This window comes from Gadus macrocephalus, chromosome 1 (genome assembly GCF_031168955.1).
Source record: "Gadus macrocephalus chromosome 1, ASM3116895v1".
In the NCBI taxonomy this organism is placed as follows: domain Eukaryota; kingdom Metazoa; phylum Chordata; class Actinopteri; order Gadiformes; family Gadidae; genus Gadus; species Gadus macrocephalus.
Window position 1 is genome coordinate 7,286,326 of NC_082382.1, and position 72,089 is coordinate 7,358,414.

Below are 72,089 nucleotides of genomic sequence, written 5' to 3' on the forward strand. Positions count from 1 at the left end.
AAGACGGAGGAGGGAACGTAAACAGAAGCGAGGTTGCAGGTCTGGCGACTTGGCTAGGCTCAAAAGGGCTCCAAACAGACCACCACTGCCTAGTCTTTACGTCGCAAATGTCAGGTCTCTAGGAAATAAGATGGACGAGCTTCATCTAGATATATCGACGCGGTCAACCATACGAGACAGCTCCATCGTCGTTATCACGGAAAGCTGGCTACACTCGGGGATCTCAGATGCAGCAGTGCAGCTGGCAGGTCGCTCACTTCATCGCAGCGATAGAACAGAGGCTTCTGGTAAGAGCCGTGGAGGAGGACTATGTACATATGTAAATAAGGACTGGTGTACAAACTCCACTGTCATTGATCAGCATTGTTCACCGGATCTAGAGATGCTAGCAGTCAAATGCAGACCATTTTATTTACCACGCGAATTCTCCGTTACCGTGGTAACCGCTGTATACATCCCACCAGATGCCAACGTTAATGCAGCACTTGGCTATCTACTAGCAGCTATAAACAAACAGCAGACCACTTATCCAGAGGGCGTTTTTATCGTGGCTGGTGACTTTAACCATGTCAACCTCAAGACGGTGCTGCCTTGCTTTGATCAACACGTAAAGTGCGCAACTCGAAGAAAAAATATTCTGGACTGTGTGTATTCAAATATTAAAAAGGGATACAGGGCCTCACCCCTCGCACACCTGGGCCAGTCTGATCACCTGTCACTATCCCTGATTCCCGCATATCGCCCCATCATTAAAAAACAAGAAGCTACCATTAAAACGTTTAGGAAGTGGCCTGAAGATGCATCTCTACAGCTCCAGGACTGCTTTGAAAGAACAAACTGGACCTTGTTTTTTAATCAGGATGTAAATGAGTATGCCTTCGCTGTCCTCTGTTACATCAGGACCTGCATTGAAAATATCACCACCATCACCCGCAGCAGGATTCCCCCTAACAGGAAACCCTGGATGACTGGGGAGGTACAGGCCCTTCTGAGGGAGCGCAACTCAGCTTTCAAATCAGGTGACAGAGCACAGTACAGCATAGCCAGGCACAACCTGAAAAAAGGCATCAAGCAGGCCAAAGCCATGTACAGGGAGAAGATTGAGGGCCACTTCACCAACAGAGACCCAACACAAGTGTGGCAAGGCATACAACAGATCACGAACTACAGGGGAAGCCGCAACCCACCGACAAACATCAATGCCTCCTTAGCAGAGGAGCTCAACCACTTCTATGCCCGCTTCGAGACACCTGGGCTAGATAATGGAGCTGCTCCCCCACCTGCTGGCACAGACCACACAGCCATGGTAACAGCAGAGGAGGTAAGACTCATCCTCAGGTCTGTGAACACAAGGAAGGCAGAGGGACCAGATGGCATTCCAGGAAGAGTGCTCAAAGAATGCGCATACCAGCTTGCAGATGTCTTTACGGACATTTTTAATATGTCTTTAGCCAAAGCGGTCGTACCAACCTGTTTTAAAACAGCCACTATTATACCTGTGCCCAAGCAAAGTAACATCAGCACCTTAAATGACTATAGACCTGTGGCGCTCACTCCCATCATCGCCAAGTGCTTTGAGAGGCTGGTGGCGAAGCGCGTTAAGGCTTTCCTCCCTCGCTCCCTGGACCAGCATCAGTATGCTTACAGGGAAAACAGGTCCACTGAGGACGCTATCGTCACAGCCCTCCATTCAACGCTGACACACCTGGACAAGAAGGAGACATATGTAAGACTACTCTTTATAGATTACAGCTCGGCTTTTAATACCATCGTCCCCAACCGGCTGATCACCAAACTTCTTGATCTGGGCCTCAGCTACAGCCTGTGTATGTGGATTAAGGATTTCCTAACAGATCGCCCGCAGACAGTGAGACTGGGTCCTCACCAATCCTCGAGCCTGTCCCTCAGCACTGGAGCTCCACAAGGCTGTGTATTGAGTCCCCTGCTGTACTCCGTATACACATATGACTGCACCAACACCCATCCTTCAAATACTGTGATCAAATTTGCAGATGACACCACTGTGGTAGGACAAATCACCCATGAAAATGAAAGTGCCTACAGAGACGAAGTTGACAGACTGACAGAATGGTGTCAAAAAAACAACCTGACCCTGAATGTCAGAAAGACAAAAGAAATCATAGTCGACTTCAGGCGGCAAAAGGCGAACCTCCAACCCCTCATCATCAATGGTGAGGAAGTAGAGAGGACCTCCTGCTTTAAGTTCCTGGGGGTTATGCTCTCAGAGGACCTGAAATGGGTGATGAACACAACTGCCACAGTAAGGAAAGCACAACAGCGGCTCTACTTCCTGAGAATATTGAGGAAAAACAACCTGTCTCCCGAGCTGCTTAAGACTTTTTACCACTGCTGCATTGAAAGTGTGATCACTTACTGTATCACTGCATGGTACGTCAACTGCACAGAAAAGGACAGGAAATCCCTCAGTCGGGTCATAAGGTCTGCTGAGAGAATAGTTGGACTTCCACTGCCTCCCCTGGATGACATCTTTAGGACGCGCTGCCTCCGCCGAGCATGTAGCATTTTAAAGGATGAGACTCACCCCGCAAACCATCTCTTCACCCTGCTACCCTCTGGCAGGCGCTACCGGGCCACTACAGCCCGCACCTCCAGACTGCAGAACAGTTTCATCCCCAGGGCCATCACAGAACTTAATAATCACACTACACTCCTACCCTCCACCCAGCACAACTGCACTTTTGTTAGTGGTTGCACAAACAAATTTCGTTGTGTATCCAATGCACAATGACAAATAAAGTCTATTCTATTCTATTCTATTCTCTTGTTGTGCTTACCTCCCTTCTTCTTAATGGATTCATTTGCTGCCTCTAAAATAGTCACAAACAGAACGATTAAACTTATCTGCAACTCTCCATTAACTACTCTATCACCAGCCCATTATCATCATTATGCTCATCCCACACCGTGCTATGCGCATTAAAATCTCCACAACGTATAACTTTCCCTCCTAAATACTCTACAAGTTCATTCATACCCTCTATAGAGTTTTTTACATGGATTATAAAAGTTAACATTTTTACCTCACCTTCTTTTGTCCACACTTCAACTACTAAGAACTCTACATCTTTACCTTTCCCCAACACCCTATAATGTATACCTTGCTTTATAAATATCCCACACTACCCTCCCCCCTGGTTTTTGGAATCTTCTTCTTCTTGGGGTTTAACGGCGGTTGGCATCCACATCTTGGTGCATTACCGCCCTCTTCTGATCAATTTAATGAATCAAAAAAAATAAAAGATATCCAAACACTCACTCATTCACACTTTCTTTCTACTCTATATCCTATCATATAACCCTGTTTCTCTCAAAAAGCCAAACAATACTTTTATACAATTCCTCTTAATTAATCTTAAAATATTTTCCAAAGTATACTCCTGCATACCCAATTCTCTCAATTGATTTTTCATACTTTCCCTCTCCATCCCATAACCACTACAGTTCATTAAAACATGTTCCACTGTCTCCTCTACCTGTTACCCCTCACATAACCCAGTGGGGTGTTTTCCTATCAATTTCATTGTTTTATTTAGTGCACTGTGCCCCAACCTTAACCTTATAAAAATGTGTTCATCCTTCCTCTAACCACTATACCTTATTTTAACATTAACACTTTTTTGAATATTATACAAATATACACTGTCCCATTTGTCTTGCCACATTTTGTTAACTTTTTCCCATATCAGACTTTTAACTTCTGCCTTACTTAAACTGATATTCATTTCTATTTTTCCCTTCTCCAATGCCTTCTTCGCCATCTTATCGGCTTTCTCATTTCCCTTCACCCCTTCATGAGCTGGAACCCATACAAATTTTATTTGCCTCCCCTGCTGAACGATTCTCGTAATTGACTGTAGAACTTCATATAACAAACCTTGGCGACTACTTGAGTAAAACGACCTCATACTTGCCAAAACTGATGCTGAATCTGTACAGATCACAATTTTTTCCACTGTACTTCATTCCACCCATTTTAATGCGACCAGCACCCCCAACATCTCCACTGTATACACGCTTAAATTATCCGATGTTCTTCTATTAACCTCTATTCTTTTTGATGGAACAGCTACTCCAAACCCTGTCACTCCTGTTTCAAGTTGTTTGGCACCATCTGTAAAAACATGAACATACTCACTGTACTCTATAAGAAGATGTATATTAAAAACACTAGCCAGGTCTATCTGTTCTCTCTCTCTCTTCTTTATATCCAACACAAACCAGTCCACCTCTGGCCACACCATCCTCCATGGCGGCATTATTGGATATACCACTGTTGGACTAAGCTTCAATTCACCCACACCAAACTCTTTCGCTATATCATTCCCCACCCGACCAAAATGATTCCTCTCTCACTTCCCATAAACCCAGCACTCTTTCAACACTCCTTTTGTGGGGTGAGACTCACTGTGCCCTCGCAAATTTGCCCAATAGTTTCCCATCAATTGTTTCCTTCTCAACTCCAGTGGCATTTCCCCCATTTCTACCTGCAGAGCAGGCACTGGTGATGATTTAAAAGCCCCACTGCATACCCTTAATGCCTTTGCCTGAATCACGTCCAGCTTTCTCAAGAGAGACACTGCGGCTGACCCATACACTATACACCCATAATCAAGCACAGATCTAATCATAGCTACATATATAGTCTTTAAAGCTGAACAGCTCGCTCCCCAATCCCTACCACTCAAACATCTCACCACATTTATTACCTTTTTGCATTTATCCTCTATCTTCCTAATATGGTCTGCCCATGTTACCCTAGAATCCAAAATAACTCCCAAATATTTAAATGATCCAACTCTTTCCCATGCATCCTCAATTTCATCCCATCCTCAATTCTTTTCCTTGTGAAAAATACAGTTTGAGTTTTCTCTGCTGAAAATCTGCACCCCCAGTCAAATCCCCACTCTGTCACCCCATCAATTGCAGACTGGACTTTACTAATAATATGCATCACATTTCTTCCCCTTTTCCACAAAGCCCCATCGTCTGCAAACAGTGAACTTCCTATATCCTCTGGAACTTTTGAAAAAACATCATTTATCATGATTCTAAACAATAAATAAAACTTATTTGACATTTCAGACCCAATCCGGACTTGTATTTTTCTGTCAAACAAAAAAATCTTTATCCAGTTAAAAACCCTTCCACCTACTCCCATCTTGAACAACTTAATTAACAAACCTTCCTTCCACATCATGTCATATGCTTTTTCGATAACTAAAACACTACCACTACTGACTCTTTGTTTGCCTGTGCTTTCCGTGTCTCATTTTCAAGCCTTACCACTGCATCCATCATATGTCTCCCTTTTCTGAAACCACTTTGACAACTTGTCAACAACCCTTTCTTCTCAAGCTCATACGTTAACCTTTCTGTCACCAATCTCTCCATTATTTTACATATATTAGACGTTAACACTATTGGCCTATAACTAGAAGGTTTACCTGGATCTTTCCCTGGTTTCCTAATCTGAATCACCACTGCTTCCTTCCATACACTTGGTAACTTTCCCTCCACCCATACTCTATTATATAGTTCTAACAATTTTACCTGATCTCCCCCTGGAGCTGAGGGCTTAGCTTTTTTAATTGCTCTCACAAGCTCTGCCATTGTTACTCCATCATCTATTTTCTCCCTAGTATCTACTCTCCTAACTAGCACTTCAGGATAATTACTCAAAGTAATTTCTCTTCTCCTTCTCCCTTCCACTGTCAAATGATCAACACTATGCACCTTAGCAAAAGATTTGGCCATCAAATCAGCCTTATCTTTATCACATATTGCAGTTTGCTCCTCTAATGTAATCACTGGGTACTCCCACTCTCTTCCATCTCCTCCCATCTTCCTTATCATTCCCCACACTTCTCCTACCGGTGTTGTTCTTCCTATCTTACCACAAAACTGTCTCCAGCTTACCCTCTGTGTTCTCTTTGTAACTCTCTTTACCAGTGCCTGTGCCCTCTGATACTCCAGACTTTGTGTATTATGCTCTCTTTTGACTTTCTTAAATGCTTTGTTTCGGGCTTTAACTGCCTTGGAACACTCCTCTGTCCACCAAGGAACTAACTTCCTATCCCTTCTACTTTTACTTCTTGGAATGGATTTACTTGCTGCAGCAATAATTGCTGATGTAACACTGTTATTTACTGTATCTATATCTCCACTAGTATCAACTGAAACCATTACTTCTTCACTTACCAACTTAAATGTATCCCATTCTGCTTTACTATACACCCATTTCTGAATTCCATTTCCAACATTCACTTCTCCTCTTCCTCCTACTGAACAAACTAACACATAGTGGTCACTACCTAAAGATTTACCTGTCAAAACCTCCCAGTTACTGATCCCTGCCAAACTTACTGACACCAATGTCAGATCCAACACTGCCTCATTACTTGTTCTTATATCCATCCTTGTCCCCCTCCCATCATTCAAACAAACAAGATTCCTCCATTAACTCTTCACTTAATAATCACTTTTCCATTCGTGTGTGTGATTCCCTCCCCACATTGTGTTATGAGCATTGAAGTCTGCACACCATATTATCTTGTGTCTTTCTATACCTTTAATCCTAACTATCTTATCATTCTCTAACCTTTTACATGGATTATAGTAATTAACAACAAACTCCTCTCCCCCCTCCCATACCTCCACCACTATATACTCTTGTTCCGTTCCAATTTCTAATACCCTATCTGGTGTATATGGATTGACAGATGCTGTATGATATACCTTGCTTAATAAATGTTACACACCCTCCACCAGCCCCTTCACCTTCACTCCTGTCTCTTCTTATGCCTACATATCCATAAATAACTAAATATAACACTAGTTTCAAAAACGTTTCTTGAATGCATGTTACTTGTGGTTTTCCTTTAATTTCTCTTAAAAAATATTTAAACTCCCGGCCATTTGCCACCAAGCTCCTAGCATTCCACTGTAGAATTTTCACCATGGTTATGATGTTTTCTCACCGGCTCCTGACTACTCTGTGTATTTATCTCGGCTACCAAAGCCTCCCATTTTAACCCTTCCATCCCCAAATAATCTTTGGATGCCTTAGCTATTATCTGTATGCTCGTTGTCTTTGATGTGGAGTCTCTTGTGGAGTTTATCACTGCAACAACAAAAATCACCACCTGCTTCTTATCTACCCACACTTTATTCCTATCTTGCTGCTCTCCCACCCTTGTCACTTTCCCTCCGCCTCCCCAGGCTGCTACCATTCCCTGACTCTTAGCACCTTGCCTCTGTTTTACCACCTTCACTACCTCCCTCCCCCTACCTTTACTCCCTTTAGTCATCCTATACACTAGATGGAAAAGACGGGAAAAATAATAAAAGAGAAAGAAAAGAAACGGGCACCTTTCCGGACCTATACAGGTCGTCGGTCGGAACCCGCCTCTAGAACACCACCTAACTCTAACCCCCACCAAGTGATATCCTTTTCCTTTATTTCCTATGAACCACAATCACACAAGTGCAAAAACCCCCAAGCTCAAAAAAGTTTGTCTCTACCCTGTACCCCCCGGAAACAGCGCTCCAGCGTACCGTGGGTCTAGCCTCGCCAAAAGACGACAACCTAGTTTTTGGAATGACTGTCCTGCTGCCTTTTGCCTGACTCCTTGATTAGGTGATTTAGTTCACCTGGGTAAAGGGGGTAGATGCCTGTTGGCTGCTGACTGCATCCAATTGGCTCAGGAGATTGGATTGACAGATGCTGTCGTCCAATTTCAGCAGTGTTACAGTTGCAAGACGCGGCTGGCCACCTTTCCTATGTTTAACATGGTATGGATGATTTACCTTGCAACAGTGAAACTGAATTGTGATTGGTTATATTTTATTCTCAAACGCGGCAAAGGTGAGTTTTGGCCTCTTTTCCTCCCTTCAGTGGCTAGCCCCGGACGTAGCATACTCTTTTTTTCAACATTTTCATGTAATTATTCAGTAATAAACACTTTTTTAAAACAATTTTTAAAAGTATAGATTTTTAATAATAATTTCATCATCACGTAAATCTTTATTAATTTTTTTAAATCACAAGGAGGCTTGGCCTCCGTTGCCTCCTCTAAAGGTACGGCCACACCACGCGCGTAACGCGTTTGGTGTGGCCGTAGCTTAAGGAACCGCCCCTGCTTCATAATAAGGTGACCAGATTTATGAAATTAAAAAGGGGGACATTTCTTAAGCATTGCGTTTAGCATTCCATTTATCAAAGAAATAGATGTTACTATTTATTGGGGACATTAAGGGGACATTTAGCCATTTGGCCTTTTCTTATCATGGTAAATGTTGTACTCTAGTAAATTATAGGGCAAGTAGCTCTGATAAGGAATTGTTCTACATTGTATTGGGTCTATTGTTTATAATCCTAAACTATAGACCCCTGCTTAGTGAGGTCACATCACAGCCTAGCAGATAGTCCTATAACCAACTGTGTACGGTGTCCCCGTACAACTGACATATTTGTACGGGGACACCCAACTAATTGGGGGGGGGGGGCAGTAGTGTAGAGAGAAGCATTGTCTTTGAACTGGTGGTGCTCTCTCAGTGGCAGATGGTAAGACTCGTTTTATCTAAATTCGGGAAGTCAAATCTCCTAACCTTTATGCAACCTTTCCTTAACCTTTGTTCGAAAATGTCATCGGGTCAAGCAAAAAAGCGCTCTTTCGATCCATGAGTTCTTATCTCAATCAGGTTGATACCAACAGTGAGAATTACTGTTGGAACTACTTGGCCGACGGGAATATGTTAAGCCACTCAAATTCCAATTCACGTGGGAAAAAAGAGGCTAAATTTATGTTGATATTGATATTAACTACCCCCATTAGTCTTTCTTAAATGTGAAGTTGACGTTTTATTTCTTTATCTTCTCTTCTTCACCACGTCTCTCATGCGTCTTCGCTTAGAGTCGCTAAACTTTGTCGGTGGCCTGTTGCTTTAAATATTAACGCAGTAAAGGATTATGGGTTGCAAACATCTCCTTTCCTTTTGGTTGGTTAGGGGTAACCTATTGCCCAAGGAGGGTTAAATGTTGCATCGAGGCACCTTTCCTAGGCACTTTTAGAGTTTGATTTGTAGGCTTAAGTCCATGGGCAAGACCACATATTGGTACCATCTCAGGGCGTAAAACTTTACCTATACTAAGCTGTTTGTCGGAGTGATATAAGTCGATTCATATATATAACCCTTGCACAAAAGCAGCTTTTCATATTTTGGGCTATATTACCGTTTTCACTGCTAAGCGCTTTAGTGAAATTTCACAAAATTGCAGATGTGGTAATATCATCTTAACAGTGATATAATTTGTCATTAACCAGATTATTTGTAAATTATTTGCATAAATCAAATGTTGTAAAAATAAAGTTTAATTTTTCACACACGTTTTGTTACGCTGTATACGCTTAAGTACATTGTTGTATTTGGATGACCATAATCGTGTGCAGTTCTGCATTTACTTTCAGCAGAAGAAAAAATAAAATGTATTCACAAAGAAACATGCGGAGATAGAACCTTTTGCCTAAAAAGGGTGCTATTTCATGCACGCAAGGTGAGCTTCGTTTATGGGACCTTTCTGAAGATGCTCATCCTGCACTGGATTAAATCGGTAAGTGTCAAAAAACTTTCATCGCCTTCATTTCATTCATAATCATTACCTCTTTTTTCTGCTAATCAATCAAAACATAGCCACACCATATTCCTTGGTGCTTTGCGTATGACAAGCTGAACTACGCCCGTTTCCTGCCCTACTACTAGGCATCAATGACAAGACTAGCTGTTGACCAACCTGAAGTACATGCTCACTTCCTGCAATGTGGTTTCTCGGTCCAGATTGGTAGCATGTGGACCAGACAATTGAGGACACACAAACACCTGGTGGAACAAAGGGCTTCAGCCTCAAACCAGCAGCTGTCACCAAGTATTACATGACATCAGAGTACCGAAGTGACAACCTGCGAGAGCTAATGGGCATGGTGCGTCATGGTGATTCACATCTCACTCACCCAGATCTACAGTTGCGTAGGATCAGAAGAGATGAGGCTGATGTCCTGAATCTGTTTAGTCAAGACCACTCAGATGTTGTCAGCTTGTCAACAGCAACTGTTGCACCACCAGCTATAGCAGCAGATCTCCTTGGTGCTCACAAGCTTTCAAACGAGAACGACTAGAAGCTGGAACTACAAAGTTCCATGACAAAATGTCAAAAATGAAGCTGAAAACATTCTCTGACATCCAAAAAAAGCCATGCATCCTAGGACAAGTCAAGCAAGCAGTTCGGAAGGCTGATAGAAACTTGTTTGGCCACATGATCCTAGTGGCTGAGAGCCGACAGCTTCACATGAGTGATGTCTTGGCTCATCCCCTTGGCCCTCTGCCATGGGCCCTCGCCAATGGCGATGGATCTTTGCGCAAGACCAATAGAGCTGCTCTAGCGAGAGAGCTGGAGAAAAGCGTTGCTCCTGCATACGTCATCCCAGAATCATCAAAAACCATCATCGATGGGATGAGCTTGGTGCAGTAGGGGAATGAGGATGAGAAGACTTTCGCACAGCTGGCAGAATCAGCCCTAGCCAAGGTCTTCCATGAAGGAGCCAAGAGCCAACGCATTGATGTTGTCTTTGACAACTACAAGGAGACATCCATAAAAGATGCGGAAAGAGCCAACAGAGGTACACCAAGTATTCAGTTCAAGAACATAGCACCTGGCCACAACATCCAACAATAGAGGAAACTGCTCTGTAGTTCCTCTAACAAAGCAAGCCTTATCAAATTCTTGGTTGATGAATGGAAGGGACCCAAACAGAGAATAACTCCAGAACTAGACATTGTATGTTACGTGTGATGAAGTCCGCTACAAACTCAGAAAATAACAATTGGTGGAGGTAACAGAGCTCAAATCTTCCAAAGAAGAAGCTGACGCTCGCATGCTGTTACATGCTCTCCATGCAGCAGAGTCTGGCTACAAAGCAGTTGTCATCACTGCTGAGGACACAGATATGTTGGTGCTATGCTTAGGATTCAACAAGAACATTCACTGTCCGATCTATCAAAAATGTGGAACCCAAAATAAGACCCGGTTCTTGGACATAACGAAGCTAGGTCAATCGCTTTGAAGTGGTGTCTCTGATGCCCTGCTTGGCATGCATGGCTTCACTGGTTGTGACACTGTCAGTGCCTTTGCAGGTCGTGGGAAGATACATAGGTGCCTTGAAGCTAGTTAAGTCTAATAAGGCCTACCAAGAGGCCTTCAGTGAGCTTGGATGTTCTTGAGATGTGTCTGATAAGCTTTTTGAGAAACTGTAAGAGTTCATAAGCCGTATGTATGTGCATTCCACCCGCACAACAGATGTGAACACCCTTCGTCACCAACTCCCACCGTTTAAGGATTGCCTCTTCATGCATGCAATGCGTGCTAACTATCAGGGTGCAATATGGAGGCGGTCTCTGAAGACCCAACCCTCTGTGCCGGATCCCAAGGAGAGTGGGTGGACCATAGATGATGATGGGAAGCTGGAGTGTTGCAGTTGCTCACCTGCAAGTGCCCAAGGTCATGCAAATTACCAGATTGCACATTTCTCACCAATTGCCTGAAGTGCACAGATATGTGCAAACTGCAAACCTGTTCCAATCATCCAAGTGAGGAAGAACCAATTGTCGAGTTAAGGGACCCAGATGATGGCAACGGTGAGTCCTAGGTTGAGGGTGTGGATCTAATATTTGTATGTAGTTCCCAATATGTCAAGAAAAATTAAACAAAACTATTTTACATGTAACATATGTTTGAGTGTAGTTACATCAGAGTTATTGTGACCTAGGTTGATTATATACAAACTGAGGGAGTACTATTTAGTTACATTTAACTTAATATTGTTTTTGAAGAAAGAACCACTAAACATTATTTGAAACTCCAAATTTTGTAAAAGTAGACTATATATCCTTATAAAATTGATAATGTGAACTGTTCCAGTACATAGGAGGCCACTTAAATAATTTATTGGTGGGTTTATTTCAATGGAGACGAGATAATAGTATAATGGTAGTTATACACGATGACTGGAGAATTCATCGTTCCGCGTTAGCACGATAGGGATCTATCTGTTCAAGAGGTGAAAACCACTAATAAGCTGGCACTCTGAAAGGGTGATCATATCAAAACATAATCTAGGGATGTTTAACAATTAAAAAATAACTAGAATTTTCCAACCCAGATGGTACCAATATGTGAAATTTCAGGCTTTGGCCCATGAACTATTTCTTTCTTTCGGATTGACTCCATTTCAGCTTTCCTTCAACTTTCAGTGCCTGTTTTCCCTCCTTCAGCAGTGCCTGGTCGTAGTGCCATGTTTAATTGTTCCTTATACCCGACTTCTAGATCTTCTGAACATTCTTCTGCCAGCTACAGAGCTTTGTCTGCGCTTTGTTTTTGTTGGCTTATCTTTATTCTACGAATGACGTCTCAAACAGTTGCTTTGTACTTGAATGGCTCTACAAGAGGGAGACCAGTGCCATCACTCTAAAAGTCCTAGCCGTCTTTTTTTTTTCTAGGATATGCACAAAATAATTCATCCCTGTCTAATTGCTGCAAAAATAAAATAATTATTTATTACTTTTTTTATTACTTTTAATGTTCAAATACTTCACTTTAACTTAATTTGCCAAGTTTATGCCAAGAAGGGACAAGTAAATAGAAACAGAAATACTTTATTCGTTTATTGTTTGTTTTACAATAACTATCCGGGTTAAATTCAAACGTAACTTTTATGATTCTTATAATATTGTACAGAGTAATGACTACTTTTTCAGATTACTTCTCCAAAATCCAAAATGCCTATCCATGCATTAAAAAATGAACAGCATCAAAAAGCACAGCATTTCTAAAAATGGTTGGAAGGAAAATTGTGACAGTTAGTAATTTTTAACCACACCAATCACAGAATGAAAAGAGTAGAGGGGATCCCCTAACGATGCATAGCAAAACGGAACGAAATGTATCAACTGGACCCTTGATTTAGAGGTAAATGCATTGATTTGACCATGCTACACTCTGCATAAAAACAAAATAAATTCCCTTTACTTAAAATAGAAAGTACACGTTTGTATTCAGAATCAATAGGGAACACAAATACCTCGATGAAGAAAATGAAAACCACTCAAAAGGTAGTGGAAAGTGCACTTAGTGGATCTGTCCAGCAACAATTTATAATCTCCCAAGCTTAACTATTCCCTTCGCAATGACATTTAAATGTCTACATTTACCATTTAGACTTTCAAATAATTTGTCTCCGTTACCAATAGCAACCAACGCTAGCATGCAATGACATACTTTGATTTCTTTCCTAAAACGGTGTACTGAGGGCGTTGTTTGAGCTTCACAAGGGGACGTTAACACAACTTTTGTGAATAAGGCCAAAAGCTCAAGTTAAATAGGGTAGTGGGCTTTGGTGCTTCCCTCCATATTCTGTAAAATGTATCCCCTTCAAAATGTGCCATCACCTAATACAATTAAACTAAAAACTGTAACCCAAATCCTAATAATGACCTCAAGGGCAGGGATATGAATCTCCAGCATATCCACAGTCGTTTGTGGAATGGCCCTTGGAACAACAATAGTAGGTGTGATTGAAATGCACGCACACGCACACACACACCTCAAGAGTGCAGCCAATTTGAATATTTCCATTCTCATAATGGAGTTTACCATAAACACACTCGAGGGGGGCAAGTCCGGGGAATGGAGCACAGCCTTGATTTAAAGGAAAGGTTGGTTGAGGACTGACTATAGAGGATCACCAGCGTTTACAGCATTTTGACACAAAAGTGAAAGGTCACTCGCCTTATGATCCGTCTCCATCTCATAAAGGAGGAAGCTCTGGAGTCATGGTAGCATGCTTTAAAAACAACATATAACTGTCTTTTATGCCACGTAATACAAAGGAAGGAAGGCATGTAAAGCGCAGACCACAAGAAAGTCCAAACTTTAAAAAGGACAATAAAGTCATGATTATGAAAGGCAAGGACATGGTAGAAATGGAACAGGCGTGTATGTAAATAAAGTAGATCGATAGCAAAACACATAAAATATAGAAAAGCCATAGTCATGTTAACGACACACAATTGTGATGTCGAACATAATAATGAAAAAAGTTATATGATACAATTACAGACACGGTCAGGAGTAAATGGTTAAAAAAAAAGTTGAGAGGGGAAGAGACATTGATGAAAATCTCTGCCTATACGATTGTGGACGTCCTGACTTCAGACATGTGATTGGGTAGACTTGGTTGTCCTCTCACACCTCAGGCACAGAGTGGTCCATGGCGGACCTCAGAAGACCAGAGGACATCCTGGTAATAGAACAAGAGCACATCAATGTTTAATGATAGTTGGTAGCTTTGACACATGATAACTTCAAATAGCTCAGAAATAAATGTTATACCTCACAAACCCTAAAACAACTTTTAGGTGGAAATGGATTGAGAAGGTTACATAGTAGTGATATGGATTGATCCTGATCCAAATCTTGTATTAAATCAAGTGAAAGAAATGTAGGATAGAACGTAAATATGGCCTCAAAGGGCCCTTTATGGGTTACTGGCAGTTTTCAAGCAGGTATAGAAAAGGTTTGGCGCCGGATGGGAAATGGGAATCCATAGGGACTCCCATTTCCGTTGGGAATCCCACTTTCATTTGTGGTCTTTTAATCGAAGCAATCGCATTTCTTCGCAATGGGTAAAAAGCAAAAACATCAGAAATGTGGTGTACAATCATTATTTAGCATGCATTTATGCCTAAACCTTAAGGCCAATTTCCACCGGAATCGGCACGGAAGTGCCACGGCAGCGAAGCGGCTGTGTTCCGTACTGCAATCCCCACTGGAAGCGGCACGGACACGTTCCGACAGATGGCTCAAGACGTGAATAATTATAATAAGTATTCATACAATATTATTCACGAGTTATATTGAAACCATATATATTATAATATACATTATAATATATATATATATATATATATATATATATATATATATATATACATAGGCCTACCTTATAATCAACCATACACATGACATAACCCATTAAATACAGTAGACCTATGATTTCTAGATGTCATGGCAACGTCCACTCGCGACACTGGACTTGCGAGGCTTCGACGCAGACTTTCATTTCTTCTTTGCCACTGATTAGCTATTGATACCATACCATAGATAGACTGTATAATATATCAATACCCTGTGAATTGCATAGGGATCGATGTGAGCTCATGAATATTCATGCGCAAAGGCAAACTGATTGGCTGTAGTCGTGTTCTGAGACACGGCAGCGAACCGGCAACTTTCAGAAATAGAAGAGACAATTATCGTAAACGAAGTGCCGGTTTGGGGACGGTTCCGTGCCGTGCCGGTGCCGTATCCAGTGGAATAGCCTACGTTCACTTGAATGGTTTCTATTATTTTCGGCGAGCGATTCGCTGCCGTGCCGCTTCCGTGCCGATTCCAGTGGAAATTGGCCTTTAATGTCCGTCAGGAAAGATTTGGCTATACAGTGGAAATTTCGTAAAAAGTTCAAAAGTCGGTAGCTTCAAAACCATTGCTTTAAATGACAAATCATTTGGATAAACATGATCTATGGACTTGCATGATTACAATTGGTTGAATTGGTATTTATTATGTAACAAATGGTTGACTTATAGCATATTCAATATATGCTCATCAAATGTCACTCCAATCTATGACATTTGCTTGGCTGACAGTGAGGTTTGAGAGTCATTTTGATGGAAGTGACTTTAGTACTAAAGTATGACAATATAACTGAAAAACATCAACAACTGAACAACATAGCTTCTACCCCCATGTTGGAGCAGTAGCTCAACCAAACACTAGCATTGGGGTAAGTAACCAATGAATGACCAAATCTGACTTTAAGACATCTTGGACATTTTCCTGTAAGAAGACTCATACAGTTTCATGAACTCTGATCAGTCACTATAAAAAAACACTCTCCAAGCATGTAACGATAGATTGAATGCTTGTTTCCCAACCATATTTTCAGACATTTTCTATTCTTGCCAAGCTACATGGAAGCATATATGGAGCAAAATTCAAATGACAATGCAATTTCCAATTCAATAAGTCATTACATTTTGCAATTGACAATTCGTTATGCAATTGAATAATGTCATTTGAAATTACGTGATTCAAAGTGTAGTTTAATAAATGAAAATGAAATCCTTCATTCAATTTGAAAAAGCTATAACAATAAAAATAGAATCTCATTTTTTATTGTTTATTCAAATGGGAAAGCTATAGCGCCCCCATGATTGCACTGCACTTCTCCACGCTCCGTTTGTTTCAAAATTAAAATGACATTTCAAGCCGCAAAAATGTTTTTAAAAAAATGTGCAAAGCGTATTGCAAAGCGTATCAGCGAATCACGTCTGGGCGGGAACTACGTCGATTCCTTGTAATTTCCTTGTTTATGTTCGTATGCGTCAGCCATGGATGTCAGCGATGAATGAGATCGTCGCTACGCACCGAAGTTTGGCAGATGATGCGGAGAACAACCGTGTTGAAGACACAGATGCAGGTGATAGAGTGCACACTCTGGGAGATAGGATAGACGACAGGAGTATACTACTCCGACTCCGTAATCCTACTCCGTAACTACAGAGACCCCTTGATGGTGGCAATTCGCCGCCCGATCGATCTTATAAGATGACTAGCAACCATGTAAATAGTGTTGTAAATAAACTTCAAAAGCTATTCAAATCATATTTGGTGTTTTATTGGTCCTTAATGTGCAAAGTAAATAAGGTGCAAAGTGATTCCGGAATTTATTTTGTTTGAGGACCAATCACAGCCCTTGCCGTCTCAGTCTGTCTCCGTTGCGTCGACGGATGGTTAAAAAATATTGGATGCGCACGTAAGCTACGGAGAGGCTCTCCGTGTCTACCTACAGCACTTTACGGAGGACTATAAACCGTCCTTTACTAGTTAGGCTGACGAGGAAGTGACATAGTCCCCGCCCAGATACGATTCGCTGATACGCTTTGCAAAATCTTTTGCAATACGCTTTGCAAAATCTTTTCCAAACCTTTTTACGAATTGAAATGTCATTTTAATTTTGCAACACATGAAGCGTGGAGAAGTGCATTGCAATCACGAGGGCGCTATAGCTTTTCCATTTGAATAAAGGCACTCAAAAAATTGGACTAAATGTTATTCTATTTTTATTATAACTTTTTCAAATTTCATTGAGGACTTCATTGAGATTTTGCATATTAAAATACATTTTGAATAACGTATTGAATAACATCTATTTTGAAATTACATTATTAAATTGCACAATGTATTGTCAATTGCATAATGTAATGACCTGCAAATTGCATTGCCATTTGAATTTTGCTACACATATGCTTCCATAAAGCTAGGTTGCCAACCAGAAATGGTCATCATACAAAAACATAATCTACACCCGTATACCTTTTTAGAAATGTTAACCTTGTTTCATCTCGAGTGGTATCAAATCTGGTCTGGCCCATGGCATATACAGTGCACTCACTATGGCAGGATTTGTCCTAGAGTTAATATTTCCTCAGTTAGGGAGATTTAACAGAACATGGTACCTTTTGATCATGTGCTCGTAGATGAACTTGGGCATAATGGTGATGGTCATTGCAGTCGGAGAGGTGCTCAAAATGTCCTTGATTTGAGAATCCTGCAAATTGAAAAAAATTCACTTTTGAAAACAATTCAAACTTTACCATATTTTTTATTTAAGGCAAATTCAACCAAAGAAAATGGCGGTAATTTCTACTGGAGGTAAGCAGTAACAATGTACGATAAACATTGTACTGGAACCGTAATCAGCTTACCTTGAGTCCAATAACATTTTGTCCGTTGATCTCACAGATGTAATGGTCCGTCAGCAGACCGTTGCGGGCGGCAGAGCCATCCTTCACCAGAGAGGTGATTTTCCCAGACTTGTAGATGAATCCCACATGGCCGGAGCTGTCTTTGTGCATGGTGATGGTGCGCTGGAAGGGTCTAGAAAGGAGACAAATGGCAAAAGAAAATGCAGATATAAAACTAATAAATGCTAATTAACAATTAAAATATGCTTACTCACCCAACACAGGACAACAAGCCTTTTTTCAAAGTCAAATTTTGTGCAATCTATATTATAGCGTATTCAATGTCAGTGTGTTGCAAGGCTTTGAGACACATTCAACTTTTGCGCGAGATTTTCTTATGCATATAGGCTACTTATGGGACCAGAACACCTGGAGGTATCAACTCCCATCTACCCAGTTCGTACTGCTAATTAAAACGTGACAATCTTGGCATTACTGGCCATTAACAGCGATTTAATCCAACAGCACCTGCAGCACCAACGCAGAACACCGCTAACACCTAGAGGGCCTCAGAGTTAATTAACCACAAAGAATGGGTTCCCCTTTCGCTGTTGTCCTTTTGCAGGTACTGTGTGTTGTTTTTATCCCCCCTATCGCACGGAAGTGTGACGTGTGTGGTGCTCCACCTTTTTGGCAACCTTTCAGACCACTTGGTACCCCAACGTAGGAGTACCGAAAATAGGAGCAGCTCAGCAAGCTTATTTTGGGACTCTGCCCAACTTTTGGCGGTGGAAACGCCAATATAATCCCTAGTTTCCAGCAAACGGTACGGTACGGTTTGGTAGGCTGCTTCCGATACGTTTTTGCTGGAGCCAATCACCAAGCTGGCTTTTCCCCCTGGCACGCTATTGGCTGGTTCAACACAATGACGTCACGGAAGCGACGGCAAGCAGCCAATTGCGTACAGAGTTATTTGAACTAGGCCAATTGATCACACCTCTTGGGCTGAAGAAAATGACAGCAGCTTCCCCAGACCAACGTGCAATCTACGATTGAGCTTGGTCTGTCAATAGCCAGGCTACTGCAGCACCCTTTCAGACCGCTTGGTACCCCAACGGAGGATTGGCGAAAAATAGGTACGGCTCACCACGCTTATAACACAAATAATGATTGTAAAAAACATTGAAATATACAGTGTATTTTAAAAACATCGGTTGTCTTTCAAAACGCCTGGGCATGAGCAGCATTCACAGCTTACAGTGGCCTCTGGCAACTGATATCAGATAAGCTAGTGCTGCAGTTGATGCAGATTGCCATATTAACTTCATAGCTGTTTTTGTTATCATTTTAGGTACTCCCTTTTACTCTCGTGCATTGCATCTTTGTCAATTTTTACATTAAAACCCTTTGTAACTACTAGACGAAAAATTAACCCTAACCCTTTTTAAGTATTAGTAATTTCATGAAACAACCCTAAACAACCAAAAATGATAATTTAAACAAGTGATGAATCTAATGAGACTCATGTTGACAAAGCGCAGAAGCCCTAAGCCTCAATAAAGCGTTAAATACATGACCCACCTGTCCCTGACTATGAGCTCGATGCGGGTTTCGGAAGCGGCCTTCAGGGCCTTATGGGCCTTGTCCAGGCTCCAGCCAGCACAGTTGTGCCCATTAATCTGGAGGACCTGGTCTCCGAAGCGCAGGCCAGCCAGGGCAGCAGGGGAGTTAGCCTGGACCAGCTGGATGAAGACCCCCTGGAGGGAGGGACACAAGAGGGATACACTTATATAATATAAGGATTATTAGATAAATGGGTTCAAAAGAAAAAGCAGATCCAAAGCACTGAATGACCTAGAGTTATGTCGGTATGGAGTATCTTAAGAGATACATGGATCGATTCCCTGCATACTCCATTTTGAGAGTCAACATATTCCCATATTCAAAAAGTTAAATGCATCTAAATTGATGTAAACATTAAAAGCAAATAAATCCCAATGTTTCATGCATTCTATTTAAGCAGGATGTTTACCGCTGATTGGTTTATCCAGCCAATTTACATTCCTGTTGAAGCTTTTGATTTTATCAATTCACACATTCAAAGTAAAGACAATAATTGTTATGCTGAGCAGAGCCAGTAGGAAAGATTTTTGAATATGATAATACACCACTTGAGTGTTGACGTGTGTTAATGCATACATTTTTATTAATCAAATTAAATTGTAAGATTACGTTGACGCATTATTATCCCATGGTTTTAACAAAATAAATGCCCCAACATTTTCCAATTATATATATATATATATATATATATATATATATATATATAATGGATAACTTGGCTTCCAGTGGCATTGACGAAAAAGGACCACTATTTTAAAGGTAAGTATCAACATGAAACCAAAGTGTGGCTGAGCTTTGTATCTCCCAGTCTGGTGTAATACGCTTTATAATAAATAATAATGTAGTTCTGTAGCTGAGACTTCCAACTGTCGGCAGGTATCACAAGAGAAGGCTTTACTGACGACTCCATGTCCATTTCTCCTATTGTTTTGTTGTTGCACAAGGCAGGTATTGCTGTCTGGGGAAAATGTGTGCAGGGATTAAGTCGGCCATGTTACTGTACCTACCAACCTTTACTGTTCTTTAACTACACAGATAGTAGCTGCCTGCCGAAGTGGCCCTTCGCTGCGGCAAACTTACGTTGTCTATGGCCCTCAGTCGCAAGCCAATCTTCTTGTCCTGGTCCTTACATAGGATCACCTCACGCAGGCCCGGGCGGATCTCAGCCCTTCTGATGCCCACGTCAGCCCCGGTCACTGGCCGCACCATGCCCCCATAGCCAGACACAGCAGCCACCTGCTGCATGGGAGTGACAGCAGTGGACGCCGGGGTGGGTTGGGAGCAGGGGGCAGAATGGAAAAGGGAACAGCACGATGAAAAGTGACTAGTGATCATCCGACATATCGGCTGGCCGACATAGTCGGCTGGCCGACATAATCGGCTGGCCGACATAATCGGCTGGCCGATATTTGTGTTTTTTACGTATATCGTATCGGCCGAATTTTTTCCGTTATCGGCAGATTTTTATTTTATATTATTTATTTATTTTTCTTCTGCATGATTTACAGACAATTCAATAAATGTTAATTTTTTTAAATTGAGACATGTAACATTTTTTATCATCATTGTGTAATTTCTATGATGTAAATTGAGGAAGGCTTATGGTGTTTTCCTGAATCCTCGGAAGCCAGCCTTCCGAGTTGCACGTTTGACGTCACTTCCGGTCTCGGAGCATTCATAGCATTCATTGGCTAGTCGTTGTTTATTGTTAGCTACATTAGCCTCTTTAGCAAACCACCCCGAAAACAAACAACACAACTTTACATTGTTTGATGACTATATGCTCTGTAAGGTGACCTTGGGTGTCTTGAAAGGCGCCTCTAAATGAAATGTATTATTATTATTATTATTATTGTATTGCACGCACAGCAAGACCATACAATGTATACATTAAAATGACCTACGTGGTTCAAATACAAAAAGAAAAATCTCTTCACAGGCTTAGCCATTTTGTTGAGAGCGTCATCACTGCTCTCGGTCTACTCTCAGATTTTTGAAAGATGAAGACTGGGAGACTGAGATCTTCGACTTTCGACTCGGAGGCCTGACGTTCGAGGTTTCAGGAACACACCATTAGCCTGGAAATCCAGATCCACATCTAGAAAGCTGTGGGGTCTAGCAACGAGTAATGAAAATGGCCCAACTCGATGGGTGGCACCAAGCATGCATTTGAAAATATCACTGGATAACACACATTGGATAACACTACGACCAATCAGAGGAATACAGGGGGTGACGTTTCCAGACCAGTGGAGCTAACCAATAGATAAGACTCTTGCCGTATCTGGTCGGTAAAACAGCAACGCTTTTGGCCCGCCTATATTGATACAGTGATGTGATAGATTAATGTTCTGGGCCAGGGGAGGCCCAAATATACACATGTATATTGATCGTTCCCAGAGTAACACGATGCGCAAATTCAAATGTTGTTCTCGCGAGAACTCTCGATTTCCAGGGTAGTATCGGCTCCAAATATCGGCTCAAGAAAATCGGTATTGGTGTATCGGTTATCGTCTAAGGTTGATGAAAAGAAATCGGTATCGGCCGTAAAAAAAAAATCCACATTGGTCGATCCCTATTTAGCACACAGAACATCACAACAGAATAACCTAGAGACAAACAAAATAAATACAACTTAATTATAATACAACAAAATAAAACAGAATACACTTGTTTTCTAAAAATCAAGAAGAAAAACATTTCCAGTCAACCGAGACCTGGGCCTATAGGTACGACGGGTTATTAGGGACACGTGTAATATCTATATATTTTTTACCAGGACGAGATTAATGTTGAAATGTCATCGGAATTTCGCAAATAAAGTTGAAATACCATGAAATATCACGTTGAGATAAATCTTGACATTTCGAGAACAAAGTAAACATGTCGACATTGATCTCGACATTTCGAGAATAAAGTTGAAATATTAGCAAACCGAAATAGCTGGAAATGGGCAGAATCAAGGATATCAGTGGTTACACTCGGGTGCAATACAGAGGCTACTTTGTATCGCAAGATACAATTGATGAAGTTGCTTGATCCTGAGGGTGTGGAACAGAGACGTGCTCGGCCTCTGAGACGCAGATATTATCGCAGCAAAGGTCCTAATGCGCTCTGGCATATGGATGGGTACGATAGACTAAAGCCATTCGGCATTGCAATTACTGGTTGCATTGAGGGTTTTAGTCGCAACATTGGGTGGATGGAGGCCTACACCAGCAACGACCCAAAAGTAATAGCAGACTACTTTTTATCCACTGCTCGCTTGGGTGGATGCCTGGAGCTATTGCGTGCTGACAGAGGGACTGAAATGGTCACCTCGACAACATGCTGGTCTTTTTGATATTTCAACTTTATTCTCATGTTGACTTTATTCTCAAAATGTCGAGATTTAAGCCAACATTTCGACATTAAGCTCGTCATGGTAAAAAAAAAAGATAAATCATCATGCGTGTTCCTTCATATATGAGTGACGTTGTGTATGACATTTTATGGTAATTTTAACTCAGTAATTTGCAATAAAATTCAATAATGGATATATTTTTTGGAACAGTATCATGAATGAAGACCCACAATTCAATATTTGTTTATGCTCCAGTATTCATGTATTGAGTCATATTGGAGTGCAATAATACCTGAATAAGAATGTATAGTATGGAAGAATGTATAAGAATGCATACATAACTATTATATGTATAACAAATATCCTTCTAGACTTCATCAGTCAATTGTTAGAAGGTATGAACTATCATACAAAAACATCTTTCTTCTTTCAGTGTCTATTCATTCTACTCGTTTCTGAGTATTGGGATAGTACAGTATAGTATGTTCTGTATGGCGATACTTTGCGGCAGCACTTGGACTGGCTGATCCAGAGTAATTTAGCTCACCTGTGCGATCCTGGTGCGCGGTTCAAAAACAAACAACAATATTTGTGTTTTTGTGATCCGCAATTAACCAAAAATCAACATACTTGAGAAATACACTTTTTGGGTGTCGCCTTGGCAAAGCGTTTAGGAGGCGTGACGCAAAAAGTATGCAGCGGAAGTCGAGGTCTTTTGTTAACAACACATCGAAGATGGCGGGTGATGCTCCTTTTGCGAGGATCTCAATGCTGCATATATTGAGACGTATCCACTATGTAGACAGAAGAGTGGAAAGCAGAAAGCTCGCTCGTTATGAATACTCCGGTTCTCGAATTCTCCGGACAAACTTCAAGTGTTCATATGTTCTGTGTCACAAAGTTGTTTCCCTGAAGGGAAGTAATAACTGCTTTTTTACTTTTAGGAATCAGTATAGTATAGCTTGATAATGATAAGGCGATAGTCTTAAGCTGTAAATTATTGAAAGATTCAGCTGTATTAACATGCGAACACAAAATAAAAAAGTACATGTATAAACTGAAAACCCCAACCCAATTGCCAAATAATTTGGCATTCCCTGTTGGAACGATAAAACCTAAAATCAAATCCAATCCAAGATGGCCACATAATGCACACAATTCTCAAAAAACAAGTCAAATTAAAAGGTGTCACACATCCTTTCTATAAGAACTCTTTGTTATGGCCTTGTTTAAAGCAGAAAAGTAACCAACCATTTAAGTCATTTATCCAACAAACTGAATCGTTACCTTGAGTGAAATGCAAAAATCTGTTTGGTCGGCTAATAAAAGCCATGGGTGACTTTAAATGGAAGAGCATGAGCTAAACTACATAAAACCAATGAGAGAAATACAATTCGAAATGATGGTAATTTAATTCTTGGATTGGCTAATCTTAACAAGCTTTTTATATAAACATAATGAGTGCCCCGTAAATCACATCTATCCATGATAGAAATTGTATTTTTGTCAATAGGTGCCAAAGATCATTATTAGGCCTTGTATTTAAATCACTTTTTAAGTGGGGCTAGGCAAGTTAACACGTTAAATACGCGTTAACTAAATCTTATTTTAACGCGATTAATATTGTTTTTTTTACTTTGATTTTGAAAGGTTTTGCCCACAGAATGTCAACATTCATATCAGAAATAATTTTGGTTTTTAGTTCCATTTACTTTACATTAAATTACACTTGCAGTAAGTGACTGCCTGTTTACAATTCCAAAATCTGTGGCGCTACTTATTTGGAACTACACTTGTACTACCTGTTGGTTTACTATTGTAAAAATTAACTGCCTATTTACAATTCCCAAATCTGTGGTGTTCCGTAAATTTTATATTCAACCCACACTGAGTGAGTCAAAACTATCACTTGCTCTAGTTTTTGCTCATTAAGTACATTTGGTGAATGTAATGTGAATGATATGATGAATGATGATGTGTCATGATAATGTGTCTTTCCATTTGATAATCTCATTTAACTCTAATTGGCACTAGCCCTAGTTTTAAGTGATACAAAAAATAACACACACACACACACACACACACACACACACACACACACACACACACACACACACGTATCCCAAACAAGATACTTGATATCAAATAGCATTGTGAGACAATCACAGGAAAGTGTACCTCTTCAGGTATTAGGTATATTAGCTATGTTTGTAGATCCAGCCACCTTATTTATTAATTTAAACCGGCTGCATTGTTAAATTCTAAAGTTTTTGTTCATAATACACTGCGGTATACAGTACATGGTTCATATATTATTGGTTTGATTGATTGGTTAATTTATTCAAGTTTATATCTCTCTTCCAGGGTGCTGCAAAGATCTATTCAGATTTTGTCCTTTCAGTACATTCCCTGTTGCAGTAACAGTCCTTACTAAAGACACAATGTAGGCCTGATGTAGACTGTGGGTCATGTAAACAAAACGTACATTGATGTCACTGCTTAGGGGGCAAGTCTTGCAACCATTCATATTTTGTGCACCAGTTTAGAGGGTTATTTTACATTTCCACCATAAATTATATGAGAATAGAACTAAGTTAGGCAACAAAAGAAGATTCGATTTATTCACACACAAACCACCCAAACACACTTTACTTACATTGTCTGCCACGGGCACCAAGGCCAGGTTACTGTGAACCTCATCACTGTTAAGGCTCAGACCCATGTACTCGCCAAGGTCCTCCAGATTGGGGTACAGGCCTGGAAGAACCCACAGCAATAGTGAGTGAGTTAATGAGTACTAGTGTGTGTGTGTGTGTGTGTGTGTGTGTGTGTGTGTGTGTGTGTGTGTGTGTGTGTGTGTGTGTGTGTGTGTGTGTGTGTGTGTGGAGACAGAGGGATGAATGGCAGGTGTTGAGGGATTTGGTAAGGCAGATTGATCAGAGAAAAGGAATAGGAAGTGAAGCATGTTTAACTTGCAGTCTCTAATCGTGGACTGCCTGACCAATGATAGAGAATGAGTATGAAGTGCAGTATTTTCATCTTGCTTTTAAGTAATTTTGTCAAGTTTGGGAACCGTCAGATAATTGCAGACAGATTTAAAAAATGAGTTAAAAAATTATTCAATCAAGCTCTACCTTTTGGCTTATTTTCATGAACTCTGTAGTAATATGTAGTAGTAATATGGCGCAATACGGCACCAGAGTAGTTGAATGCGCCAACACAGACAGCGAAGGATGATGGAGGAGCCTGTATGCAGTCATGATGGTGTCCACTATCCAGCTCCACAACGATGTTTCCACAATCGTGTCTACCCATAATCCGTTCACCAATACAAAGAAACAGCTGTTCTGACCAGATTTCTTCCCAACAATAAATTGTTATAGTTACACAGATAACTTATTCTGTTATTTTGAATGCCATTTGCCGTATATTGAAGGCATAACTTGATAGCCGGTATTCTGTAACCAACCGTAAAGTGTGACCTCAGCTTTCGCTCTTGCACATTGTCTGCAAAATGCACACAAAAGGCCCACCAACATTCGTAACAATCAGTGTTTGACTACGTTGATTTACCTTTAGAATTGACAACCACTTGTATGTTCACCTTTGTATGCATCAAGAAAGAATGACGTGCATGTTTCTGCACTTTAACGACTTCATGGCCGTCACACTTTAAACTCCTGCCCGTTGCAGAAAATATGCAACAGCAATGGTGTTAAACTTTATGATGGGTAACCGACTACGGTCTAACAACGGTCTGCAAAAATATTGTCTGACATAGTACCGGTCTATGCGTACAAAGCTTCGGGAACGCTGCTCTATAGGACTAAGCTTCACTCCCATCCCTTGACTTTTCTTGGCCTTAGAATAGCCTCAATCAACAAAGACAGACCACCCATAGAGCAACATTGAAAAAAACCAAAAAAACATCCATGCCTCAGACACAGAACACATTAACAATAACAGTATAAAGGGGAGAGAAGATGGACAACAAACAATGAACAATGAAATACGAGGGCTAGTACAGATGGAGACAAATGTTTAACATAGAACTCACTTGATCCTGGCATGCACTCTGTAGCGGGTTGGGGCTGTGTGTTTCCCTCAGTGATGGCAGCCATGGGAGTGGTGCTGGTCTGGGCTAAATGGGCCTGGGTCTTCAAACAACCAAGTAAACATTTAACTTTCATTTTGCCGAGAAAGGAAACAAACCATCAACTTCACAGAAATATCAGTGCCTGACGTCTTGCCATGAGCATCAAACATTACCTTTAAAATAAGAAAAGGCAAAGGCATAGCATTCTCATACATGAGTGAATACTTTACCTTTAGCACCTTGTCCACCTTCAGGTCCTCTAGTGATGGATAAAGAGACATACTGCAGAGAGAAAGAAAAAAATAATTAACATGTTTATCTTCATCATGGTGAATAGGGTCAAGAGATAGACTGTGACACCTTCAATGAGAGGTAGTGGAGGGGGAAGTGAGGCAGGGCTGTACAGTGCGACAGTTTTGATCGCATTTGCTATTGAAATATTTAGCGAATGCAATGCAACAGCATTGCATTTTATAACTTTGTATAACTGGTTATGGCAAATCCAGAGTGGCACTGGGCAGATCCAATAGTTTTAAACTTCAACAGACACCCGCCTTCAAGAGAGTTAACGTTTGTCAATTGAGTAGGTCGACTGTCAATACAAATGAAACGAATGAAACGTACGAGTCTGGTAGGACCAAGTAGGTAATGTTTTTTATTAAAGGCTTATTTTAATTAATAGCAAATTAATCAGATTCGTTCATATTTCATCAAATCGCACCAGATCGTTAGAACATTGAATTGAATCGTTCCATACGAAAATGTATCGTCCCTGAATCGTATCGTAGCACATGTATCTAGATACAGTACGGTGGGTCAATAGAGGGCGCTAGGGCGCCGCCCCTCCGTGAAATATTCACTTGAATAAATCTGCCAACTATTAACCAACTATTAACCAACTATTATCCATAGCGTTTATCCTCGTTTAATTGTGTGATATACTTGTCACTGCCAGCAACCATTTAAATCCGTCTGAACGTCAATGATTTGGGCTAGGCTAGGTATTGGTCATTCAAAATAAAGCCCTCCTCCAAGTCAGGGGCGCCGGCCACGTTGAAGTCAATGTAAGCTTGCTAACTCTTTGCTGTCTATCAAGCAGATAGACTTTTCATTGGCGCAAGAAAACCCGCCCTCGGGTCACACCAGTGTGCGCCCCAGGCCAATGGAATCGCGTTTCTTTCTTGTTAACACCACATGATTGGACAAATCAGCGAATCAATCAAATAGGCTTCTCCCTCAGCAGCATTCGCGCAACACAACTACATGTAGAGAAGGGATAGATCGCTAACTAGCAGAGAGTTGTAAGCACTTTCCACCCTTTTCAGTGGAGGAATTGGACTCCCTAAGCAATGTTACACTTAAAAGGAGCAAGTAAGTTACATATTAATTTAGTCTTTCGGCCTGTAGCATATAAACAAAATGAAGCAACTGTCCCATATTTCTAACTGCATTTGAAGTAGACATTGAGACTCACAAAAAATGGACACTATAGGACAGTGATCATGATTTGTCTCAATATCAAAATAACAACAATGGATAAAATAGCAATGGCTGGTGGAATGGCCATAAAGTAGGTCTGTATATGCAGTGTAAGCTTGTCAGGTTGTAGGCTATAAATCTGAATGAATAGTAGGTAAATAGGTAGTGGCCATCCCCAAATTGCACCAGAATACAGGAAATCAAATCTATTAAATAAAAAAAAAATATTCTTGTCTTATTAGTAAGACAAGAATGGAAAATTTCAGAACTTCGTGGCTGTGTGCGCCAAGTCTGATATCCCATTAGAAAAGCTAAAAAGCTACAGCCGTTTCTCGTCAAGCATTGCAAACAGGGGGGAGCGTTGCCGGAAAATACGAGACGCCTCTGGCAAACCCACGGATGCAAAACATCTGTGGGAAGGAGTTTGCAGTGTTTGTTGATGAGACAAATAGGTAAGGGACTGCAGCGTTCTAAACAGTCATTGGTGAGTTGTTCGCACGTAAATTGGGATCTTCCATTCCATCCTGATAAAATATCGCGATGGTGCTAGCAGCTGTCTGCCTCTCCATCTAGCTAACCATCACTGTATTTATGCTGCGTTTAAACTTGGAATTGTAATAACACTTTTAATAATAACACATTTAATTTATGGAGAGCTTTTCAGGGTATTCAATTGACAATATTATAGTTTAAACAATTTAAGTGTTTCCTTAACTCACTGCATGTGTTGAAAACCTCTACTTTCTGGTAGATGTCATCTGCATGGACAGATACAATTACTCAACATTTTCCCAAGCTATACTAGCTTTCCTCCACAGCAACAAGCTGAACCTTGATGATACCTGGGCAGTGGTCACAGATAATGCCTCTTACTGCCTGAAGGCATACAAGGTTCTGAAAGGAGTGATGCCCAACAGAGTCGATGTAACCTGTCTCTGCCATGTCATACATTGGTGGGTGAGACTTGGTAGCACTAAAAAATACTTCTGAGGCTGAATCAACTTGTGACATGGATGAGAACTGTCTTTTTCAAGAAGCCTGCCAGTAAGAGAAGATGGGTGAGCTTCCTCATTACGAGGGAGTTTGTGAAGGCCTCCTGAAGCAGTGAGCTCCATAGGGAACAGCTGGTTTGAGACACTGAAGTACCATGCAGAGCATGTTCATCTGTATATAGTTTTTCCTGGGCAGAAAAGTCATCATCCATGGCAGTCAAACATCCTCAGCCAGGAGGAAACGGATGAGAAGATGCAGGCCCTCAGTTTAGCTAACAATATTATGGGTTCTTACTAGGGGTGTGACGAGATCTCGCGAGATTAAACTCGACGATATTACCCGTCGCGTTAAAAATCTGTCTCGCGAGATTTCTGAGCTATCCAAACTTCTATTTGTGGCCTGTAGGGGCAGTAATGCGGCTTTGATACGTCTAGCCTGCCAGAACCTTACAAAGGAGAAGGAAAAGAAGAAGAGGAGGAGAAGGAGGGGAAGCAGCCATAGGCAGCCAGAATGACGTCAGAAAATACCCGTATTACCGTCGAAGATGCCCCCGCCACTTTTAAATGATTTGTTTGGCAGCATTTTGGGTACCCGTCGGAAATTATGAATGGCAGTAGAGTGACTGATAAGACACGGACAATACCTAGTTGTCAGTGACATACTTGGTCAGAATCTGTTTGCACTATTTGCACTCTGTATTGATGGAGTAGAACTTTGATTTGGTTTTGCACATAATATTGTTTGCACTTGAAAAAAAAGAGAATTATTTAATTTAATTTATTTTACTTCAACTTTTATAAATTTTAGTTTTAGTTTCAATTTTATGAATGTTAAGTTATAATAAAACATTTCAAAATGCATGTGCAACTCGGTTAAATAAAAGTCTGTTGGTCCAGTCATATATTTTGTCATTGTAGTTTTCTTAAAATCTCGTCTCGTCTCGATCTCGTGAACCGAATATCGTGTCTCGTCTCGTCTCGTGAGCTGAGTGTATCGTCACACCCCTAGTTCTTACCTGATGAATGAGATATTAGTAAGACAGATGAGCTCTTGAGAAATATGAAGATTTGAGAGAGGAGGGAGGTGCTTGACCATCTCCATGATGCATTTCACTTTACTTCAAAAAGTTCTCAAAGCACTTGGACATAGATCAAGCAAGAGAGGTCTACAGGTGGGCTAGGGTGTTTGATCCAAGGCCATTCTAGTCCTGGAAAAGCAGATTTAAGCCTACACACAACTGAAACCCATGGCTAGCCCATCAACAGAGCTCAGTGAAGAATGGATTGCCCATCAGCACTGCGTGTCCAGGGAGCCTTTGTCAACTGCTTTGGAGCTTGCCAATAACTGGTGGGGCCTGAGAGTGATATTCCCAAGAGCCGCAGAAGTGGAAGTGCCCTACATATACTTCCCGGTCAGCTCAGTCGACTGTGAGAGGAGTTTCAGCAATGTATTGTATCAAGGCCAATTGTGTGAGAGAGTATGAGTCTCTTCTCACAGACCAGAGAGAGGCACTCACCGAGTTCAATACAAAGAGGCTTACAATCATGTACTTCAATGGAGATGTCTGTGATGGATGGAAAAAGTACAATGGACAGACATAGGAGCTCATAATATTAGTTCCATAGTTATACTTCAAAGTTGGTGCATCCTTAAAAATGTATGGTTATATCTTTAAATTGTTGACGTTTTTTAATTCACATTTGACATTTTTTCTGATGATAAAAATAGCAAAAATCTTAAAGATTACGTATAAGGGTGTTTTCCCAACAAGTAAACATAGTATATAAGTTCCAGAAAACATCTTGCCTACTGCTATTCCCCTGTTTCAGTGCCTTCAGAATGTGCTGTTTCTGGTGTCTGTTGCTTTAATGCAAATTAGCTGATGCCCATTGCATACAAATGAGCTGTCAGAATGAACAACAGCATGGGGTAGAGGTGATTATTGCCATTTGCGGACTCCTGGAGCTCTATTATCAAAATATATATTTATTATTTTTTTGATATAGAGCTCCGGGAGTCCACAAATGGCAATAATCTCTTCTCCATGAGTTATAAATATACATATCAGGGTTATCTCAGCTATGGTTGAGAAGAATTGGGGGAAAGGAACTTTGGCTTTGACTCTCGCCGGAGCCCCGCTGCCCGCTGCCGAGGCACCAACTCCGCGGGGCGGTGGTACCCAAAACAGTCGTTTGAGATTCATAATTACGCCTGGAGGCGCACACAGCTTTTGGCCGTGATAATATACCGGTATATTATATGATATGAATATCTATGCATAATATGATATTATTTAGATATAGAGCTCCAGGACTCCCGCCGGAGCACCCGGAGTTAGGGGTGTACGGTATAAACGAAGTCCCAAAGGTATTTTTTGTATTAAGAAAAGTGTAAAAAGGTGTAAAACAATCACATCACCGTGATTGCCTGGGGGATTTTAAATCCATCTCATCACCTCTAACATGTGGTGTTCCCAGGGCTCTATTCTTGCACCCATCCTATTTGCCCTATACATGCTTCCACTAGGCTCCATTTTCAGAAAATATGGCATCTCATTCCATTGCTATGCTGACAACACACACATTTACATACCTCTGAAAGGACAAGAATCTACCACTATTAAATGTCTCTTAAACTGTCTGGAGGATGTCAAAGCTTGGATGGCCTTACATTTTTCAACCCATATGTCAAGTCCCATATAAGAAGCTTGGGTGTAATGCTGGAAACTAATCTTACTTTTGACAAACAGGTTAAGTCTGTTGTAAAATCAAGAGTTAACCTGAAGTATGGATTTTCTTCTAAAGTAAAACCTTTTCTGACTGTCCCTGACTTTGAAAAAGTAATCCATGCATTTCTAACTACCAGGCTGCCGCTGGACTACTGTAATTCCCTATATGTTGGTCTCAACAAAGCCACCCTCTCTCGCTTACAGTTGGTACAAAATGCTGCAGCTCTCCTACTAACGGGCACCCGTAAGGGTGAACATATTTCCCACATCATAGCCACCCTTCACTGGCTCCCTGACCACCATAGAATACATTTTAAGATCTTGCTACTAACATCTAAATGCTTAAATGGAAAAGCCCCGATGTACCTATCTGACTTACTAGTCAAATACACTCCTATCAAATACACAAGTCTCAGATCCTCTGACCTGCACTTACTGGCTGTTCCCAAAAGTAAACACAAATGTAGAGGGGATAAGGCATTTGGCTGCTGTTGCCCCTAAACTATGGAACAGCTTGCCACTGCATATTAAATTGTCCTCCGCTGTAGCTATTTAGGTGAGTGCAAAATGCAGCGCTCAACTATTGTTCTTCATAAGTTGTATTCTTTCTTTCTTTCTTATTCTCTACAAACTTTGGGGCCTATCTCCTTCTTCAATTTTTCACCGAGACTCCATTCAAATTTTTAAATATTCTGAATAGCTTGGAATCGCACGCTTCTTTTCAGATTTTTTTAATATTTAATACTTTATAAGATACTCTACTTTTAAAATATTATCATTTTTTTAACATGGGAGTCATGTTATGGTCGTCACGTACCAGAGGACAGTAACATCCTCTGGTACTTCAACTGTTTAAGACGGAACTAAATCAATTTCCGACCGTTTATCTTCGTCTATTTAACAAATCTACACCCTTGTATCTTCAATAATATCTAAACGGAATTTCGATATCATTTAAACTTTCTTAAGAATCACAGTTTTAGTTTCAAACCGTCATATTCTACACTTGGTCCCATTTAAGCGGTCTGCCCATTCTGACACTTAAATTACTGAAGACATCGTAACTCGGTGAAATTTCAACCGTTTACCTTCGTTCAAACCATTGAACAAATATTCACACTTGTATCTTCAATAATATCCAAACAGAATTTCGATATCATTTAAACTTTACTCAGAATCACCGTTTTAGTTTCATACCGGCTCCGTTTTCAGTTGGTCTCATTGATAAACGTTGATGCTGGAGCGTGATGACTTTCAGCAGTGTTGCCAGATTAGCCGTTTTTTCCCGCCAGATTGGGCTACTTTTGGAGGACGTTCAGGCAGTGTTGCCAGATTGGGCGTTTTTTCCCTCTCTATTGAGCTACTTTTAATCACACACCGACTCGCTATTCACTTAAAGAAACGCGTGCGGACACACACACACACACACACACACACACACACACACACACACACACACACACACACACACACACACACACACACACACACACACACACACACACACACACACACACACACACACACACACACACACGTTCTTCAGTTCAATTTATTTAAAATTTTTAGCAATGCTTTGCGCTTTTCATTCAGCGGTCACTTTATTTGTTCCCAACTATTTACTTTTTCTTAAATGGTGTGCATGTTTACATTGTTTACTCCATTTAGACTTTTAATTTTATCTATGTGGCTTTATTAAAAAATATTTTCAACCTCACTTTGTACTACAGCACTCAGTGAATTTTCTGCAGGAAATGCATTTCTACTCTATTGCCTTTAATTCAGTATAACCTTTCTTTTACCTCATCTTTATCATATCTTTTATTATTTTGAGCCTGATTAATTGCATTGTTATTTGTTGTTATATTATTGTTATTTGTTGCATTGTCATTATTATTATTACTATTGTTACTGTTATTATCGTTGTCTCAAATGTACGATTGTTATTTGTTTTATTATTGTTTTTTTGTATAATCTTTTTTTTTAGCACTTTGGTCAACTGCTGTTTTTTAAATATGCTTTACAAATAAATGTACATTTATTCTCAGGCAGTATGCTATTGCGCAAGCACAAAGGCGCGCTTGCTGCGCACCTGCGTGCTTCCGCAGTAGTCAATTCACGAGCTCTCATTCCACAACGTAAGTGACGGATGCTGGTAGCGTGAAGCTGTCTCTGCATCTCTTCCACAGACATCGCTTCCGGAGGCATTTCCCAAAGCCAGTCCATACGACCAAAAAAAGCCAGCGGTGGAACGAGATAACAACAGCACGTCACTGTTTACCTGTGTTACCTGTGTTTCATGCAGGTTTGCTGCCTAACCAGTATTTTACCCCTTCAGAAGCATTTATATCGAAATTAGAAGATACAATTAACATAAGTGATATACATTTTAGTCCATACCGTACAGCCCTACCCGGAGTGTTCTAGAATATTTACAGAACACGGCCAAACGCTGTGAGCGCCTCGCCATTGCGATACATCCACTGTACACACGAGCGCATGGTACCGTGGCCGCAAGCTGTTCAGGGCCACACCCCCACCCTCCACCTTGACCCGCCTCTACATAACGGCACGTTTGTGGAAAGCTCATTGTAGGACTGGATCGTAGCAACTGTAATTCTGCACCAAGCCTGAATTTCTTGAACGTCTTCAAGTATTGTATTAGGGGCCCAAAAACAGCTATATTAAAGCATTCATAAAGTAGAATGCCATGGGATCTTTAAGACAATAGAGACAACACAGGACAGGCCATCAACTTCACAGGCTACTTCCTTGCCAGAGATGTCTGAGTCATCATCTGAGTCATCATCCTCCCCACCTCCTCCAGAAGTCAGCCATGGCAGAAGTATTTGGCTCACTCTTTGCAACTGGTCAAAGGAACCGTCCTGATTTGATACAGAAGGTGAAGGAGGAGGTGTATGCCTACATAGCCAAGGAAAGCATTTATGTGGAATCTGACCAACTTGGAATTCCAATTAAACAATATTTCCAAATCTAGCCAAGTTGGCCAAATGCTACCTGGCAGTACCTGCCACCTCCATGCCAAGTGAAAGTTATTTTTCAACAGCAGGTTACATAGTGACAAGAGCTACCCTCACTAGTGAAAGTGTGGACAAACAAGAGTTTCTGAACAAAAACTTTGAACTACAAAGAAGCTGCCTTTAAGAGGTACAATGTCTTCTGAGAGTTATTGCCTCTAATAATCAAGCATAGATTGTTATTTTTTTTATATTTTATAGGAGATATATTTTTATTTCACATTTTGTTAATTGGCTATATCCATCAGAAATATGGCTATGGGAAAGTTTATGTTCACCACAGCCTTGATATTAGATTTGACTGTTATGTGGTAATACACGTGGAAATACACCTTAATCTTTATTCTGGAGTTACAAAATTTGCCAGTTGGCAAGGGTATGCCTGTTGCACTTAATAGCAATAAAACTTTATTCTATCTTTTGCAGGGGAAGGTTGGATTTAACTGCAGAATGTTTAAACCTAGCCTCAGTGGCTGTTATATTATTATACTTTGCATTTTGATAAATAACACATGCTGCATTTTCAGTTTTAGAACTTATTGTCTTATTTTGTTTACAAGTTGCAGATGGAGTCTGGAGATGATATGGGGTACTTATTGTTTACATCTTAGATTACACCATTCAGGCTGTTGCAGCTAGCTCAGGGGAGAGACTGTATGACACTAGGTGGTACAACCTGAGAAAGAACCTTTTTTTCAACCTGAAAAAAAATTGCCGTCTTCATTTTTTCTTTTTCTCTTCCATTCATTGTACCAAACTCATACCGAACCGTGACTTCTTAACCGAGGTATAAACCGAACCGTGACTTCAGTGTACCGTTGCACCCCTAGTGTGTGGGTGTGTGTGTTTATTTATACACTATATTTATTGAATTGCTAGAAAACATGTTTTGATGTGAATATCGTTAATGAGGTAGTAAATTAGCTAGATTGGGATATGTATATTTGTATTGTACGTGATTGTCACTGCTAGGAGGGACAAAGGAGGTTGGAGAAGGGTTAACCCCAACTGAGGGGAGAGTCCACCCAACAGGCTACTATATTAAAACCTGAGTATTCTTTCTGAACCATTATTATTCTAAACAAAAATTGAACACCCAACCAATCAGGTTGCTTCTGAAGGTAACATTGTGTATCTAATTGAATAGGGATTGAATATTTTGAAAAGAAAACATTTTTTATTTTCTTAAATATTTTGGGGCGTAAAACAAATGTTACTTAATAATAATTCATTAAAAGTTTCTTCATCAGGGGCCCTAGAGGTCTCATGGTAGACCCACCCCTGGTATAAAGGCCATGGGGTGTGTGGAGGTGCTGGTTCTGGGTCATTGATTTCGATGTATGAGTCCGAGGGAGGGTTAGGCTTCAAGAAAAATAAAAAATAAATATGTCCAGAGAGTACCGTCGTTGTACATGAGCGTTATAATGAGTGACGTTCTGTATGAAATAAGACGCACACATTGGCGTTGTACTATTTGTGTCTGAGGTACACTCGACGCGAACATCAGGATAAATCGGTGCTCAGATGGAGCTTCACCATCCTAAAGCCGTAGCTTTATACAGCAGGTGTTCCGAGTGGCCTAACCCTCTCTCTCTGACGCTAATCAACGGCTCCACGAACACAACTGGCCTTATCCGATGGGTGTCCGATAGGCTCAACGCTCTCGGACAGAGCTCCACAGTCACACAGCACACCGCCGATGTCCTGGGTAGTGACGTATGAGGGCCTTTCCTAGGCCCTCGACGTCTCGAAAAGCAGCATTGCGGACCGTTTACACACAGTCAGCAGAAATACAGTATTTCACTGCCTGTTTCCCGAAGTGACCGTCTTATTTAAATGACAGTGACGTAATAACAGATTACTATGTTGACGACCATATAAGATAACCACAATTAGAACAAACTAAAGATATCCAGGTCCACTGGCTCTTTGAAGACATCCAGTTGTTGTTTTTCCGGATTGTATTATATTGCGTCACACATTAGGGTTACCGTGTCTTACCTTTTGTTCATATACATTTAAGTAACAGTGACTACAACCGACTATTGTAAAGATAAGATCAAACTTCAGTGATCCCATGGTTAAGGGTACAGAGCCCAAGGGATGAAACCATAAGAATAAAACTAACTGTTAGCATTGGCCCTCCCTCACTCCAAAACAAGTGACGTGATGCCTGGCGCCCCTTCTGGAGGGCCGAGGGAGCTAGGGATGGACGAACCCTAACCCTAACTTGGAACACTGTGTTACCACTGATACTGGTGACAGTGGTTATGAAGATTATATTAAGTGATACATCTCGCTCGGTAGCACATCATCATCTGCGAACAGGGAGCAAACTTCGGCTTCGTTTAACTCGAGGTAACGGAGATGTAATGTCCTGTCTGAACATAGGTTATATGCTGATACACTACGTATGAAGAACAGTTACAAAGATATAACATATCACTTCGCACTGGCTCAATCCGAAAGCATACCATTATATTGGGCATACTGCAAGTTATTGTCAAAACACCAAATGAGACGCTTGTTGATCCCATCTAAATTATTAAGGTATTGGCTAGGAGAAGATCCGATTTTAACAGTGACGGAGAGCTAACCGTTAGCTATGGTACTATAGTTACATAGTACCATAGCTAACGACTAGCTCTCCTAGTGGGTCCAGACGGTGACTGTATTACTATACAACTATAGTACTAGTTAGCTATATAGCTACCGTTAGCTTGCTATGTAACGTCTGTTATCATAGGGGTCTCACCCGCTGCATTAAGACACAAAAGAGACGTACCTTCACAGCCTGGATGAAGCTCTGATTGGAAAAAAAACAAAATGTATTCAAATGGCAATGGGATTAAACACCGAAATAAAGTTGGATATATTTCTCGGCTCGTTAAAACGATTGCCTTAGACCCAAATGCAAAAAGGGAAGTCACTACTAGCTTCCTGGTCCACGAACACAAGGCAAGCTGACGTTACAAGTCCCACCCACTAGGGTTCTTCATCAGTCACACATAATATACCAAATGCCCCACTAGGGCTTTCATCTGTCAATCATATTATACCAAATACTACACGAGCTGACCTTATCTATATTGACATCCGTTTGAATTATGTTTGCTCCTTTTAGGCAAAGCGGTATTTTGTAGTGCTATGCATATAAATACTTTCAAACCATGTTAGACATTCAAAAACAAACTGGTGTTTTAACATTTACCAAGGTTTCTTTATGTTCAGTATATTGAAGAATATGAATACGAAGAACGAGCCAACATTTTCAAGTCAGGTGGAGAGCATTTTATTGCAACAGCACATTTTAAATGTCTCATTGGCTCAGCCTGCATCCAGTAGGCTATGTAACTAATTTGCACATGACATTCTACAGTGCATGGATAGTTGCCGCTGCCAAACTAATTCCAGAACACACCAGCAGCCAAGTACAGTATTTCCAGTCAGGCCAGCATATCCGTTTTCTTAATTTATAGCTATTAATCTGTCATATAAAACCATTATGATGCCTAAGGAATATTCCTATTTAAACAAGGTTTATTCAGGCAGTGTGGTATGATACTGATAAAAATAAAATGTACAGTTATCACAGGTTAGTCACATTTCAATTCTCAGAGATATAAAGTTGGCATCTTAAAAACATGCACAAAACAAGTTTAAAGGGAGGTCACCTTTGAAAGGATTTCTCCCCCCCCCCCCCATATTTCAGGCATTCCCCTTTTCAAAGAAAAGCACAAAAAACTTGAATTTATGTGCGTCACAGCTTTCTGTTCTCAACTACTAGTGTATGGATTTAAATGAGGTCTAAAAGAGATGACTGGATAAAATGGTGATAGGATCCATGCAAGTGAAATGCAAAGTTTTAAACTAGTCTAGACTAGGCATTGCCTATATCGTGCAACACTTGTGTGTAAGTACTGATCATATGTCTGCCAATGATTTTTTAAACACAGCAACACAAGTCATTCCTATTTAGAACTATTGCTGGTTCTTAATGGAATTCCTTTTTTCTTATAGTAATTTTAAATATTGAAATGTAAAAGAAAACGACATCCCTAAAAAGGACGGGTCAGGTTAATAAATATCCTGTACCAATTCAATGGCGTCTCCAATTACTTCACAGGTAAATACATTAATAGTTTAACTGTCCCGTCTCTAGTATTTACTAATTTCAAGTTGTAATTACCTGCTCTTCAGCTTCATGGTAAAAATATGTGCTTTTCGTATTCTCTAGTGTATTTTCTTTTCACTTAGTTATTATAATGAGCATCTGGCCTCTGTGATACCACTTACCCTCGATGAATGTCACTGCCAGTAATTCATTAGTTTCTCTCATCATAACCACACAGACATTTTACAAAAGCAACTATAGCACAAATATAAAATCAGGTTACCAAATACCTAAATTTAACAACATGAAGGTCTGTCAGGGTAAGATCCATAAGTTTATGCGATAGGATGAAAAAGAATGAAAAATTGATTAATAAAATATTGAACAGTTGAACTATCGACTAAATGTATAGAATCAGTGCAGACTGAGCTCTTAATTCATCCAGTTAGGAAGTCAACTGCTAAAAAAAAAAAAAAGACTGTTAGGCAAAGGTCAGCCATAAATTAGATATTCTGGCGTGATAAAGAATATTTATACGTAAAATGTATGTAGTCTCACATCTACAATATGTTTTTCTTTTTAATCAACTATTACTCTGCCACTGAACACAAATATGTAATGGACACATAACACATTTAGATAAAAAATATTTGTTTCAAAGAGGAAATCTATTTTAAATGGACAATTGGGCAAACTTGTAGGCAAAGTAGAAACTAGTCCACAAAATACAACATAATGCCCTTAAAATAAATAGACCCATTACAAAGAGGGTTACAGGCTGATTGACTAGGGAGCGAGTCATAGCTAAAAAGGGACTATTCTTCATCAGAGGATTCTCATTCTGGGGAAGGAGTGCTGTTGGTGCTCCAAGTCATGTGATTTGTTAATACTTACTCATTATATCACATCTAAATAAGATCATTAATTCATGACGATGCCTTGCTTCAGAAATGTAATCCTTTATATTTAAGAATCTATTGCCACACATTTATTATCATATCAAAGCTGCAGTCATGTAAACTTTACCCATTCACAGGATATAAATTATCTATAAGTTAGGCATTCAACAGTTGTGTAACCTTGAGTTACTTATGTATGGTTACATCATGTTATGCAATTACCAAAAATAAATAATCTTAAAGCATCACTTCTTTGTCCTGCACGGTTTTCAAATATTAAAATCTAGGTCTAATGGCTTTACTACAAACAAAAGAATGTTGAGAAAAGGAATGCCTGTAATCTTAAAATGGCAACAACATGATTCCTATTTCTTACATAATGATACAGGCAGTTGATTTGTTTCATTCCAGGCTCAGCAGCTCAACGTCAAATATTAGAGTTGCGTTAGGTGGGATGATCCCAGGATGACCCTTGTTTCCATAGGCAAAATCCGGAGTGCAGGTCAATTTGGCCCTCTGACCAACACTCATCTGTAATATAGGGAGGAGGAGGGAAGTCTGTTTAAGATCACCATGATGCAAACGGTGTTCGTATTTTGGAAGACTTTAATCCTCTAAACAAGAAGTGCTAGTTGTGCCATTGTAGGTCAGTGTCAAATGTTCTAGACAGTACTCAAAAATACATTTCGCATGAATACCTAGAAATGGATTGGATTGATAGAACTGAATTATTCTACAAATGTATTATTATATTACACTGATAAGGTTGAGGTCATTTAATAAGTGTTCTGAAGAGCTATAGTATATCAGGGCTCATTTATGCTATGCAGCATGTTTCAATCAAAACACCAATATAATAAAATCCACACGGACTGCAGGAGAAAGTGGACTGTGTTTTACGTTTTTTTTGCGATAGTAGTTGTGGTTCTGTAACAACAAATACAGTAATGGTATTGGTAGTAATACAATATTATTAGACACCACAGCGGACCAGATAAAACAAATAAATACTACTTACAAATATTAGCCCCACTGATGTCTACTAAGTATATAAATCAAGTAAGACTATAAATGCTTAATCGTAAATAAATATCATAATATAACTTATCGTCACAATATACATGCCGCCGACATTCACGGCCACGAGTGCAACCAAACTCCCAATTGCAATCAATCGAATACCAAACGACCAATCAATGGACAACCAAAGGACAGTGACAACTTTAAGTGGGAACTTGCAAATAAAGCACGGACGCACAAATCAAACCACCATAACTCCACAAGCTCCACAGGGCCACCGCACAATGTTTGTTACAAACAGGTAGAATCACCAGGAATGTCAACAACCAATCAATTATTCTAGCCAATCAGTGCAGTTACTCCAAGCCTTTTATAAATTAAGTATCTGCACCTTATAAATACAATCATCCGAGTTAAGTACTCAAACATTGTGCAGCACTCAAATTGTTGGCAGCCAGTGTAGCCCTCTCTCAATAATGTCCTGCGTTATAAGAACTAGATACACAGCACCACCGCTCTTGAAGCTAGTGTGCATGCTCAAAACGAGTCATTCAATTACATTTTTCCCTGGCCAGGAGGAGCGAGTGTAAGGACACACTACTTCAAGGATTTGCTCCAGACTGGTGGGGGTAGGGACTCTATTGGGACAGGGCATTCAACTTGAGAGGGGTCTGGTTGCAACCCACGGTCAGAGGTCCACTGCAGCCGACCCGCAGTCTCAGGCAGGGAAGTTACATCATCACAGAACTACATCAAAGGTCATGAACTTTCTATACACAAGATCCATTGCTGTGACCGTCAGAACCTAAAAACACTCATCTAGGAGTAAAACGCAGGAAACGGTGACGCAGATTCACACTGAAACGCCAGTTCAACCATTCATTCAACTCGACATCACCCTGTGGAGGGTTCAGACCGGAAGACTCCAACAGGAAGAATTTTCTTTTCCATCTAACGTTTTGCATTTTAGTATTCCTCTGTTTACTGAGCAGCTGTGAAGATGGAAGAGATACTGATGGCTGCCATGTTGTCTTTTCCTGAGCCGTACAACCCTGCCACGATTGAGTCACACGTTTCAATTTTTCTTTTCTGGTTGGTTTCTGATGAAGAGAAACTTATTTTTAGGACACGTCGGCCACTGAATTATTTGATTTAATATTAGAGCATGATCATGGGAAAGTACAGGCAGCAAAGTTACCAAGGATACATTCAGTGAGACAATGGGTGAACAAGATTCTTATAGGGAAACGTTTGCGTTGTGGGTAGGGAATACACAGGTAAAAAAGGTAAGTGGGAGTGACCATCGTGGATAGTTTAGTATTGGTGGGAGAGTCCAAGTTAATTGCAAAACACTAAGGGGGTGTGGATTTGCAGCCTTGCTTGCAAGTCTGCAAGCAAGGCTGCAAGACAGTTAAAGGAATCTACACAACAAAGAGGTCAGTTGATTGGCATGGTCTTGGTATCACAGTGGGTCCAGTGGGAATGCAAATGTGAACTATCTTAACGTCTCCCAGTTAGAGAGAGAAAGGGATGTATCTTAAGATGCAGGGAGAATGTATACAGTTCCTTTTGATGTGAATAGTAATTATATAAACAAGGTTGATATAATTTGTATATTATAGTTAACTTATGATTGATATTTTCCACAACAGTTTCCTTTGCCACGGAGACTCCTAGCGGTAATGCTGAGTTTTGAGAGCAGCATTCTGCCGCCTGGATTGCGCAGGCTGAGGCCCAGTTCACATTACGAAAAATCATTGCAGATGACATTCAATCACTTTTATTGGAGGATCCAATACTTTTATTGGAGGATCCAACTGAGGATCATACTTGAAAACGAACCTCCTTGCGATGATGGGTTTAGCTGAATCTGACCATGCCCGTCAGCTGCTGTCACTGCCAGGACTCAGTGAGTCGAAGCCAACGGGATTAATGGACCACATGTTGGCCATGTTTCATTTTCAAGGAGCTTATCCTACAGCAAAGGCCCACATCAGTCAGGTTAACCTTGGCAAACACAGCCACATGAAAGTATATCGGGCATGAGCCAGAGAGCCCGATGGGTTTCACTCCGCTACTTGAGTGCCCTGCGCCCATTCCGGTTGCCACTTCGGTTGTGCCACAACACAAGGTCCACTGGCACAACCAGCGACCCCGGCATGGTCTGCCGTATTTTTCCACAACCAGTTCAGGACGAAGGAGGAGCCACTTGCCATGGAACCTCAGCATGAAACACGGTGCCGGCATTCAGGAACAGCTGTGAAAGCCAGCTGTTCAGACTAGTTTTTAAAATGGCCGAAACCATGTCTGGACGGCGTTTCCTTTGCAACACAGGTATCTGGCAAGGATGAAATGAGCCGTCAAGGGAGGCTGCCAATGGTAGCAAGATTCAAACTTTTGGGGAATGGCAAATTGTGCTTCCACAGGCGACTGTCCACCTCCAATTTCGTCATGGCGAAAGCGGTGAGCCCCCTGCAGATTGCACCAAAGGCCTCCTGGTGGACATACAGAACTGACACCTCGTTGTCCCCAGCTTCTTCAGTGGATTGTCCACGACGACATTGGTCAGTGCACTATTGGAGAGTTCCCTGACCGCATCATGCACAGGTTTAGTCACTGCTGTGACCAAAGTCAGGGTGGAACACCAACTTCAAAGAACAGGTCGCCTGTCCCGCCCTGCAACTTGAACAAGCACATGCTATCACGAAGGCCGAGTTCAGGAATATGGAGCGCTTAGGCCTCGTCCGCTGGTCAAGCAGCCAAGCTTCCCCCCTACACGTGGTGCCGAAGAAAGGCCGTGGCTACCGGCTAGGCGCGTTGACAGCGCCGTGTCAACACTCCACTAGCCCAGGCCTGTATCCAGTCTAGGGATGTCAACATTTAACCGTTAATCGTCTAAATGCAGAGATCTTTTTGGACAGGTTACAAATGTGTCAATCTATCGGTTCATTTGCATATACACGTTGCATATCCAGGGCTTCGATAGCTAGCAGTCTGAGGTAAAACGATTAGTTAATTCATTCCAAAAGTTCATGCAAGCCGAGGGGAGAGAGTGTACAGCGCACCGGAACCAAGGCCATCACCCAGTTGGTGTGCCGAATGTTTGAGACATTCTGCCTAACAGTGTAGTAGAGGGCGAGGGATTGAAAGAGCCAGCTCGGTACCTTGAGCCTGAGTAGGTCATGCCATCGAGAGCTTGCATGCAGCTCTAAACTTCAGTAAAGCAAACAGAAAGTATTATAAAAGGAAAGACAATCACAACACAAAACATTCAAATGAAAAACATTCCACCCCATTAAACCATAAACATGGCGCAAGCGGTTCACAAGTTGGTTCATTTTGGTGCGATAGCAAAGTTGAGTGTTCCCCCATTCGTCACGGCGCAGGCTTTCTTGGTTCACTGGAGAAGGCGGGGCATTTGGATACTCACGAATGTTTTTATTTTTTTATGAATGAAGACAACCGCATTCAAGAATAAGTTCATATATAAGCTAAAAACGCGATTAACTATTACGGGCTAAAAAGAAAAAATATTATTTATTTTGCTGATTTTTATCCTGACAAAAGCCTCGTATGGACAGTTCCTCTGCGTCTCTCTCGTAGATCGCACCATCTTTCAACGTCTTTGTTTAATATGACTGCATCACCTTCTCTCACATCATCACCAGCTCGCGGATTTCACTTTCTCTCCAGGTAGAACTGCTCATATTGATATTGGTGCATTGTCTCTGTGGAGCCAGCGCAGCCACACCTGTACCAAACCCGCCCCCCCCCGGAACCATAGAAATATATATAGAACACTAAATGTCTCGTCCGCGCTGGCCAATGGTCCGCATTGGCGGCCATCTTGCCACAATCAGCTGCTCACCCATAACATTATGTTGGTAGTGGTACATGTACTTTTTAAATAACCATAACATGTTAAATTTTCAACCAATTTTCAAACGGTTTGGTTTGTTATAAACGTCAGAGAGGTAGTTATGACACTGCATGCTTATGGATAATTATGTTACGTTCTAAAAAATAGAATAATGTTCTTAAATAGGTACAAGATTATAACCACGTTAATAACGTTAGTAAGAAACCAAACCGTTTGTAAATCCTTCAAGATTTTAGTGGTAAGATGGCCGCCTGTGATAACGTTCTAGATGCTGCCGTAAGACATCTAGTGTTCTATATATATCTATGCCTGGAACCGCGGCGCCGTCGCATTTACAAAAGAAAGAAACCCAATAAACCGCCAATGTGTGCAGTGTCCGGGAGGGTAAATTGGGGTGCTAGCTCAAGCAGGCAATTTACCTCGGGCAGTGTAAATACGCGGACCGTGCCGAGAAAAAGGCGTGCATAAAACGGCATATTTGGCAGTGTAAAAACGCTCAGTGAGAGAGGGCTGAATCTGAATAGAACGGCTCCAAATAAGCAAAAAAGTCAGTAAAGTGTCAATTGTATTCTCTGTGTTGTTCTCCATTGTTGTTCTAAGCAGCGGACACATGGTGATGACATATAAGGGTACAGGGCAATTTTGCCTAGTGTGAGTGCGCCCTCAGTCTATCGAAAGCTAAATTAACCTAATCTCTTGTCCAGTCCATCCTGGACTTTTTGGCCAAGTGGGCTGGACAGGTGATGATTATTGAAAAGGCTTTTTCAGGCTTCAGTCAGAACCTCAAAATATCCCTTTAACAAACTCATTCGCTGATATTGTAATAATTATCGTATCGACTGACATTAAAAAATATCTTGTGACACACATTTTTGGCCAAATCGTCCAGCCCTAGCTGGACCAACCAATCACCCATCTATGGAAGCTGCTAAACAGTTGTTTGAAATATTATTTATAACTCTATAATGTATAACTGTCAATAGATATGACAGTTATACGATAGATACACGTTTTTAATGGTCAGCCTGTCACAACCACTCCTCAACTGTACTGTAGTGTATCATGATTAAAAGAGTAACATTTCCCAAAGTAAACAAGTTAACATCTTTTTTGAATTAATATTGATGTTTTAAGGACTTAGTAGGCTTATGTATTTTCATAAAAAACTGTCCACATATGTTCGCAAGACAATACATTTAATACAAATTCAAAGGCTGATGCAGTACATTGTGATGTAATTTCCTTTCTGTGAAGTAGCTTCATTTATGAAACTGCGGTTGTCCTCAGACACAGGTCTAAACCAGACCCTATTGTATGACTCACCTGCACTACACCCTCTTCCCAGCCTCTGATCACTTCCTGTTTGCCAATCTTGAACCTAAAAGGCTTGTCCCTGTCGCGAGAGGAGTCGAACTTACGTCCATCTGTGAGGGAACCTTAAGTGGGAGACAGGGAAAAGGATTAGAGCAAGAATCTTAGAGCAAAGCAACTGCAAATGTTCGCCATCATTCTGCTGGTTTATGGTAAACTGTACAATTTAAAAGGCAGAGATTAAGCCATGAAGCATTACAATACCCAATACATTTGTTACAAAAATGTTTGACAGGTGCATTCCAGTAGAAAATTCAATCTTAAAGAAACATGTAGCATAACTGGGTGAATGTCGTTCTTAACAATAAATTAACTAAATCCAGTAATGTGCTCTGCTTTTAGGTCGGCCATCTTCCCTGCTGTGTGTATATTGAGAGCACCAATAAGGGGGATTCCAACGATTGCAGAAATAGCCGCTGCAGCTGTCTGCAGGGCTGTCTGCAGGGCTGGGCAGAGCTCTGACAGCTCTAGAGAAAGAGGGGCTCTCCAATCATCAGTTCACAGAATGGTATTCTACCAGTATTTGCAACAATATAATTAGCCTGCTGCTATCAGCAGGAAAGCCAGCATGCAGAAATGTTATATATGGTCTGCACAAGCTATAGCTGTCTGGCATGGTGGTATGATGTTCCTAAACTATAACGAGTATGTGTAAGTGTGTAGGCTCTTTATACAAGTCTAAAGTGGGGTATTTGATGACGTGTGCCAGGCTGGAAAATGGCATGAACAAGTTGGCAAGAAATGCTGCTTTCTTTGCATAAAGCAGCAAACTTTTCTTTTTCCAATCATTTCAAACAAATACACCTTTTATTTAAAATGTAGGGTCAATCAATGGCTATAAAAACGTCTCCTGATTATTGTATCGTTGCAACTTTTATTAAAACTTATTAAAATACTTTGATGCATGTTATTTTTTAATACCTGCTTTTCTGATCTCCTTTAGAAGAGATATAACAAGAATGATTGAATCAGATCTGCACCGAAGGAAATCCTTGGATTATTTCAAGTTACATAATGGTAAACCGATGGGCTTGCATTACAGTTGACGGCCGTCCTCTACTTATCCTAGGCTACAATTAGATTAATGGTTCACATCGAGCTTTAATTGATAATACTATATAACCTCCGCTCAGACTAAAATCCCATATACCTAAACCACCAATCTCCTCAACTAAGGCAAAAGAGAACCAGACAGGAGTTAACCTGGTGTCTGTGGTCCTGTCTTCTGGATGTGCTCCACAGTGAACCTCAGATCGTTGCTTAATCAATTAGATAGCATTTCCCAAATCCATGAGCCCATAAGTGTCACACTACTCTGGCTTTAGACCTCCGGTAGGGAATAATTAGTATTTTTTTTATCTTGCCTACTGCAGCCGTTGATTCACTGTTATGAATATAGAATAGAAAAATACGAAAGAAAATTTGAAATTTAAACCCATGGCAATCCTTAATTTGTCTTGGAGAAGTTAGGCCTTGGGTAGCAGAATAATTTATCAATACTATCGGTATTATTGATCGTAAGGCCTACAGCCCACTGCTCATGACACTCACCAACATAATGCACAACACACGTCTGTCCTTTCTTCGGGAAAGTCCTTCCTGTGGAGATAAAGAGTTTGAGATCACGGGAATCGAGCACGACGGGTTTCTGCAGCAAAAATCAACGAACGTGCAAATTAACCACATGATCTGCATTGGAAGAGCGACTCTACCGTCGCCGGGGGTGATGGTCTCGATCTCTACTCCCATGTTCGATCTCCGTCAGCCAGGCTGAACTCGTCTCCTACTGTCCAGCAGAGCACTCAGCTGTCTGGGGGATGCCACTTCACGTAGCAATCAATGTTGCCAGATTGGGCCAGATTTCCGGCTCAAACTGGCAACCCTTGGATGCAACGCGCTTCAGACATGGTTGCCATATTGGGCCGGGAATCTGACCCAATCTGGCAACACTGGCAGCAAAGAGAAAGGAAACGTCTCCCACGTGACCTGCAAATCGACCGGGGGGCGAATTTACCATGGACCTATTAAAGGCCGTGTTGCAGGGTTTATTTTCCAACGAATTTGTGCAATTTGCTGACCAAAGCCGCATTGAAACGATTGAAACCCTTGAGAGTAGAGACTAGTAAGAGTGTTCAGCGGATTATACAGATACATAGATATTATGTATAATTAGTATATGCTACACGTGAACCTCCTAAGATGGCGCAATTTGATTGGTTCGCTATCTCGGGATATTGGGCAATATCCCATGATTGACATCTCAAACTCTATTGTTTTCATCGCAAAATATCCGCTAATAACAACAAATAAACCTTTGGTCTCGGCGGCTATTCCCCACTATTCACTTCGCCGAATAATTGTTGACTAATAGCCTAGATAGAAAGATAGCCTAGTCAAGTCTTTATTAATACCAAACTACACAAATAGTCGGGAATTCATTTAGGTGATTCGGCTCACACAGTATAGCCTACAAGACCACACAGAACAAGGTAGACAACAAGTCTGACTGGACATACACAAAATAAATCACATTAAAACTAGACACATGCGTTGATAGATAGATAGACTGATAGAAAGATAGTTAAATATGTTCTATTATTTGCCTTGCGGAGCCAGCCAATCCTGTGCACTTATGCAAATTAGCCATGTGCGCCTAACACAAGAAAGAGTTGAGAAGTCATACAAAAAACGGATAGCAAGCGAAAGCTAAACCAGACTGTATCAATCACATACTTTGGTTCCATTCTAACTTATGGTAAGAGGCTTGTCTTTAAATCTTTGCAGTGACTGAATGTTGATGATAAAAACGGATTGTTTTGCTTAAGATGAGTGTGTGCGACTGTGCGTGTGTCCTTTCCTGCTTCGGCATACTGCATGGTTATGGCGACACATTAGTGCCATAATTCACTAATGTGATAAAAGATGCATTCGGGCGTATTATATTATTCCACACGCGTAGATATTAACTGCGAGCGCGCAAATGATCTCTGCGCGCCCGCGCAAATTACCTCAGTGCGCGCAAAACAGCCTCTCGCGCGCGCAAATTACCTCAGCGCGCGCAAAACCTCTTGCGAAAGATGTTTTTACGCTCTTGCTCGAATTTAATTTTGGCACTATGGGGGAGGGAACCAAGGCAGGGCGGGCTTTCCTATGATTGGCCGTTTCTGAAGCGCGATATTTGATTGACAGCCCTCCTCAGCCCTCCTCTCATTCAATTCTGAATTGTACAATAAATGGCTGAAACGATAGTTACTTATTGTAACTCTAGATTCTATGAGTATAGGCGCAGCCTTTAAGGCTATCGCTATTGGGTTATCCCTAGGCGTGAGCCGTAGCACTGAAAAATGTGTAATCCCCGACCACCAACAGCGTGGGCCTCAATTACGTCCGCGTGCGGCGTGCCTCAACGACGTCCGCATTTCGCAGATATAGTCGGGCGCCGGCGGACGTTCTGCTCCCAATAGAGTGGCGAAGTCACGCCCCTTCCGGTAGGGCTCATGGGACCTATGAGATCGAAAAATATGAATGGGTGTCAATGGAGAGAAAATAATTATTTTCTGGTCCCGGTCTTTGCCCTGGATTACACATATGTTGTTTGTGGATATAAAGGATAATTTTGCATGCAAAGAGTTCGACCGTTTATTGTGCAATTGTTCAGATAAAGGCTGTAGAGAAAACACAACGAGAAAGACTACACGGCTCGTATGTGACGTCACGCTCCCTGCGACTGGCGTGGAGAAGACCGACAATCATCCCATCGGCATAACTGAAACTCTGCACGTGCCCCGATTTATAATGGTTTTCACCTCTTTCGATGCTTTTATCCTCCCCTTGGAAAAAGTGGTGAAGTGGGGCAGAGAGATCGCCATCTCTGTGCCGAGTTCCAAGGGCGGGTGTGGTGACGTATATCATATGCGTCGAGAGCAGCGAAGAGCTGTAGTTCACAAAGCGGCCTCACATAAAACCTAAAATTATCAAACTTTTTCACGAACATTTTTAGTTTTCTTTGCATGAAAAATTATCATTTAAATCCACAAACAACATATGTGTAATCCAGGGCATATAAAGACTGGGACCAGAAAATAATTATTTTCTCTCCATTGACACCCATTCATATTTTTCGATCTCATAGGTCCCATGAGCCCTACCGGAAGGGGCGTGACTTCGCCACTCTATAAACAGCTTTTCTTCAGCTATTTAAAGGACAATGAGGCCGAAACCAGGCGTCTTATTTTTGGGATACGCGACCAATGCATGGTCATAACTACATGGAAAGTAGGGTCACAAGTTGATCTGGCTGCCTTTCGTGTTTTCAAGAAGTATTTTCGAATTCTAGTATACTACGGCGGTTATTTCCCCAGTGGGTCAACGGCACAATGGAATGGAATTGCGGATTGTTATATTTTTTTCCCCCAATGGTATGAATTCGAATCCCGTAATGTATCATATTTTAAACATTCATTTTCCATTTATTTCGGCTTAGAACGGTTCTACGTGACAAGTTTCTTCCAATTACACTCCAAAAACGAATGAGATTGTAATGTTTTTGACATTTTATTGAATAACAAATCAAAGAGGCATTCGCAAGGACAGCTACGTGTCTGGTCCCGATTTCGAACATGTGGCGTAGCCACGACAACAAGCGAAGCATTCGGCTGAGGGTCACCAGTTAAACCGGTCACGACTTGAACTGAAACATCGGTACTTAAGACATAATCACTGTCACTAGATATAAAGGAAACGTTGACTTGAAAAGGTTGAATAAATAAAAGTGTCGTTATTGTATGCACTGCTGTTCATTGACTGGCTCCAGCGCTCATTGTTGGTTGCTAAATGATAGCAACTCTCCACTCATTCTCCTCTCTCTGACCATGCATTTAATTGGCTTGACCGCCGTCAGTTCTCGGCAATTCCTCATTCGCCCTCTCACGTCTGACAGGTTCGAAATTATACTGCTGTGGGCCATCATACATGTTATTTGTGGTTATTGACAACTCTTAGACGCCATCGTTCTAGTACTAGGCTGAGGCTACCACCTTCCACCACGACTCCCCAACGTGACGTCATCGCCGAATTGCGTTAGAAAACACCGTTACTGCCAAAAACGCCCAAAGATGGACTTTTAACACTATTTGGAGACATTTTATAAATTATACACATATTTTGAGTGCTTTATGTACCCATTGATCAAAACTTCCGGTTAACCTGCATGTAGGCAAGAGCCGACCACCTGACTCCAAAAAAGACAAAATACCCCGCCACAGCACCAGCTAAGCGAAAAGATCGCGTCTTACCTTTATTTATGTGGCAGTGGTCTCATCCCGTGGTGTAGCCGAACACATCCACTTCCACATCCAAAAGTTATCGAAGTTTTCTGAAAACTATCAGGTACTGTAAATCGTAGGTTCAGTAAATCGACGCCTCGGGAGACCCTGTCGGAGACCCCCTCCGTAGCTCTACGTGCGCATGCGCATCCAATATTTAATTATCCGTCGACGCGAGGGCAAGGGCTGTGATTGTTCCCCTAACAAAATCATTTCCGGAATCACTTTTCTTTATTTCAAAGGCTCGAGGGGTCTCAGAAAGTCAGATTACGGATTATTGACACCTGCACGCGTGCACCGATCGACGTGCGCACCGTTCGACGCGCGCAGCGATCGAGCCCCGATCGGATCTGCACGAACCACACAGGTCCCCAAAATGTATGATAAAAAAGCGACTCGCGCAAAAAACGCGCCGTTTGCATGTCTGTAAATGCCCTAATTGTAAAAGAGAGTGCAGTGAGTCTTCTCGTTCCTGTCCTTACGTCATTTTTTTATTCAGGACATGGTTCTCAGCAGCTGGTTGAGGTCACTGCCGACGCTCGGGGGCTGGGAGGCGGCGCTCTGCCGCAGGCCGGGCCCCATCTGATGGTGGAGGGCTCGGCACAGGCTGGTGGTCGCCCGGTGCACGCTGCCGCTGGACGGGCCCAGCAGGCCCCACAGCAGGGGCAGCGCCTTCTGCTCCACCAGCTGGGGCCGGCGGGGGTACAGCTCCATCACCAGCTCTGGGGGGGGGGGGGAGGAGGAGACGGAGGGAATGGGGGAGGGAAGGAGACAGAGGAAGAGCAGGAGGAGGAAACCAAGGAAGAGACAAAATAATGGGAGACAGGAGGAGACAGAGGAGAGGAGGCGGCAGAGCAGAGCGGATCAGATGCCTCTTGATTGGCCACACAATGGTATACGTATGTTTGGTGCTGATCATTGCAAAAAACAAAACAAACAAACATTTTAGCCATCAACAAACCTGCAACCTTCTCGATCAGGTCCACCTTTGCTTGGCCGCTAAGAACCCGTGCCTTGAAGCAGAACGGCTCCAGGAGGAGGCTGTTGTCTGGAGACGGGCAAGGGAAGAACACATGAGTAACAAGGACAACGCCGTGGTCAGACCAGACCATGTTCCGGACAGCTCCCCACCGGGCCCTCACCGAGGTTCAGCACCAGCTCGCAGAGGGCCCCTGTGGCGGCCGAGTACACAGCGCGGTTCTTGGAGTTGAGGTGGTTGTCCACGATGGCGGGCACCAGGTGGTTGAGCACCCCGGACAGGTTGTCCTTCAGCAAGCGCACCATCCCCTGCAGGGCCTCCAGGGCGTACAGGTTCACCTTACGGTTGGACTCCAGCAGGCGGTCTCTGAAGAGGTCAAACACCTGGGGGAGCGGGGAGAAACGGGGAACAGGTGAACAAAAAGGGGACAGGAGGGAGTCCCACCAGGAAAGGGGATAAGGGCGAGTGTGAGGTAGTGGGCGTTTACGAGCGGTGGGGGGTTTTACGGACCGGGAACAGGCTGCGGATGACCATGCTGGGGTTGTGCTGGCAGTCGGCCACCAGCTGGTCGAGGCCTTTGATGCGCTCCCTGAAGTCCTTGGACTCCAGCAGAGCGGTGAGCTGCCTGATGTACTCAGCCTTGTCTTCCATGATGGGCCCCTGAGGTTTGGAGCTGTACTTGCTGTTGGGCTCCCTGGAGGGTACCACAAAATATAATGTCATGAAATTTAACACATACTTACTACATATATATATATATGATCTCGGAAATAAGATAAAAGATATTCTTAAAGTTTGCTTCAAGTTGAGAAAACGAACAAATGCATAATTAATATAGGAGAGACGTTGCAAACAAAAGCCATCATGTGTGCTCTGGAACACGACCCCGAGAGAGGAGCTGACCTCATAGCATAAGTAAGGCTTTTACTTTCACCAACATATTTCCAAGGTGGCTGTCATGTGTCTGGGAGGAGTCTCACCTGGGCGTGGTGGTGGTGGTGGTGGTGGTGGTGGGGCTCGGGGCTATGGTCTGTTTGGGGAGCTTCCTTTGGAGCGTCGAGGCCCTGGCGGTGCCACTGCCGGGAAGCGAGGCTGGGGTCTGGGGCGTCTCACCCAGACCCTGACCCTGACCCTGACCCTGACACAACAAACACAACAACAACAACGTTCACCAGACCCGTCACCAAGCGGTAGGGTGGGGCGAGAGGGCGGGGCCTTCCGTACCTTTGCCTTGAGTCCACTGACCGCCTTGCGGGCGGCGGAAAGGTCCTTGGTGGGGATGTTCTTCTCCAGCAGGCTATCAAAGTCCTGGTGGGAGGACAGGAACAGCAACATCCGGCGGCCAAAGGACCTGAAGGGGGAGGAGTGAGACCGGCACGTCACCGAGCCGTTGGACACACGCCAAAGCCTTCAGCCAACACAGGAAGCCACCGGGGGCTCTACGTGCCTGGGTTCCGGGGAGGAGTCCAGGGCCAGCTTGACCACGGCCGGGAGGATTCTGTCCGTCACGTCCTTCCCTCCGGACAGCAGGCGGGCCACGCCCACCCTCTCCAGCAGGTCGGCCAGGTGCTGGGCGGTGCACTTCCTCACCGCCGCGCTCAGGTGGCTGCAGACGCACACAGGCTCAACATGAAGGACGCACACAAAGAGACACAAACCACAGAAGTACACAACGGATGGTGATAAGGAAACATCGGCTAGACCTCTGGAGTATCCTACCTACCAGTCCAAAGCAGATTAAGGATGTTAGAAACGTTTCCTTTGACACTCAAGTCCTGTTTGAATGTCTATTTTTTCTGTTGTGCGTTTGCATCTGCCGCTGATTCTTTGTACTTTATATAAATCCCAGATTTGATCTTGCAATACCGTTACTGTGGTAGATATACTAGAAAACATAACAAGGCGCAATACAGTGTGTTTGTGTCTGCGTTGTGCGTGTGCGTGCAGCCCCCTGACCTCAAACCCCCGTCCAGGAAGGCGTTGATGCAGCGTGCCGGCGTGCAGTGCCGCACCATGTGGCCCAGCGCCGCGTCCACTTCCTCCCGGATGAAGGCGTTGCTCTCGGCCGCCTTGTGCAGCAGCGCCCTGGCCGTGGTGTCCACCTCCTTGTCCATGGCCCGCTGCAGGTGGCAGTACAGGACGCCCAGCGTGCACACGGCTACGCGGGACACGCCAGAACGCAGGTTCTTCACCTGAGAACCAGACACACACGTGGTAGACACCACTCTCACTCTGGAAAGGTTCATTGAGTGTCTTGGAAAGCGCTATATGAATGAAGGCGTTACATTATAGTACGTTTCACACTCCTCGCTTCATTCAAGGCTGTGTTTTGCTAACATTGTTCATGTCGAATCAACCACTCGTTCTATGGTGTAGAATTGATGGGGATGGTTTTACACACAGCAAGGTATATAGACTAAGCTGTAGACAGGATTGAGTTTGTTTTACACTTGCAGACAGTGACGGACTGTCCACACCCAGCCGCCCGCCCACTCACACGCCCATCCACAGTGACAGACGCTGGTCTCAATATTACGTGGTAGAGAAAGAGAGAGCACCAGGGAGCAGGCCCAGAGAGGGGGAGCTACCTCTTGAACGAGGGCGAGGCAGACGTCGCGGAGCCTGGGGAGCAGCGTGTCCACGTGGTTCTGGGCCAGACTGCGCAGCACCGTGAGCCCTTCCATCTTCTCCTGCCTGCGTTCAGAACCACAGCAGGTCAGTCAGATGAAACACAAGTTCGGATTGCTTCGACTAATTGTGTGTGTGTGTGGGGGAAAATTCTGAGTGTGTGTGGTGTGTGTGTGTGTGTGTCTCACCAGTTCTCTGAGCTGATGAGAGTGAGGCTCTGTGTCATGGCCAGCTCAGGTTTGGGGAAGGGGTGGGGCCCGGGTGGGTCTCGCTGGGGGCCGCTGAGGGAGCCCTGGGCCGGCTCATCTGCACACACACACGTTTGAAAAATAAACGCCGGTCTCAATTAGACGCCGGCGCCTTGCCAGGGTCGCGTGACAACATCACAGACGTATTTTAGAGCATTACCAACTTTCGCCAATAGATGGCATCAGTTAACCAAAAGGAAAATCCAAAGGAATTAAAGGCCTGTTCCATATGGACGCCTGTCCCAAACACAAGTTTGGCCGCTTGAGTTCAGGGATTGAAACAAATAAAAGCCTGGGCTAATAATTAAAGTTTTATGGTATGCAGGCTCAATCCTATAAAAAAAGAAGAGTTCCATTGGATTGATTTATTTGTGTAAGAGATGCCATTCTTACCTCTATTATCCAACAGCTTCTCCTCCAGCTCAGGCTCAGCGGTCAGCCTCTGGTCGGGGAAACAGCGGCCCCCGTTCTTCTGCCTCTTCCCAGAGGGCCCGGCCTCTTCCCCTGCCTGGTGGGGGGACGGGCCCCGGAGCTTCTCCCGGGGGATCCTGCCGTTCCTCAGACGCTCCTGCACAGGGGGAAACGGGCTGAACGCGTACTTACCTCTGCCCGCCACATCTTCAGGAACGTCAGAGGCCGGCGGGCTGCCTGGGGCCTGGGACCTCTGGCCGTTGGCGAACTGGGAGCGCTCCGTCCCAGAGAGGTCCGCCTCGGCGCCTCCGAGCGCCCGGTGGCGGGCGGAGGCAGCGGCGTTCCAGGAAGAGGGGGCGGAGCTCAGCGGGGCGTCCCGCAGATCCACTGTGAAGGACACTGTTTAAAAGTACACGTTAAGCATACTTTAAAGCAACAAATATACTTGGAATAAGTTTTGTATGCTTCAATTATATTTGTACTACAATAAAGTGTACTACTTGTTCACCTGGGGGTCTATGTGGGGGCTTGGCCTCAGTAGGGCGGAGGACGATCCTGTCGTTGGCGCCAGCGGCTGGGGCAGCCAACCGGGGCAGCCTAGCCCCACGATGGTGGTCAGGGTCAGCCACTTCTAATGAGGGGAAATTAAGTACACTTTAATAAAACATAGTACAAGTACACAATGACCACGTATTTGCAATTTTTCTAACTGTACGTCCACACCAGAAGCGAATTGAGCTACCAAATCGCCGGAAGTCATTCACTTTCTATGGGCAAGAGCGACCAAAGCGACCAACGCTACCAGCGGCCAAAGTTGAGCGACCAGAGTGTCCAAAAAAAGTTGAAAACTTTTTAACTTTATGCAAATTACTATGATGCGCTTCAGCGGCAAAACACTGACAGCCAATCGGAATGTAGACGCTCTTCGCTTGCGTGGATCCCAGGGAACACCGGCAGGCACTTTGGTTCCTACCTACCTTTATTCACTCACTGAACAAAATGTCGGCTGAAGTATTAATCGCGGCTGTAACTGGGCACCCGGTGTTGTACGACCCAACCCTTTTTCAGTTCAGAGATCGAAACGCCATAGTGGTTTGGATACCAAGTGATGATAAGCGGGAGTATTTATACATCTAGAACGTTCGTATTTAAGCGGGAATCATTTTAATTTGCTCTCCATGCCACCAATTTAACCAACCAATCGCGTGTAGCATGCTTTAAACAAAACCAAAAAAGTTTTTGAAATCGTCACATAAAAAAACGAATCGACAAGACGAGGGATAAATGACAAGGGATACATCTATTTTCTTTTATCCCTCTATTCCCCACTATTCACGGAGCCTGAGGTGAATAATTGTTAATTAAATAGTCTAGATAGATAGATAGCCTAGTCAAGTCTTTATTAATACTAAACGACACAAATCGTCGGGAATCCATTTAGGTGGTTCGGCCCACACAGGACAGTAGCCTACAAGACCACACAGAACAAGTCTGACTGAACATACACACAATACATCACATTAAAACTAGACACGCGTTGATAGATAGATAGACAGATAGGCCTAGATAGATAGATACGTTCCATTATTTGCCTTGCGGAGCCAACCAGTCCTGTGCACGCATGCAAATTAGCCATGTGCGCCAATGTCTATTTGTTTTGAGTGCGACGAATGAGTGCAGATCATGATTTGCAGATGCAGATCAGTGAAACATATTTTAACTAGCCTACTACAGCACGCAGGGTTTTTTGTTCTCGGTTGTAATTAGCCTACATTTTAGGAGTTTTTTTATATTGGGGGGAATCACCGTCCTACTTGTTGTCGAAGCACTTTATCCAACAAGCAAAACTGTCTCGGCAATATGGCCAAAGTGTATGGGAGAGTTCACTCTTTGATATGGCTGTCTGTACTAAAAGCATACGGCTCCTTTAAATGCGTCTGCATAATTGAATTGTACGTCATGAGCGACTTGAGCGTCCAAAGCGAACAGAAATATTCGCAGCAAAACTTTGTGAGCGACCAAAGCGTCTTTGACGCTTTGGTCGGTAAGGGGACGTACGGTAAGGCACTGTAATACAATTTGAGATTAACCTTCTGCAAGCATACTAAAGTGCTTTGCTATTTAGTATACTTTTTCTAAGTACACATACGTACAATTTACAATACACTTACAATAAAGTACACTTTTTATAAGTACAATGCAATACCACTTTAAGTATTTCAGAATTAGTGTACTTTTTTTTCAGTACATTAAAGTGGAACTTAATGACATTTATTGCAAAGTACACTTTTGAAAAGTACATACGTTAAACATACTTTAATTTAAGCACAAAAAGTAAAAGTATACTTGTCATAACTTTTGTATGCTTCAATTATATTTGCAATACACTAAAGTATACGACTACTTCACCTGGGGGGGTTTGGCCCGGGGAAGTCTCCTGGCTCGAGGCGGCACCCAGAGCCCGTGCACGGGGGGACACGGTGTCGGAGTGGGCCACCTGGATCCAGGCTTCCTGGCCGTCAGCCTCCTCAGCCACAGCCAACCGGGGCAGCCTAGACCCACGAGGGTAGCGGGGGTTAAGGCCCGGGGGCTTGGCCTCAGTAGGGGGGCGGAGGACGATCCTGCCTGGGGCCTGGGACCTCTGGCCGTTGGCGGACTGGGAGCGCTCCGTCCCAGAGAGGTCCGCCTCGGCGCCTCTGAGTGCCCGGCGGCAGGCAGAGGCAGCGGCGTTCCGGGACGAGGAGGCGGAGCTCAGCGGGGCGTCCCGCAGATCCACTGTGAAGGACACTGTTTAAAAGTACACGTTAAGCATACTTTAAAGCAACAAATATACTTGGAATAACTTTTGTATACTTCAATTATATTTGTACTACAATAAAGTGTACTACTTGTTCACCTGGGGGTCTATGTGGGGGCTTGGCCTCAGTAGGGCGGAGGACGATCCTCTCGTTGGCGCCAGCGGCTGGGGCAGCCAACCGGGGCAGCCTAGCCTCACGATGGTGGTCAGGGTCAGCCACTTCTAATGAGGGGAAATTAAGTACACTTTAATAAAACATTTAAATAGTGTTTTACACAGGACTTGAAAATAAGTGTACTTTACACAAGTACACAATGACCACGTATTTGCAATTTTTCTAAGGCACTCTAATACAATTTGAGATTAACTTTCTGCAAGTATACTAAAATACACTTCTACTTTGCTATTTAGTATACTTTTTCGAAGTACACACAATTTACAATACACTTACAATAAAGTACACTTTTTATAAGTACAATGCAATACCACTTTAAGTATTTCAGAATTTATGTACTTTTTTTTTTCAGTACATTAAAGTGGAACTTAATGACATTTATTGCGAAGTACACTTTTGAAAAGTACACACGTTAAACATACTTTAATTTAAGGACAAAAAGTAAAAGTTCACTTGTAATAACTTTTGTATGCTTCAATTATATTTGCAATACACTAAAGTATACGACTTCTTCACCTGGGGGGGTTCGGCCCGGGGAAGTCTCCTGGCTCAAGGCGGCACCCAGAGCCCGTGCACGGGGGGACACGGTGTCGGAGTGGGCCGCCCTGATCCAGGCTTCCTGGCCCTCAGCCTCCTCAGCCACAGCCAACCGGGGCAGCCTAGACCCACGAGGGTAGCGGGGGTTAAGGCCCGGGGGCTTGGCCTCAGTAGGGGGGCGGAGGACGATCCTCTTATTGCTGCCACCAGCTGGGGCAGCCAACCGGGGCAGCCTAGACCCACGAGGGTAGCGGGGGTTAAGGCCCGGGGGCTTGGCCTCAGTAGGGGGGCGGAGGACGATCCTCTCGTTGGCGCCAGCGGCTGGGGCAGCCAACCGGGGCAGCCTAGACCCACGAGGGTAGCGGGGGTTAAGGCCCGGGGGCTTGGCCTCAGTAGGGGGGCGGAGGACGATCCTCTCGTTGGCGCCAGCGGCTGGGGCAGCCAACCGGGGCAGCCTAGACCCACGAGGGTAGCGGGGGTTAAGGCCCGGGGGCTTGGCCTCAGTAGGGGGGCGGAGGACGATCCTGTCGTCTGCGCCAGCGGCTGGGGCAGCCAACCGGGGCAGCCTAGACCCACGAGGGTGGTCAGGGTCAGCCACTTCTAATGAGGGGAAATTAAGTACACTTTAATAAAACATTTTAATAGTGTAGTACACAGGACTTGAAAATAAGTGTACTTACATAAGTACACTAAATTACCACCTATTTGCAATTTTTCTAAGGCATTCTAATACAATTTGAGATTAACTTTCTGCAAGTATACTAAAATACACTTCTACTTTGCTATTTAGTATACTTTTTCTAAGTACACATACGTACAACTTACAATACACTTACAATAAAGTACACTTTTTATAAGTACAATGCAATACCACTTTAAGTATTTCAGAATTAGAATACTTTTTTTTCAGTACATTAAAGTGGAACTTAATGACGTTTATTATGAAGTACACTTTTGAAAAGTACATATGTTTAACATACTTTTAATTAAGCACAAAAAGTAAAAGTATACTTGTCATAACTTTTGTATGCTTCAATTATATTTGCAATACACTAAAGTATACAACTTCTTCACCTGGGGGGGTTCGGCCCGGGGAAGTCTCCTGGCTCGAGGCGGCACCCAGAGCCCGTGCACGGGGGGACACGGTGTCGGAGTGGGCCACCTGGATCCAGGCTTCCTGGCCGTTAGCCTCCTCAGCCACAGCCAACCGGGGCAGCCTAGACCCACGAGGGTAGCGGGGGTTAAGGCCCGGGGGCTTGGCCTCAGTAGGGGGGCGGAGGACGATCCTCTCGTTGCTGCCACCAGCTGGGGCAGCCAACCAGGGCAGCCTAGCCCCACGAGGGTAGCGGGGGTTAAGGCCCGGGGGCTTGGCCTCAGTAGGGGGGGCGGGGACGAGCCTGGTCACCTCGGTGAAGGACTCCCTGTCCGCCATCATGATGGAAGCAGGGGTCAGTTGGGCCCACAAAGAAAACAATGTCTTCCTGTCCATCGTCGCTGTTCGATAATCTCTATGAGTCTCTGTAATAAAACATATTCAATTTATTATTTAATTAATGGAGTCTTTACCACATACATAGATTGGACCACTGCTTGGGTCTGAAGCATACTCATGCAATTTTGAATTCTGGTACAAGAAATTAAGTGTGTGAGTGATGTGAAACATTTGTGAAAAAATAATAAAACGGCATGAGTTGTACGCTCCTATCACGGTTTCTCATTAGGTTTACAACAACATTACTTGCATTGGAAGTCGATAAAGACACTAATTCGGTAAAAGTCACGGTTCATCACTGAAAAGTTGAACCAACCACGAGTGTGAGTACAGCGCATACCGAATCATGTAATAACATAAACGTCAGTAGCCAATAGCTAGTAAGTGAGTGAGGTAATGCAGTCGTTAAAACACCTCCAGCAGCAGCATTGCTTCAGATATGACCCTCATTAAGTGCGATGGCGTGAATACATGCAGCAAGAACGTTCCACAAATGTACCGATCTGTATATTCATGCGGTATTACGGTTATGGTTTTCGACTTTACGGTTATGGTGACAGAAGGTTACGACGATAAATCGATCGGTGTTTTCACCGTGAAAAACCATTTACAATAACATACATAATTGTTAGCGTTTTCGATCAGTTAGATGACTTTCTAAAATGACATTGAACTTTTCGAAGAGGGGGCAAGGGCCCTTTGGTGTTTGTTGGAGAGTGAGGTGAGAGAGGCCGTGGCGGGCCCAAGGTCCACGACGCCCCGAGCACGGCTTAACCTTATTTCGATCGAGCAATATGTGGTAGGCTAGATTTATCTTTTACACTTCGATAAATATATAATTAATATGTAATAATGTGCCAGGGACGGATTTATAATAGCATTGACATAAAATGGGACTACTTATTACTTAGAGCTATTAAGCCTAGTTCATGACTTACCTCTACTTGGCGTCGAAGGGCGAATGAAAACTTTAGAACTTGAGCAGGTACTTGATTGACACGAGGCATTATGACGAGTCCAGTTTCCCGATTCTATCATTGAGCGCATTGTGACCTCACAGTCATTTGTGTGTGTTTTAATAGAAAACCAGCCTACAGGATACCCCAGATCTTTCAAACAAAAATATCACAAAACACTGATGCTTTGCATTATTGCGTATGCATGCTACTGATACTGAAAATTGCACCAGGTGTGATGTGAGGATTAAACCAACCTGAGTTGGACATCAGGGAATCACACATATGAATGCATGCGTTCATATGCATGTGCATATGAACATTGCAAAGTATAATATTCAACATTTCCACATTCAATCATCATAAAATATCTGATTGCCTAAACTACTACGCTACTACGCATTACTAGGTTATGGTTTGGCAGCAGGTGGCAGCATAGGACCTGAAACCAAACATTTCAAACCGCAAGAAAGACACCCTCATATCAATTTGGGGGCCCGATTTGAAATCTTTAGTGCCACTCACAGGCCAAAGCTGGGTTTACTTTAGTGCTCAAAAGTTTGAAACATGGCCGGTTAGCTTTTTCCTTCGGCTCTGTATTCATTTTCCATGCTGAGAACAACACAATATTCAGTTATGCAATTTATTATTTTTTTGGGCGATTTAAGTCACTAGCCAAAGACAGATACTTATGTCCAATGGCCTATTGTTGGCTAGGTCTGTTGGTTTACGGCCTGATAACAGATGCTCATTGAATCAGGGTCAAGGACAAAATAACATATTCAAACACCACATCCTTCAAATGAATCATCTAGGCCTACTTTTGACATACTTTCTATAATTGTAGGTTGTACTTGGTGATCATGTATTAGCCCTACATTGTAGGGCTAATACATGATCACCAGCCTACAACCTACAATTATAGAAATTATAATTGTTGCGTTTTCTCCCGGAGGCCAAGGGAAGCCAGGCTTCCCTGTTTTTTAGACATCCAATAAAAACATTTATATTAACAGTTTCGGTTATTCTTTAGTGCCGTGTTGCTGTAATTTCTTACACATGTTCTCGTCTCATTGAGCATTTCAAAATGCGCCCCTCTAAATGTTAAATACTGAATACGAGGTAAAACTAGTGTTGGCTCGTTCGTTCGCGAACCGGTTCGAATGAACGAGTCTTTAGAACGAACGAACCAAACCGGTTCGTCTCTCTCGTTCGTTCGGTCGTCTCGTTCACCATTCGATTCACCGGAAACTCGACTGAACGAACGAATGAATTTCCGGTAGCTCCACTAACTCCACTGAGTCTGACTGACTCAGATGAGAAAATGCAATGGCGTGCATTCCATGATGCAGACTCAGTGGAGTTTGTGCTACTGGAAACTCGACTGAACGAACGAACGAACGAACGAACGATTCGCGAACGACTCCTCGTGGCGAACTGAATCACGCGAACTGGGTCACGGAAACGAATCATTAAATCCACCATTAGGTAAAACACGACATTGCACACTGTATGTCCCATGGGATGGCATCCCTTGGTGAGAAAAAAGGATTAACCAATCAGGTGAGGCAACCGTCATGACACTGAGCCTCCTGTGATTAGCCAGCAGTGTGCCAAGGGAAGCCTTCACACCAATCAAATGAAAGCATCAACGTCAACGTAAACAAATAGCGGGAGATTAGCACGTTTGCATTTTTTTTTTATCATATTATCGTATAAGCAAGTGGAGTTATGGAGGGTCGAGATTTAGAATATTTAGTCAAATTTAGCCATACTGCCACATGGGCAGCAACTAAAGAATAAATCTGGCGGCAGGCCAATGCCTAAGCTTCAGCTGCGTGTGGAGAGAAAGAAGAGTGGTTATCGCACTCTTGCATTGGTCAATCAAATGAAGTAGTTGACGCTGAGAACCAGCACCGGGGACAGCAGGGCACACCTGAACAGATGCGGCTGTGGTTGTTTATAGCCGCTTGTTCTGGGTTGTTTTGTGTTGGCTTTTAAGTAGTGTTTATAAGGAACAATGTTTAGGAGGACTGTGTGTGTGTGGCGGACTCAGGGGGGGCGACTGCCCCCCCACCCCACATGAAAAAATTCTATAGTTTACTATAGTAAATAAACTATAGTATACCCTATATATACTATAGTAAATATTGTAGGGTTTTTGAACCTTACTATAGTAGTTTTACTACAGTAAACTATAGTATACTACAGAAAATTCTATAGTTTACTATAGTAAATAAACTACAGTACATATACTATAGTAAATATTGTAGGGTTTTTGAACCTTACTATAGTAGTTTTACTACAGTAAACTATAGTATACTACAGAAAATTCTATAGTTTACTATAGTAAATAAACTACAGTACATATACTATAGTAAATATTGAGGTGTTTTTGAACCTTATTATAGTAGTTTTACTACTGTAAACTACATAAAACTGCAGTTTTATTACTACAGTATACCACATATATACTACTACAGTAAACTATAGTATACTACAGAAAACTGCAGTTTTATTACTACAGTATAATACATTATATGCTACTACAGTTTACTACATAAACTACAATCTACTGAAGTAAATTACAGAACATTTATTATACTTTTATTTAGCTATAGAATACTACAATTACGATACCATGGTACTATATATACTGAATTACAATAACTGCATTATGCAGTATTTTGTTGTTCTTTTAACTATGTCATTGTACTATACCTAATGGATATTTTCAACTGTATCACTTTTAGTTGTTGCCATTTTTAACCATTGTGCTGTAACAATAATTCACTGCACATAAATTAGGCTTACAACCACCATTAACACAGTGTTTTCTTCTAGACTGCTAAAATACAAAAAAAATAGAACAAAAGTTTAACTTTCTTTAAACAGTTGATAATTTATTGTTTCTGAAATTTGGCAGCATTGTTCAGCTTTTGTCGTATAAATGCTTTTATGTTCGTATCAGTTACGTAGGTGAACTTCAACTTTGCAGCATCTGTGGGAATACACACACACACAAACACATACACGAAAGATGAGCATGAGAATGAGGGTATCACTCAACCAACATCTTTTCTCATTTCTATATACCTACTTGTTATTTCAACAAGGTCCTGTTTGGCTAGGCCAGGTTTTCCTTCTGTGCAGCTGCTGGATGACTGGCCAGTCACTGAATGGCCTGCCATATATTCTCTGGTATACATCCCATGTAGGAGATCGTTTATGAACTTCTGGGGGCTTTGGAAGGAGCAGCGCTCCACAAGTCCTTTTGGAATGACCTTTAATGCAAGTAGATAACATTACCACAAATCTACTTCAACATACAGCAGACTAGCGTTTACCTCAATGATGTATATATGCATTTAGATTAGGCCTAAAAAATTATTACGTTTTGGTACAGCACCTCTTCATTCTGTACAAGGATGAGCGAATTTTCTCGTTTTTAAATGAAAACAACCTACTGCTGGAAAAAATAAAATAAAAAAATAGAATAAATTCCCTACCTACCCATGACCTCATCTGACAACCAACAGGAACCAAACTTTTTTTTTTTTTAGGCCTTAACCGAGTGTACGGCTGATGCATTTAGAAAAACAGTGCAACTGAAACTAAGTAACTTAACCTATACAAATAAAGTCAAACAGATTCTTACAGAGTGGCCCAGGGCCTCTGTTGCTGATGCTGATGATGGACCTGGAGCTGGTGATGGGTCTTCTGTTGCTGGTGGTGGAACTGCTGTTGGTGCTGGTGATAGTGTTGGTTCTGGTCTTGGTCTTGGTGTTGGTGTTGGTATTGGTGTTGTCGTTGGTCTTGGTGCTGAGCGGAGAAACTCCTCCATCTTCTGCAAAACGTCTGGCAGCACTGAGCAAAGGATTCATAATAGCCTTTTAGCTAACATGTAAAACAGAAAAACCCTTGTGTAAAAAAAACCAAAGTTTTCAACAATAGCATTACATTTCATTGTTGCTATTTTTGCCTTGAGAGAATCATTTTCCCTCTGCAGCCTGTGGTTGTTCTCCCTCAACAGCTCACAAGATGGGTGATGGCACTGAAAATAAAAAACTGACTCACATACACCTGGGCAAATACCTACAAAAGCCAGTTAGAGGGTACAAAGCTTACGGCTGATAGATTACAGGAATATATTGCTGGATCTATCCCTATACTATAGGGTTAGGAAATAAAAACTTTAATTGTAGGTAGAACATTAAGTGCAGACAGTTTATTGCATTAGTGAATCTTACTTCATTCCTGGTTTCATTAATTGAGTTCAGCTGACATGATCCTATGACAAACAGAAGATGTACATAGAGTTAGGGGTTACATCAAGACTGTACAACAGAGATCAGCAGGGGGGATGAGCCTGAGCGAGTAGACAATGCAGGCGGAACAGGAGATGAATACTCAAATCTAATCTTGTTAATATGCTTAATAAGTTGACAGAAAGTAAAAAGTCAAAATGATCTGAGAGGCCAGGCAAAGCAGGCCAGTTGGCGACCCCATGGTGTACAATATGACAGACAACATTAGGCTACATCACATAAGAATAATTCACTGATGTTAAGAAGCACTTCCATACGGTGAATATTTGTACATCACTGCACCAATACCTTGCTTTTCCAGTTCCATTAAGACGTTAAGACCTGTGTTTTTCTCTTCTTCTTCTTACATTGACTTAACTGAGGATCCTTTAAATCATAATGAAGTTTAGTTTTTCAACGATTTTAATTTAACTCATCCACAAGGTCTATAGATGACATTTCTGTGATAAAACTTTAGTTACCTACCAGCGATACGTTGTCGTCGTCAGAATATCGACTTCCCCCACACTTCCCGCGCCTCACATTATAGGCCGCGAGCTAGGGGGCCTTATCGTGCCTTACCGTTGCAAGCTTAACAATTAACAACGTTTTTGAAACTAAAACGTTTACCGTGATATTTGAAATATTACCATATGTATGTAGTTATGCACATATTTTATATAAACATAGTCAAAGGAGAAAAAAATGTGTGTTACTTACCACTGACTGATATAATCTGTCCTGGACATGACACAATCCTTCCCTTGTTTGGCCAATTAACTTTATACATTACAAAAGGATCTTTTAAATTTACTTCCCCTACCACCCATGATATTTCGCCTATGTCCACAGCCCCTTCATCCGGAAAGTCAAATAGTGCATATTTTGCCATTTTCTTCACGACTAAAACTCACGACTCGAATGTCAAATATTCAACGGACGTCTCACATGCTGCGAATGCGTAGCATATGTTTACAACCGCATTCGCAGCGCGTGAGACGCTCGCGGGTTTACACTTATCTTTTTCAGTTGTTGAGTTGGTGTTTTCAGTTTAAATTTGTCTGCATTGACAGTCGTCTAACTGCAAAATGTCAGGAAATTATAAACGATATTTGTCCGATTTTTCTATACCTGTGCCAAAAACTACAAGATGGTACAGAAGTCAATTGAGAACAGAGGAACGGCCAGCAAGTTCGACCGAGGAGGTAAGAAAAACTGGAATAAGAGCGCCTCCTTGCGACACTTGTCGAAGTAATTCCCTACAGCTAGGCTAACCTCTATTTGTCCACTGGCTTCCAGATTAATTCAAGGCCTTCATTTGAAGCTGAATTCTCTGATGACGGAGACCATGATGATCAAATGAATACACAGTTTATGGTGTGTACACACTAAACACAAAGTTAATTATGAGAATGGATGTTAAGAAATTATAACTGTACAATTGTAATTAAAGTTCAAGCTGCCACAAACAGCTACTTTCTATTTGCTGTGGGCATCCTAATCTCATTGGTAAATTTGGCTTTTCCTGATTGACTCTTCAGATGAAGCTGAATTCCCCTGTGATGATCCACCAGACCATGTTGAGCAAGTGTGATCACACACAAAACGCAAACACACCTAGTTGAAATAGGGAGAACGGAGTGGCATATAAGAATTTATGACAGAATTCTGCATTGATGATTGAGTAGCCTACTTTATAAGTAATGTTAATTGTGTGTCCAACCTTTTACTAAAATTAGAAATATAACATATTTGTATATAATACACTATAGGCCTATCGTAATCAGCACTCGAGTTGAGGGGGGTTGGCATCCCCCTTTGGAATTAAAATGATCAAAATGATCAATCTGTTATTTTATCAATTAATGTGGAAATATTACCGCTAGTTCATTATAGCGGTTTCCTTTTTCAATTCGGCGCAACGTAGGGTTGCCGCGGTGTGGACATTTCACACCGAGTAATACACTTGTGTTAACACCGGTATTACCGAGTATAAACGGTATAAACTTTGAAACTATAGGTCAACCGCCATCTTCTCCGTCAACTCTCCTCTCACACTCAGTGACAGCGTCTGGCAGCGCGACAATTCTCGGTGACAGCATCTTATATCACTCCGCACCTGGAAGTAGAAACAGTTACAAAGTAAAACATATGTTGGATGATGGAGAGGGTGTGAATGTTGTTACTCCGGGAGTGAGCAAGGCGATGGAGAGACTAACGAAAGCTTAGGCACACGGCGAGTGAACTGCTCCATAGGATAAATTGCCGGCGAACCGCTCTAGCCGAGCCTTCTCTCGGAGGGACGCTAAAGTGTGTTGCATAGTGACCGTCGTGCATTTTGAAGGCAGCCAGGAGGGACTACTTTTTTGTATTCTTTAATAAAACTGCTTGTTACGACCCAGTATGTGTATTTTGCAGTGTTATTATGGATTTCGTCTGTGCTGTGGTTCCTCCCGGCCTGAGGGTGGTGTCACCACCCTTAGGCTCTCTCCCTCTCCAGGTGCTGCTCCTCCCGGCCTGAGGGTGGTGCCACCACCATTGGTGTTTCTCCAGGTGCTGGCTGTCGATTGGTGCAGGGGCTGGAGGAGCTACTATAAATGGCCGCCGCTGGAGACAATCATTCTCCTTCTGGATTACTGCACGGAAATTCAACCAGCCAATTTTACGCTTGTTCCTCTGAGCATTTCGACATGGTAACTTCTCCGACAAATTTTCACGAACCTCACTTTTTGCTACCTTGGCTTTCAGTCGCTCAAAAAGTTTTGATTTGCGGGCAACAGGATTCTTCCCCTCTGCCTGCAATATCCAAGGACAGCCAGTCGGTCTCCATATGATGGTAGATACTCAGTTAACTGGTCATCATTCATGAGCAGGAGGACATTGGGATCGATCTTAGAAAAAGAGGAAAACACAAACACACCCACAAGAAACTGTTACGACGAAAAATGCATAAACACACAATTGAGCCTATCTTTCCCCCATTAACAGACTAGTTACCGTATACTTTTCCAGTTGCTGCATGTTTTCTTCTGGTACATTCATTCACGAAAGGAACCGAGGCCGACTACATTGCGATGTATTTAGCACAAGGAAACATTACCATCTAAACCAGGGGTGCCCAAGTAGTCGATCGCGGTCTACCAGTCGATCGCCGACAGATCCCAAGTCGACCGCGAGGGGTGAAGAAAAAAATAAAATAATTTTATAAAATAAAATTTGCGCGGGACATATACGCGCGGTAGCGCATGCGCTGTCAACAGCAGTTGAAAGCCGTCAACAGTAGTTACACACTCCTAAATGTTGGCATGGCTGAGGGGAAACGAGCTAAGACCTACCATTTTCACCCTGAGTGGGAGGAAGATCATTGATTATCGTTGAGAAGGTATCGTGCGCAGATGGAATGAAACCCCCACTGAAGTCCGTAGGTTCATGATTCAAACCAAAAAATTATTAGGTGAGTGCTGCATGCAGCGCTCAACTATTCTTAAGCCCAGTTCAGACCAAAGATTCGCCTTGCAACGACTTGCAACGAGACGGTTTTAGAACGTCGCAGGGGCGGTGTGAACTGTTCGTTGCAAGGAGTCGCCACATTGAACATGTCAAATCGCAAAGTCCAGATTTAGAACGCAGCGATTTAGGTGTTTCTCTTCAGCCAATCACAGCACATAACAACTTGTACGTCACGGCCTTACTCCGTCCCGGTACCGTACTGTCCACTCCAGCATACAAATATACGAAGATGGCAGACTTCTGATCCGAGGAGAGGGAGGACAATTTAATTCGCTTGCTGGAGGAGCAACCTGTCCTTTACGACGTTGGCAGTAAGGGGTATAGCAACAGGGACAGCAAGAAGAAAGCATGTTGCGACATTGCGGTGGCACTTGGTGTATCCGGTAAGGAGGCTATAGTTTGTTTTTCTTTTCTGTTACTTTTTCCTTTCCTTGATTCCTGTTTTTATTTTCCGTTCATAAAGGCATAGGCCTAATCACTGGTGTAGTCCAATTATTTTTCAGTCAGCATTGCGTATACCCACTTCTAGATCCCCCCAGATCGCACCATTCAGTAGTATCTGCAAGCCAAATAGCCCACTTTTTCCTTAGGATGGTGAAGCCATGACCCGCGCTACTCACGCTGCCTCTTATTGGCTAATACTCGCTGCCTTTACTGATTAGATTGGTTAACTGTAGGCATGACGACGAATGAGCCAATCGGAGGGAGAGAAGGGCGGGTCATGCCGAGGTAAATATTGCTAAAGACAACTTTTACAAGTTTACTTTAAATGATTTGCCTTTAAAATTTATAATAATAATAATACGGTAAGATGAAGCGAGCTATCCAAACAAATTGTATTTGACAATTTCAAACGTCCTCGCAAATCAATATCAGCCAGCAGCTTAGCAGCTAATGTTAGCGATGCTACACCGGTACAGTTAACGTCGATGCCCGCTCTGCCCCCCACTCCCGTCGGAGAAGATGCTGTCAGTGAAGGAGATGCTGCCTCTCCGGCCACAGCCAAAGATGCCGGTACAACTTCGGATGAAGACGTCAACTACGGTAGTTGGGCGTGGGCCCTTTTTTTTTTATTGCTGGACCTTGTAAATTATGTTAATAACATTTCAGGGCTCAGCAGTCACGGATATAGCTACAGCTACTTCATGTGTAAGTTACATGAGTTCTTTTTGAAGACAGCATCCATGTCACCTCCAGGGCTCCATAGTAATTTACTGTTTTGGGGGGGGGGGGGGGGGGGGGGGAGGACTGCCAAACAAAAAGAAGATTTTAAATCCAAGTACCCCTGGTTGGGATCCAAAAACCAAAAAATGGGTAAGTTTAGGTAGATTGCTAGTTTGGGTAACTTCTGAAACAGTGGACACAGAGAAATAGTGTGTCCTTGGATGTATGTGGAAGAAATGGACCATGCACACATACAGCTGTGGATAAAGTACTTCATGTTATCTCAGGACACTTTTCAAATAGAGAAGGTCTAGACCAGTCATACTCAAGTAGCGGCCCGCGGGCCTTTTGTGGCCCGCGGGGTGTCTATTAATGGCCCTCGAGCTGTTTTAATTTTTTTTTTGAATTATTAAAAAATCACACGTATACCGACCGGAGCCGTAATGGCATGCTCCAAATTTGCCCCAAAAAGAAAACTGGACAGCGAAAACCGCCAGTTCCAACCAGAGTGGACAGAAAGGTTTGCGTTCTTTCTACCACCGTCCAGCACTCGCCCTCTGTGCTTAATATGTCCACTGCGGCCAATTTCCCCCTGCTGAATAGGATGGCAGTGCACATCCTTACAATGTTTGGATCCACATACAGATGTGAATCTGCATTCTCAAAAATGAACTTCATCAAAAATCAGTACCGGAGTCGCCTAACCAACGAGCACGTGCATCAGTGTGTCTCCCTGGCAATCACACCATATCAGCCCAGGTTTGAAGCATTGGCCAAAGAAAGCAGAGGCCAATTCTCCCATTAAATGTGAGAAATGTGAAATAGTTTGTTAAACAAAGCACAAAAATGGGCTGTCTGAAGGCTTTTTGTTTTTTTATCTTGAACAGGGTTATGTTTGGTTTTATTTAGTTATTTTTTTTAATATATGCCCAAATTAAAATTATATTTTTATTTTAGGAAATATTTTTGTTTTTAATAAAAAGGAAATGTTATGTTATAAAATGTTGTAAATGTTATACATACGTTATGTTATGATACGTTATCGGACGTACACGGTCCCAATAAATGGCCCCTTGAGT

At 42.4% G+C, this 72,089-nt stretch overlaps 4 protein-coding genes across 6 annotated transcripts; all 4 read right to left on the reverse strand.

Moving 5' to 3' along the window:
- Positions 1-12,731: 12,731 nt before the first annotated feature.
- On the reverse strand, positions 12,732-38,161 carry sdcbp2 (syndecan binding protein (syntenin) 2). Its single transcript, XM_060064418.1, has 9 exons — positions 37,984-38,161; positions 27,191-27,242; positions 26,922-27,021; positions 25,521-25,621; positions 20,602-20,760; positions 19,480-19,655; positions 17,920-18,091; positions 17,671-17,762; positions 12,732-14,390 (listed from the first exon to the last, which is right to left on the reverse strand). The coding sequence occupies exons 2-9, from the start codon at positions 27,239-27,241 to the stop codon at positions 14,336-14,338; spliced, it is 906 nt and encodes a 301-aa protein (XP_059920401.1). The 5' UTR covers position 27,242; positions 37,984-38,161; the 3' UTR covers positions 12,732-14,335.
- Positions 38,162-38,474: 313 nt separating this feature from the next.
- Positions 38,475-48,346, reverse strand: fkbp1ab (FKBP prolyl isomerase 1Ab). Of its 3 annotated transcripts, none has more exons than XM_060064514.1 (5): positions 48,195-48,346; positions 48,034-48,081; positions 46,435-46,547; positions 40,588-40,742; positions 38,475-39,769 (listed from the first exon to the last, which is right to left on the reverse strand). In XM_060064514.1, exons 1-4 carry the CDS (start codon positions 48,229-48,231, stop codon positions 40,614-40,616), a joined length of 327 nt encoding a protein of 108 aa, XP_059920497.1. In that variant the 5' UTR covers positions 48,232-48,346; the 3' UTR covers positions 38,475-39,769; positions 40,588-40,613. The 3 variants fall into 3 exon arrangements, with proteins under 3 accessions (XP_059920497.1, XP_059920489.1, XP_059920479.1); XM_060064506.1 differs by having other exon boundaries at positions 38,475-39,772; XM_060064496.1 differs by lacking the exon at positions 38,475-39,769 and having other exon boundaries at positions 39,947-40,742.
- Positions 48,347-52,272: 3,926 nt separating this feature from the next.
- LOC132460189 (TOG array regulator of axonemal microtubules protein 1-like) lies at positions 52,273-56,279 on the reverse strand. The gene is made up of 12 exons (XM_060055259.1): positions 56,265-56,279; positions 56,069-56,229; positions 55,602-55,754; positions 55,374-55,479; positions 54,742-54,977; positions 54,233-54,391; positions 54,010-54,136; positions 53,815-53,905; positions 53,296-53,486; positions 52,949-53,168; positions 52,768-52,854; positions 52,273-52,528 (listed from the first exon to the last, which is right to left on the reverse strand). The coding sequence occupies exons 1-12, from the start codon at positions 56,277-56,279 to the stop codon at positions 52,302-52,304; spliced, it is 1,773 nt and encodes a 590-aa protein (XP_059911242.1). The 3' UTR covers positions 52,273-52,301.
- An 8,587-nt stretch (positions 56,280-64,866) lies between these two features.
- Positions 64,867-66,867, reverse strand: LOC132467261 (BEN domain-containing protein 6-like). The gene is made up of 6 exons (XM_060064444.1): positions 66,646-66,867; positions 66,280-66,320; positions 65,990-66,083; positions 65,688-65,896; positions 65,130-65,313; positions 64,867-65,030 (listed from the first exon to the last, which is right to left on the reverse strand). Exons 1-6 carry the CDS (start codon positions 66,662-66,664, stop codon positions 64,933-64,935), a joined length of 645 nt encoding a protein of 214 aa, XP_059920427.1. The 5' UTR covers positions 66,665-66,867; the 3' UTR covers positions 64,867-64,932.
- Positions 66,868-72,089: the final 5,222 nt, after the last annotated feature.

Bases quoted from the DNA above. Each gene is read 5' to 3' on its own strand.
- sdcbp2 (XM_060064418.1), bottom strand. From the start codon at position 27,241: ATGTCTCTTTATCCATCACTAGAGGACCTGAAGGTGGACAAGGTGCTA. The intron at 20,761-25,520 runs GTAAGTAAAGTG...ACTCCCATGCAG, and splicing joins TGGTGCCCGTGGCAGACAAT to CAGGTGGCTGCTGTGTCTGG. The intron at 19,656-20,601 runs GTAAGTTTGCCG...CCCTCCCTCCAG, and splicing joins GACTGAGGGCCATAGACAAC to GGGGTCTTCATCCAGCTGGT.
- fkbp1ab (XM_060064514.1), bottom strand. From the start codon at position 48,231: ATGGGAGTAGAGATCGAGACCATCACCCCCGGCGACG. The intron at 48,082-48,194 runs GTAGAGTCGCTC...TTATCTCCACAG, and splicing joins GACCATCACCCCCGGCGACG to GAAGGACTTTCCCGAAGAAA. The intron at 46,548-48,033 runs GTGAGTGTCATG...CTCCCACTTAAG, and splicing joins GTGTGTTGTGCATTATGTTG to GTTCCCTCACAGATGGACGT.
- LOC132460189 (XM_060055259.1), bottom strand. The intron at 55,480-55,601 runs GTGAGACACACA...TTCTGAACGCAG, and splicing joins CTCATCAGCTCAGAGAACTG to GCAGGAGAAGATGGAAGGGC. The intron at 54,137-54,232 runs GCACGTAGAGCC...CTCCCCCTTCAG, and splicing joins GACTCCTCCCCGGAACCCAG to GTCCTTTGGCCGCCGGATGT.
- LOC132467261 (XM_060064444.1), bottom strand. The intron at 65,897-65,989 runs GTAATGCTATTG...TCCTTTGCTCAG, and splicing joins AAAAATAGCAACAATGAAAT to TGCTGCCAGACGTTTTGCAG. The intron at 65,031-65,129 runs GTAGGTATATAG...GTATTCCCACAG, and splicing joins GGACCTTGTTGAAATAACAA to ATGCTGCAAAGTTGAAGTTC.